At 32.6% G+C, this 72,089-nt stretch overlaps 1 protein-coding gene and 3 long non-coding RNA genes across 4 annotated transcripts; all 4 read right to left on the bottom strand.

Moving 5' to 3' along the window:
• Window positions 1–12,860: 12,860 nt before the first annotated feature.
• LOC131599065 (uncharacterized) lies at window positions 12,861–14,149 on the bottom strand. Its single transcript, XR_009282529.1, has 3 exons — window positions 14,102–14,149; window positions 13,090–13,191; window positions 12,861–12,974 (listed from the first exon to the last, which is right to left on the bottom strand). It is a non-coding gene; the product is annotated as an uncharacterized LOC131599065 (long non-coding RNA).
• Window positions 14,150–19,087: 4,938 nt separating this feature from the next.
• On the bottom strand, window positions 19,088–20,843 carry LOC131599066 (uncharacterized). Its single transcript, XR_009282530.1, has 3 exons — window positions 20,314–20,843; window positions 19,791–19,852; window positions 19,088–19,453 (listed from the first exon to the last, which is right to left on the bottom strand). It is a non-coding gene; the product is annotated as an uncharacterized LOC131599066 (long non-coding RNA).
• Window positions 20,844–21,235: 392 nt separating this feature from the next.
• LOC131599067 (uncharacterized) lies at window positions 21,236–23,275 on the bottom strand. Its single transcript, XR_009282531.1, has 3 exons — window positions 23,113–23,275; window positions 22,197–22,505; window positions 21,236–21,924 (listed from the first exon to the last, which is right to left on the bottom strand). It is a non-coding gene; the product is annotated as an uncharacterized LOC131599067 (long non-coding RNA).
• A 5,794-nt stretch (window positions 23,276–29,069) lies between these two features.
• Window positions 29,070–29,672, bottom strand: LOC131597077 (uncharacterized). Its single transcript, XM_058869793.1, has one exon. It carries the CDS (start codon window positions 29,670–29,672, stop codon window positions 29,070–29,072), a length of 603 nt encoding a protein of 200 aa, XP_058725776.1.
• Window positions 29,673–72,089: the final 42,417 nt, after the last annotated feature.

A 72,089-nucleotide genomic window follows, 5' to 3' on the forward strand; every position in this document is an offset into this window, starting at 1 on the left:
TTTAAACAAAAATTAAAATTTTTATAGGAAAAAATATAAATATGTCTAATTTGCAGCAAAATCCGCAGGAAATGTTCCTGCGGAATTACCTGCGGAATATGTATTGTTGTTTAATTTTATAAAATTAGCTTTCCGCAGCAAAATCCGCAGAAACGTTTCCTGCGAAATTACCTGCGGATTTTGTCTTTGAACGAAATATATATTCCGCAGCAAAATTCGCAGGTATTCCTGCGGAAAAATTTCCGCAGAAAATTCCGCAGGTAATACGTGTATTTCTAATAGTGTTATATAATAAAAATAATAAAATGGATTCTTGCGTGTTGATGTTTCCATAAGATCAGTTAAGAGTCTTAAATGGGGTTGATAGTATTTCCTTAACTTTTTGTTGAGAGAATAGCAAAATATCTCTCAACAAAATATTTATGAGAATTTTCTTTTTTTTTCCTTACCTAACAGATAGGATTGCTAATAATAACATGCTCGCTGTGCGATATGCCAAAAGGTGTATTTATTTATCGCTAAAGTTCTTCAAATATATATTCCCTTTTATTCAAGTTTCATTGAGTTACGTGTTAAAATTACTCCATCTCTGGTGATAGAATTATATGATAAATTTTAGTATATATGTTATAATAACAAAGTCTAGGCATGCCCACACTTCGTTTGAATATGATCAAAAACACATCAATATATAAAAGACTATTAGTCTGTTTAATTAGATTTATTTTTTCTATAGCGTAACTATTAATTGTCAAATAATTTTAATTTCAATTATTGAAATTTTTTTCTATTTAAATTTTTTGGCTTAGTCCGTGATTAAATTAACATAATTATTACTCTTTTAATTTAATTTTGAGTGTCCCTAACAATTCTATATAACTTTTACGTTAATAAAAAAAAATAAAATAATAATAATAATAATAATAATAATAATAATAATAATAATAATAATAATAGAATTTTATTTGCTAAGATATTTTTATTAATTATAGATAATAATTAGTTAATCCACATGGCCAATACGGTAATCCACATGTTTAACACAACCATGCATAGCACAATAAAAATTATCCAATGTATATAATCAATACATGTGAGATTTAAGGTAGATTTTTCTAATATCCACTTTTTCACTTCACTCATCTTGGACTCTGTAACTACCTTAAGTGTTGGATTACTAACCTTGTAGATTCACCCTGCACTATTATATCGGAGATTAACACCATCGCTTCAAAAGTCTATCATCGTCAATCAACATTAATAATGGTTCCTATGTAGAATAATGACTTCGTTTGTGGAAATTGACTTCTAATTCCTGCGAAATTCCACGAGCAGATCATTCTCGATCTATCACTGCATAACCTCTTCCAAGAAACAACTGATACCAGACCACAAGGTAAAGACATGTCGATTCTAGGATTTTGAGATTGCAAGAAGGTCGGCGAAGTCCCAAATGTGGAGCTACCACTGGTTATAACGTTTACCATGGAAAATCACACAGTAACAAGTTTCCTTGTGGATAATGAGAGTTCGTGTAATGCCCTCTACATTGATACACCCAAGAAGCTAGGATTCGGCCAACTAGATTTGAGTCCATGCGATGATAGGAGTCTCTTAGTCTTTAATGAGTCTGGAACTCACCCTTGACAAATTTACCAATATTGCTCATAAAATGGGAAGGCAAAAGGAAGGTATAGCCATATTGTGTAAGAGTGCTTTTAGTGGCATCCTTGGCAAATTCTTTTTAGCAATGTTAAACGTCGTGGCTTCTTCACTCCACCTTAAAGTAACATATCACAGGAACGTCAGGAAGCCGGTCATACTTAACGCTGACCTGAAAGCAGTAATATGCATCTTCGATGATATACTAAAAAACCTCCTCGCCGCCTCTACAATATTAGAGGAAGATCCGAGAAGAATCAATACGGTCTAACTTGATGTGCGTGTAGACAAGGTCATACCAATTCCATATGGCGATTTTGAAATCATGCAACTCGATGAAAATCTCATGTGATACGTGAAGATAGGATTCAAACTCCCTTCCGAGGTATGAAAATGCACTAATCAAATGTCTTTATGCTAATGTAGATCTCTTTGTCATTTCTGCCCATGAAATTCTTGACATCAATCCCATCGTAGCTTGCCATCAATTAAATGCCGATCCCAATGCCCAGTATATCTCCTAGCAAAGAAGAAGGCAATCTCCAGAGAAAGTTGAGGCTATTCCTAGCACGGTCGGAAGACTATTAGACGCCAACTTCATTTTTGAAGTAAAACTAACAGAGTGGCTTTCTAATGATGTGCTGGATAAGAAGGCCTTTGAGACGTGGAGGATATGTATCAACTATGCATACCTCAATAAAGCATGCCCGGAGGACTCCTATTCGCTGCCTAACATTAAAAAAATGGGTAGACAAATCAACCGAATACAAACTATTATCGTTCATGAACGCTTATTCTTGTTACAACGAGATGCCTATGTTTGGACAAGATAGGAAGAAAACGACATTCACGACTGAGCAAGCCAACTACCATTTAGGTTGACAAACAAAGGCATGATGTACCGAAGGATAATGAATAAGGTCTTTTGAAAGGAGATATGTGAAATGCTACAGTTATACATGGATGACATAATTGTGAAGTTCAGCTTAGAAGAATCCCATGACCAACACTTCTAGGGGGTATCCAAGAGACTTTGACAGTATAACATGAGGCTTAATCTAGAGAAATACACATTCTGAGTGACAACTGTTAAATTTTAGGGTTCAATCTTACAGAGGGGGGAATCAAAGCTAACCCAGACAAATGTGAAGCACTTATTCACATGAGCGTGCCTACTTCGAAGAAGAAAGTCCAAAAATTGAACAGGATGCTCATCTCCCTAAACAAGTTCATTTTGAAATCCTCCAAACATGCATTACCTTTCTACATATTGTAGTCAAAGTTTAAATAAACACCAAAATATGAGCGAGCTTTTGAATAACTAAAAAATGCACTATCCACATCACCAGTGCTAACTCGTTCGCTCCCTGAAGAAATCTTCTATCTGTACCTAATCATCTCCATGGAAGCCATTAGCATTGTTCTAATCAGAGAGCTATATTCCAACTAGAATCCAATATACTTTATATCAAAGGCTTTAGCCAGAATATAGACAAGTTATCTAAAGATAGATAAGGAAACTTTAGCATTGGTGACTGGGTTGAGAAAGCTCAAGAGGTATTTCCTTGCAGACCCCATAGTAGTTCGAACCGAATTACCCTTAAAATAGGTATTTTGCATACCAAAATTGGCTAGGTAATTGATGAATTGGTCCATCGAATTATCGAAGTTTTAAATGTCTTTTGAAGTAAGGAAGACATTGAAAGCTCTAATGTTTGCCAACTTCCTTGTGGAAATGAATCCCAACCCGCCGGAGTCAATTCATACATGGAAAATATTCACTAATGGGTCAACTAACAGCTGGGGAAGTACGGTTGGAGAGATTCTAGAAAATGAAGTCGGCCTCATAGTGGAAGTTTCTTTGAGATTCAAATTTTCTGCCACCAAATACCAATTTGAGTATGAAGCATTCATAGTCGAGATCACATTGGCGGGAAATATGGGACAAAAAACATTAAGCTAAGGATAGACTCCTAGCTAGTTGTCTCTCAAATATGAGGGGAAGCACAAGATAAGGACTCGTTGTTACAAAGATACCAGAGGCTAGCTAGAGATAAGTTAACAAAGTTTAAGACGTCAGAGGTTGTGCATGTTCTGTGCTAAGAAAACACTCGGGCAGACGTGCTCTTTAAACTAGCAAGTACAAGGTTAACCATTATTTTTTCCAGGAAACTCTAAAGTTTCCAGGCATCGAAACCTCGAGATACATAGTGATGGCTATAAATAACACCAGTTAACCCTCATGGATATCTCCAATCATGGTGTATATAAAATAATGAGTTCTTTCATCCGAATCAGATGAAGCCACTTTGGTAAAAAAAAGAGTGAGCTCATATACTGTGAATGAAGGAAATTTGTATAGAAGAGGCCTATCTACCCCTTTGTTAAGATGCTTAGAAAAGGAGGAGTTGCCTACACTTTATTTGTGGTACACGAAGGGATAGTCGATCAACATCTAAGTGCTCGAGAATCAACAAAAAGGTTTTGAGGATAGGTTATTATTGGCCATCCATGGTCCAAGACTTAAAGGAGTATGTGAAGAACTACGACCCATGCCAACGGTATGGAGACATCTTTAATGCCCCGTCAACACAACCACACTTGTTAACATGACCTTGGACCTTCCTAAAATGGGGTTTAGACATCCTCAATCCTTTTGAACTAACTCAAAGCCAACTCAAGTACCTAATAGTGGCAGTGGACTACTTCACCAAGTGGCTCGAAGCAGAAGCGTTGGAGAATATCACTGCGGGAAATGTCTTGAAGTTTTTCAAAAGAAACGTCTTGGCCATATTTGGAGTTCCACAAGCCATTGTGAGAGATAACGGAACATAATTCATAGATAGGAAATTAAAGATCTTATTAGAGGAGTTGAATGTTAAACAACATTTTTCCTCGGTGGACCATCCCTAGACAAATAGGAAGGTAGAAGCAACTAACAGGTGTTAATAAAAGGACTGAAGTAGAGGCTTGAAGAAACCAAAACAAATTGGGTTGATAACTTACCACACCTCTTATAGGCATTACCAAACGACACCCGATTCAACAACCGGTGAAACTCTTTTTCTCTTATCTACGATACTGAACCCATTATTCTAGTAGAAATTAAAGAGTCGGGTTGAAGGACATCTCATCCTTTACCAGAGGAAGAAAATAATCGTGCAATTAAGGTAAAAATCAAATTCTTGGAAGAAAAAAAGGCATATGCTTCCTTGGCCAGTATCTTCGTCAAGCAAACCATAAGCTCCAGATATAACTGACATATCCAATTTAGAGGATTCAAAGTAGGGGATTTGGTCTTACGAAAGGTCGATATCCAGGGAAAAAATTCCCGAGTTGGTAAGCTAGCAGCAAATTGGAAGGGGTCGTATAGAGTCCAAGACGACACCAAAAATAGAGCTTACACTTGAAAACTATAGTTGGGGAGCGAATGCCAATGACATGGAACATCTCCAAGATTAAGAGATACTTTAGCTTAAAAAGAGAAGGATCAAACTATTATCTTTATTTGATATAATAATTTGTTATATGAACATAGGATGCATTTTTCTTTCTTCAATGTCATAGTGATTACACACGATTCCCTTATTTCTCTTTTAGGAAATAGTGAATAATCAAAACACACACTTCACCTTCTCTTAGGAGCTAGCCACTCCAAGAGCGTAGATGGTGGAGCCCAAAAGATATTCATCTCGATCCAGGATAAAACTTGGAGGCCAAGGTTAAAGGTCCAACTCTTTTCTAGGGACAATCCTATTTGACGCAGAGAATTTATCGGACTCCCCTCGAACGGGACGAGTAATCACAAAAGTCCATCTTACTAAACCACACCGATTCCCATTAAAGGGATATGTTGGAATGAAAGGAAGCATACGACACCCTATCCGACAAGTCTAAAGCTAAGTGTCTAAAATATCAGCATAAAGTCTCATATGAGAAATGCATTAAATACATTTGTTCCCCACTACTTTCGCAACTACTTCATGGTCTTCCTACTTGCCCTTATGGTCGAATTTGATAATGAGATGCCGACCACAACTTTGGAAGACTTCTTGCCTGATAAAACACTCAACAAGTCATGAAGGTAACTATTCCCAGCAAAACAAAGGCCCAATATAGGGGGATCCACATTTTCAGCCCAATTATGTATAGCCCAATAAAATTGTCCAACACATATAATCAACACACACGAGATTCAAGATACACTTTTCCGGTCTCCATTTTTTCAATTCACTCATCTTGACTTTCTAGCTGACTTGGGCATTATAGTGATAATTGTGCAGGTTCACTTTGCACCCCCATATCGGAAATCAACACCATTTCTTAAAGAGTCCAACATCTTCAATCAATATCATGTATGGTTCTTGCATTAAATAATGACTTTGTTTGAGGGAATTGACTTCTAATTCTTGCGAAATTCCATAATTATATACTTCTCGATCTAGAAGTCAGATCTCTATTAGAACCGCCATAAGAGGAAGAAGATAGCCTCCTACATTTCACACACAACTCCGATGAATTTCCTCGGTCTTGTACCATATCAAACCTTTGTCTTTGATGAGATCCGCATGAAAGTTCCATGTGATGGAAATCCACCACTGAAGAATCTCCTCCAAGCAAAAACTAATACTAGATCACAATGTAAAGACAAGTCGGTGCTAGGATTTTGAGATCGCGAGAAAGAATACGAAGTCCCAAATGCAGAGCTACCGCTGGTTATAAAATTTACCTTGGAAAATCACACAATAACAAATTTCTTATGGATGATTGGAGTTCGTGTAACATACTCTACATCGATACACTTGAGCAATTGTGACTCCATCAATCACAATTGAGTCCATGCGATGACATAAGTCTCTCAGCTTTTAACAGTATCATAACTCACCCATGTGAAATGGAAGATTTACCACTATCACTCAGAAAATGGGAAGGAAAAAGGAAGGTAACCATCTGCTTACTAGTAGTTATGTGTAAGAGTGCTTTTAGTCGCATCCTTGGCATATCGTTTTTCGCAATGTTGAACATTGCGGCTTCCCAATTCACCTTAAAGTAACATATTACAACAACACTGGGAAGCCATTTGGACTTGACTAAAAATAGTGGTACGCATCCATGATGATATACTAAAAAACTTCCTCACCACCTTGGTAGTGTCAGATGAAGGTCCAAAAGAATCAATATGGACGACCTTGATGTGCATGAAGACGAGGTCAGATCAGTTCTAGATGGTAATTTTGAAGTCGTGCAACTCAATGTTAGTCTCATGCGATGCATGAAGATAGGATTCAGACTCCCTTCCGAGGGAAAAAACACACTAATCAAATGTATTCACACTATTGTAGATCTCTTTGTTGTTTCTCCCTATGAAATGCTCGACACCTACTCCACTATAGCCTACCATCAGTTAAATGTTGATCCCAATTCCTGATATATCTCCCAGCAAAAAAGAAGGCAGACTTCAAAGAAGTTTGAGGCTATTTCTAGCAAGGTCGAAAGAATGTTAGACACCAACTTAATTTTTGAAGTAAAATCACATAATGGCTCTTCAATGTTGTGCTAGTTAAGAAGGCCTCTAGGAAGGGGAGGTTGTATGTCGACTATACATACCTCAATCGAGCATGCATAAAGGACCCGTATTTGCTTCCTAACATAGAAAAATGGGTAGACACCGACATGCCTTACCTTTTTACGTATTGTTGGGAAAAGATTCAAAATTTGAATGAACACCAAAATGCAAAAGATATGAATTACTGAAAAAGGCGTTAGCCATACCTCTAGTGCTTACTTGTCCATTTTGTGGTGAAGTCATTTTTCTGTACCTAGTCGTCTCTAAGGAATCCTTTAGCATTGATCTAATCAGGGAGCAAAATTCCAAACAAAACCTAGTGTATTTCATATCAAAGGCTCTAGCCGAACCATATACACGTTATCAAAAGATAGAGAAGGAAACTTTAGCATTGGTGACTATGTCGAGAAAGCTCCAAAGGTATTTCTTTACATATATGATAGTAGTTCGAGCTGAATTACCCTTGAAGCAAGTATTTCACCGACCAAAGTTAGTTGGAAAATTAACATAGTGTTCCATTGAATTATCAAAGTTTGAAGTGTCTTTCAAAGCTAGTAAGGCGTTGAATGCCCAATTATTTGTCGACTTCCTTGCGAAAATTACTCCCACACCACCCGAGTCACATCATACTTGGTAAATATTCACGGATGGTTTATCTAACAACCGAGGAAGTGGTGTTGGATTGATTCTAAAAAATGAAGTCGTCCTCATAGTGAAAGTTTCCTTGCAGTTCGATTCTTGCGCCACCAACAACCAATTCGAGTATAAAGCAGTTATGGTTGGAATCACATTGGTGGGATGGAAGGGAGCAAAAAATATTAAGTTAAGGACAAACTCCCTCTAACGCCCTAATTTTTATTATAATATTTTTATTGAACTTTAGAGTGTATTTGAGTGATTAATTAATATTATATAGGTTAATGAGTTGGTGGGTAGAATTTATTTCTATTTTAATAATTAAATCATGTAGAAGTGAAGAATATTAGTTTTAGTATTAAATTAGAATTTAAATAAAATTAAGGAGAATTGGTAGAATTTAGTTAATTAAGTTAATAAATTAATTAGTAGAAATTGTGAGAAAGTGTGGTTTGGGCATTAAAATAGAATTTAATAAAATTAGGAAAATGATTAGAATTCTGGAGAATTAAGGGGAAACTAGTAGAATTAGTAAAATAAAAATAAATAGGATTTATATTTAAATAGAAGAGAAGGGAGAAAATTTTACAATACATAGAATTTTGGAGAAAATAAGGAGTATGAAGAGGAGAGCAAATCCTAACAGAACAATTGAAGGGGAAGAGTCTTCATAGCTAAAGCTTCAAATTTTTCAACATAATCGAGGTAAGTGGGAGAGGAGATTATTTTATAATAGGTGTTTTAATTTTAAGGATGGTGGGGATTCTCTTATCCCTTTCTTGCTTATGATTCTTTGATGTGAATTATATGAGGTTTATGCAAAACTTCCATGGTTATGATAATTGTGAATTTTATTTGATGTTGTTGATGTTGGTTTTGTGATTATTGTTGCGAAATTAATATGAATACAAGGTTGATGATTAATGATAATGGTAATTGAGGAATTAAGTGTTGAGTCATGGGTATAGGAATTAGTTATGATAATCCATGTTTAGACTTGTGTGGGGATATGTTTAGGTTGAATAAATTTGATTTAGGAGTGAATTTCTTGTTAAGAAATCGCAAAAAACACATGAGAGTATTGATCATCTTGTTTCACGCATAACTTGAGTTTCGTAAGTTCGTTTGAGGTGCGTTGGAAAGCTAAGACATACACTTTTCTTAGGGTAATGAATTTATGAGGTTTAAATGTGTATAAGAGATCGTGATTATGGTAATATCTCATGATTGTATGCGTGTGAGTGATGTTATGAATATGGTATATTCTTAAGAGGTTTATATGAATAACGTTGTGGAAAGTAGTAATTGGGTAAACGACATGAGTTTAGTTTTGAAATTGAACACATGTGTACTTAATTTGTGATATTAGATGTCGAACCAATGGTATATGATGATTAGCCATTATAATTGATGTTTAAGTTTTGTTGTTACCATATGTCGATTAATTTCTACAACTTATGGTTAGTATACTCTGTTAGTAATTTTCCTATAACTTTAGTTACCTAAATATTTTAAGAATGAAGTTGAAGCTGTTAGAAACTAGACAATATTAAGCACGAGATAGACTTCGATCTAGATCAATTATGTAATAAAAAGGCTAGAAAACTGAACTGGAAGTTCAACTAATGTTTTGAAAACTCTACATCACAATCATTTGACACCCTGTTACTAATTTAGACACAACTCATTCCAAACAAGTATTTTAAGAGTAAACCTTATATCATAAGAAAATAGAATTTTTTTTCTACATATTAGACTTAATAAGTATCTCATTTCATTAAGTTGAATAGGAGAAATACTAGTTACAAGTTTGACAAAACATTTTACTAGGTGTCGCTAACAGTTTCTACTGTTCGATTATACTGTAACAGTTGGGATCTTAAGTCCACAAATAAAAATTATAGTCATAAAATAAATATTCTAAGCTTTCTAAAATATGTTTGTTTACTTGATTCCGAATTCGTTTGATATTTTAAATAGTTATTCTAATCTAATGTATGACTAGTAGGAAACATGATATTGAGGTTGTTTTGATAAGATGCTATGTGAATTAAGTTGCTAATGTTTTAAGGAAAAAATCCAATGGCTGATAATAAGTATACGAGTTAAGTTATTGAGGTTATGATGCAAGTGTTCGTGTGCTATATGTTTAGGTTCGAAAGAACTAGTGTAGAGATGTTTAGGTTCAGGAGAACCAGTGATGTGGCCTTACACTGAAAATTATTGATGATGATGTGTTTAGGTTCGAAAGAATCAGTGACGTATCCTTACACCAAAAATAATTAATGATGAAGCATTAAGGTTCAAACTAGGGCTGGAAATGAGTCGAGTCGAGTCAAACTCGCCTTAACTCGGCTTGACTCGTTAAGAATTGATTCAACTCAAATATCGGTTCGAGTTCGTCACAAACTTTTTTTCTAGCTCAAACTCGACTAGTTAAAAGTTCACGAACAACTCGGTTCAACTCGTTAGGTTCATCTCGTTTGCTTCACGGACTTAAAAGTAATTTTTTAAAGTCTACTCTTTTTTATATATTTGACATTCTAAATTAATATTTTTTTAAAAAAATATATAAAAATAAAATAAAAGTTATAATATTGGAGTTTATACGATGTTGATTTTATTTGTATAATTATTTTTAGAAATATTTTGCTTATGTGAGAACATAAATTATCAATTAAAACCATTCGATTAAAAGAAAATATATGGCTAAGATTTACAGAAAATATTTAAACTTACTCTTAAAAACAATATAATTCACTCATATATAATCGAATTAACTCATGAATCTAACGAGTCAAACTATGCATAGTTCAAGTTCAACTCATTTAGTTAACGAACTTAGTTCTTAACTCATATTCAACTCATTTGGTTCATGAGCCTAGTTCGACGATTTAATTGTCGAACCGAGTTCCTAACTATTTTCGAGTTGGTTTGGTTCATTGCCAACCCTAGTTCAAACGAACTAGTGACGTGTAGGACTTATGTCCAGAGACAAGAATTAGAGTTAGAGGATTGTGGATGACGATTTGTATTATTTGTTGCATTCATGTATCATGTATATTGGAGATATAAGACTTTGGTCTAATGACGAGTTAGGACTTCGGTCTACTGACGGATTAGGACTTCGGTCTACTGACGGATTAGGACTTCGGTCGAATAACGAGTAGGACTTCGGTCCAGCGATGGGTTAGATATTTCAGTAACACACCCTCTAAATATCCGAATTATTGATACCACATACATAGAAATAGTGGAGAGGAATACATTGCATACATAATTGCATCTGTTAATAAATTGTTCTGTTGTTGGATTCATATGATTGATTTAACTGTAATAATATAATCTCCTTGCTGTTTCTACACCGCTATATGGAATGTATTTCTCCCTCCTTTTCTATTTGTTTCTGTGTTGTTTTTTATACCTCTTATGCAGATTCTCTCGTAGAAACTAGTGAGGGGTGGATTGTTAAGTCGCGACTTGTTATCTATTTTTAACTTATTGATTATATTTAATTTAATTTAATGAATGATAAGGGTGGATTGTTTTCCACTTGGACCTTAGTATTTAAAGGGCATTTGAGTTGACTCTAAACCATTTTAGAACTCAGTTTATGTATTTTAAGGTGGTATTGTGATTTAAATGCAGATATATTCACTTTTAACTCTTCTAAGTGCTCCTAATCATTTAAACTCTCCTCTAGTCTAGACAATAATAAAGATAATGAAAAATGATATTGATTAATTTTCACTAAAGATGTTAATATTTTTAGTAGTGATATTATCTATGTTGAATATGTTATTATTCATCTTGGTGAAGATTAAACGTTAGTATGAGAGACTTGAATATATAAATTTCAAGATGGAATTTATAGGCTATTAAGTGGACACAAATTGGTTTTTGAAACTTGTATGCTTATTTTATTTGTATGATCATAAAACTATTTTTTTATTAGTATAATCTCCTAAAGCAGTCTAGGATTTACATGATGATTTAGCTAGCTAATTTTAACTATATAAAACTTTGAGTTATTCTCTTTCTCTCTCTCTCTCAATATATGGTGACACTTTTATTATAATTTATTTTTTAAATATATTTATTTAGTTGCTTAGTCTACAATTTTATTAGTCTAAATTAAAGGAGTATAAATAAAAAAATACATTGAAGTGTATATTAATAACAAAAATAGTATAAAAGAATCACTTAAAAATTTATACCAATAGAAATTTGGTGTACTAAAATTTTATAGTGTAATGATGGAGGCAGCCGTAGCTTAAAAAACTGTAAACAAAACTGTACATTTTTAGTATACACTATTAGAAATACACGTATTTCCTGCGGAATTACCTGCGGATTTTTGATAAATTTCCGCAGGAAACGTGTTTCCTGCGGATTTTCCTGCGGTATTATGTCCCCAGCTAAAACCTTCGTGGGTAATATTTTTCGCAGGTAATTCCGCAGGTAAATCCGCAGCTAATTCCGCAGGAAATAATTCGCAGATAAATCCACAGGTAAATCCGCAGCTAATTTCGCAGGTAAATCTGCAGAAAATGTATATCCGCAGGTAAATCCGTAGGAAATTTCTTTCTCAAATTAAAATAATTTTTTAATTTTAATAAACTTTTGAACCATTATATATATTTAAATAACTGTAATATAAAATAAAATTATAATTTTTAATTTAAATTAAACTTGAATTCATAGAACATAATTGGTAAGAAGTACTTACATAGTCATTACTAAAAATGATTCAAAAAATCAAGTTATTACTAATCATTTGTCAACCAACTTAAAAAGATAATACAATCCAAAAATAAGTCAAAATGAAAAAAAGTACAAATCAAAATTCATTACTAAGGTCTTCTTCATCTGTTTCATCGACGCCATCTTCATTTGTGTGATCACTTGAGGGTTTCTTTGATACAGAAACCAAAGTCTTAGATGCGGTTCCAAGACCAAATACCCTATTCCTTTTCTTCTTTCCAACCGACTCTACCCATATATCCAAATCAGGTGGCATTTCATTAGTTGGTTGATTATCAGCTCCGTCCTCTCCTGGAATAGTTGGATTCTGAGAAGAAATCTCCAACTTTTTCTGTTCAAATTTATCCTAAAAGAAAATTGAAAAATTAGTAAGGAATTAAATTTAATAAAAGTGATATTTTCCAAAAGACTTGTGTGCAGATTTGAAATTCAATCAAATTAACACTTCCCGAAATACTTACATATGTAGATTCAGCATGAACTCCAACCCAACTTTGATCCTTTTTCCGATGTGTGCGAAAATAGAACTCGGTCAATGATGGATCTGCATCCTTTTCCTTTCTCTACGAATTACAAAAGAAATAGAACTCAATAATTTTATCTATCAAAGTATATGATATTGATACAGTGAGACTTAACATGTGAAATTACACTCATATTCTCCAGTGTCTATTAAAATGATATTAAAATGACCCTGGTATTTTGTGTAATTGTAAAATATACACTAACTTCATCAGAGATATATTAAACCATTTCACCAAAACTTCAATCCAATGATTACATGTGAAATTAAAGCAGCAATTCCACACTTACATAAGGAAAACCATTCAAACCACCCTGAATCAGGAATCTGTCCCTTACTCAAACCAAAACATAACTTTTTCTAACCTCTTTTCAAGTGCCTTACAAGTGACCACATACACATCTGTGTGTGTCTGCTAAATTAATTTGTAGAGAAAACTTATAGAGTTTAAAAATTAGAAAATCTATTCAGAAAATGCCAGGGTACGTAACCATCAGAATTAATTGTTGAAGTAAATTTTAGACATTTCAAGCCTCTAAAAAATTAGTAGGTTTTCTTATCTGTGCATATAGCCCTTTAGTTTTCAAAGTTGAAACAAATATAATCACCAAGTCTTAAGAAAGACCTCTTTACTTTACAAATATAGCACATCTGTGTGACATTACTTTAACTCTGCCAAGTCTTAAGAAAGACCTCTTTACAGTGTAATGTGATCTCTTGTGAACAAAACAATATTTACAGCTCATATATAGTGTGCTACTATTAGTGTATGACTAATAATTTTCTCCTATTTCTTGGTGTCATATATCAACATTAAACTTTGTTGTCAATATGAAAAGAACATGTGTCATGTCTGAAAATACTAACTCAGCACATTTATTTCTTAACGTTAGTTTTTTTACTAGTATAATTATATAAAGGAAAGAAACAAAAAGAAACAGACAACTTACTGTTGAGTAGAAGAAGACAGATCTTAGAAGAAGATTATTGAAACACCCATCATGAAACAACCCATAGCTACCCACGGACTTAAACGCTTGCAAGAACACGCTCTCTTCTTTCAATGTAACTAAATGGAAACCAGCCCGCTCTACCTTTGCATTCCCCCTCGGCCCATCCATTGTTTGTCACCTGTTGAAAACACAACAAACATATTGAGGTGACAAGAAAATATGACCTTTTTTTTCTTTAAAAATGATGCTAAGCTAATAGATGGTGAAACACAACTACTTGAATTGGAACACACTAGATATATATCATAAATAGATGGGCAAACAAATCAATGATAACGTAATCATGTTACTCTGTATTAGGTTACCATGCTGTCTTAAGCTTAAACGCATCTTCACTAAAGATATAATGGAATAAATGATTTTTACTTGTGTTACTCCTGCATCAGTTTTGAAACTTTTTTTAACTTGTTTCCAACTCACAAGTGAAATGATGATTGAAATTACAAATCAATAACCCAAAAGAGATTGAGATAAGCCATCTTTGGTTCATTGAAGAAAACTATAGTTATACTCAAAATCAGTAAGCTACAAACCTTTCGAATGACAATATAATCACCAACAGATAGATTCAGCTCCACTTCGGATACAGCAGAGTATGGGAATAAAACCTGCATGAAGAGTAAATAAAAGTTACCAAGGAGAAAGCAGCCACTTGTTTTACAATTTTTAATATATATTTGACTCTGTGTATAAGAAAAGGTCTCTTAATAACCTCTCCTAAGAAGTAACCCATGCTATCCGTTGATCCATTATGTGTCTGAGAAGCATAAACATCATTCACTTCTTCATATGGTGGGGGTGGTGGCATGTTATTATCCACACTAGGAGTAGGAGGGGCTTCAATTCGTTGTCTTTCGGATATCATCTATCATTAATTCTGTTTAAGAATTTGGGGATTTCTTAGATAAGGTAGCTCTATAAAAGAGAATGGTCTAACTAAACTACATAAGCTAGTTCTGGAGATAGGGATTTCTTAAGCCTCACAAGAGCTATTTTTGCCATAACTCTAGTCGATGGTTCATTTTAAACAGTGCTAATTTGAAACCCCTAAGCTAACACTAAAAGCAAATATCTAAAAGGATGGTTCATGCAGAGATTAATTGCAAATAACACATGATAAATAAGTCAAAGATCGTGGAAAGATATATCTTACCTTCAAAGCTGCTTCAGTAGGCATTCCATGGGCAACAAACTTATGCTCCGACAAAACACTCCGGCATCAAATGAAGAGAAACAAGCTAGGGTTCATTCGGGAGGGTTCACTTCGATCGATGGTTGTACTTGTGAGTGTTCAGATTCTGAGAGAAGTTTTCCACAACTTTCTTAATAGATGTTTCCTGTGCCGCTAGTTAAAGCTTACAACAGAGTGAAATATATGAAATTGTCAACCTTTACGCCCTGTCAAATTCAAAGCACTCATGTGTAAAGAAAGATACTAAATGATGAGTCAAATAGAAACCTTAAAAGCCATAACTCTAAATCTAAGACATAAACTATTAAATGAACTTTCCAGCACTTGACCTTCTATCGATCCAGCCTGCAGTTTGAACAAATTCTCAGATGCATTCAAGAAATATCACACCTTCAATGAAATATACAGCTCTCTAAATAGTTCAAAATTTCCAAAATTCATAAAATTATCTTTCCCTAAACAAATAATATAATTCAACATTCCATCACCATAATAAAGCATATTAACTTTAAATAGATAAATATTTATTAAAGACCAAAAAGAAATGGTGAAATAAAAAAAATGAAATGATGGAAAAAATAAAAAACTCTATATAATAGTTGTCCTTACCAAGTAACAATACTGAAAAGGTAATTTTACTTCTTAAAACCAATAGATATTGCAACACATAAATACTTAAATCAAATATTGGCTAACATTTAACAAATTTTCTTTTAAAACTAAGCTAATGCAGAATCGTAAACATGTAAAATTGGAGAAAACAGAAACCAACATTATGAGGCTTTCATCACTTAACCATGAATTGTAAGGCAAACGGAGAGACTTTAATTGAGGGTATACTCCAAATTCCATCAACTAATCATAATTCACTACATTCTTACACCCAATGTTATCCATTTTGATATCACTAAGTGAAGGACATTTTCTAACCAATGTAAACAAAGTTGAATATGTGACAATAAAATTACGGAGACTTAGCGACAGCAAACCGACGAGATACGAAGACAGCTACAATACATGATTATCATTCAAAAACGAGACTTCGCGAAGATCCAAATGTGTAATAGATTGACACTTGGATAACAAACAAAATGGTCCTGCATAACTATAGTCCGTACAAGATCGAATAACAATCTTACTTAAAGGAAGACCTTCGATTGCAATAGAGTTCAGCATTTCATCCGAAATAGAGCAAAACGACATATCAATATAAGTTAAATCCTTTAAATTCATCAAGGAGTCAATCACCCCTGTAACTGGAACAACATGGGAATTGTCAAATACCTCAATTTTGGTGGTTTCTGCCTCATAATGTTGGTTTTTGTTTTCCCCAATACAAACAGGGTATTAGTTGCTGGAACCAAAAGCCAACTTAGTAAAGATGGGTGCTAGTAGTAACACTCTTCTTAACACACTAGTTTCAAAATATATTGTCTGATCAGTATGCTAGTGGGCATTCATTAGAAGCCGCAAGAGCACATTTCCACATATTATTCTTCTTTTTAATTATGGTCACTGGTGGAACCCAGACAAAACTATTAAGTCGTAGTATATGTTAAATCTCTAGTTTTTTAAATGCAAGTATATACTTCTCTAACAAAGATCCGCTGAAAATTTTTAATGCACGACACAGATAGCTTAGGATATACAGAGCCTACAACCAGTGTTATCAAATATCAGCTATGGCAAGATATACATTGCGGGTTTTGATTCTTAATAAAGGTGTGATTACTGTTTAGTCTTTCTAGAACATCAAAATAAAACCAAAACCAATTCAAAGTTCACTCCTTTCTTATGTAAACCCAATAACTTCGATTAACACTCATGTTAAGGACTTACAATTCGGATAAACAATGGTAAAAGATATCATGTTAAGGATCTACAATTAGAATGAACGGTGGAAAAGATATCATGTTAAGGATCTACAATTAGGATAAATGGTTACCTGGAGTCTGATGATAGTCAAATAAATGTACTCTGTGCTCTCTTTATTTGCATGAGAAACAGACCCCACAAGCTCCTAGAACACACAACATTAAACACTGAGTTTTGTTAACTGAGTTTTCACAAGCTCCTATTAACTGAGTTTTCACAAAAAGTATAAGGAAATAGTTATGGATTCTTATTTCACAAAAATGCATACATTAAACACTGCTTATTGTTACAGTAGTGTAAAATGGGACTCTATAAACCTCGAACACCCTTCAACACTTGAAACCCTAGCTATGGAAACTGAAACTCTTATAACATTCACGATTTCAATTGATTTTTAGGTTAAACCATAACTTGAGAGAGGACCAATCTGAAGATTTCTATAATGAGAAAGAAGTGTATCTAATGTCGAGAGAATACCTGAGTTGAAATGTGAAGATGAAGAAGACGACGGCGAAATCGTGCTCCGGTGAGGTTGCTGCAACAAAACACCGACGAAAATGCGGTGATGGGCCGGCTACGACCATGGCGAGGTTGCGGCGAAGAACGTTGAGTTTTGAGGTTTACGTTTTTGAGCAGTAACAAGGTTTTTGAGTCTTAACGTTTTTTAGTCTTAGTTTTATCAAATATAATTTCTTTCCAACTTTTTTTTAGTTTTTTAATTTTATTTTTAAAAAACTTTGATACCTATTGTTTTTTTATATAGTTTTTTTTTATTTTATTTTTTAAAAACTATTATACCTATTATTAAAAATTTGCATACCATTTATTTGTTTTATTAAAAATTAAGATTAAAATTAAGATTAAAAAATTAAAATTAAAAATTAACTAAAATATATTATAAAAATAATTAATAACATAGAAAAAATTATGATTAAAAACAAAAATTAAACTAAATAAAAAAACACCATAAAAATAATTAATAAAAGAGAAAAAATAATGATTAATATTTTTTATAAATTAAAATATTGAAATATGTTAAATTCGCAGGTAAATTCGCAGGAACATTTTCTGCGGATTTACCTGCGGATTTTGTGTTACAGTTGGGTTTATTAAGATAGATACTCGCAGGAAATTCCGCAGGTAGTTTTCCTGCGAAATTACCTGCGGAATTCGTATTTTTTGTTAGATATTTTATTTAAAATATTTATTTCGCAGCAAAATCCGCAGGTATTCCTGCGGAATTTGCTTCCAATACTTAATCCGCAGGAAACTTCTTTTATTTAGGAAAATCCCAGTAAAATCCGCAGGTAAACCTGCGGAATAAATTCCGCAGGAAATTCCGCAGGTAACTCGAGTATTTCTAGTAGTGATAACTAAATATATTATGCCTACGGCTCAAAATCCGTAACTATAGTCTATAATGACAGAGAAAATGTGTCATTCACTACTAGAAATACTCTATTTTCCTGCGGATTTACCTGCGGATTTAGGCTTAATTTCCGCAGGAAACACGTTTGCTGCGGTTTTTCCTGCGGATTTTCGTCCCCAGCTAAAACCTTCGTGGGTAATATTTTCGGCAGGAAGTTCCGCAGGTAATTCTGCAGAAAAATCCGCAGGAAAATATCCGCAGATAAATCCGCTATAAATTCCGCTGGTAAGCTCGCAGGTAAATCCCCAGGAATTTATATTCTGCAGCAAAATCCGCAGGTAATGTACTTCTAAAATTAAAAAAATAAATCTAATTTTTTATGCTCCCCTAACGGTATACATCAAAATACATCAATCTATCATTACAATTACTAAAATACATCATTATTGACAAATAGTAGAATCAACATAAGAAACAACTAAGGGCGAGTAATTACATAATTGTGGACTGAATTCTTAAAAAACCGTTTTTGTTTAATCGGAATTGAAGAGCAAGTAATTACATAGTTCACAAAAACACGTTGCTTACATTCTAACACACCATTCACAAAAACACGTTGCTTACAACCACACCATTCTTAACAAGTTTCGAGGGAAAGACAACGTTAACAAAAAAACTGTACCGTTGAAATTGTACAATGCGGTGACCATTTTATGTACGCGAAGCCTTGGAAAATAGCAACCTTGGCTTGAAAAACTGGACCGTTGAAACCAATATCCCACTTGAAGTATTGCTCTTTTGTTGGCTAGTTTCATGTTGAATGGTGCATAACTCAACTTTGATGGACTTGTCACTGCTAACAAAAAAGTCATTAATATAATTCCCTCAACAACTTGGTACTTTTTATTAAGTTAAAAAAAAGTCATTAATATAATTCCCCAATGGATCATGCAAGCATATTATTCGATGTAGTCACTTCACCTAGACTTCACATCACTCGATCTAAATTGTTCCTCAATTTTCGATCTAAGCCTTTCAAGTTAATGCCCACTCACCCAACCGGTCTAGCCACTATTTTTTATTCTCTAAACAACACCTCAACAAATATCAATTTACATATATTTGGTCACAATATAAACTTTGAAATTCAAATAACCGTGTGGTAAAAGCCAATAGGTAATAAGTATTACCTGAATGACATAAAATTCTCTAAACCATAAGAAACCAAGATCTGTCAATGTAGCAACAGTCACTGCAAGCATCACCAACCAAGTCAATAACACAGAAGGATGCAACAAGGCAATGGTAAAAATACAAATAAATATAAGTTAAGCAAAAAGAACAAGCTACAGAAATTGTCTATAGTTACTAAATAAAATTCCATTAGACATTGTTATTTATACAAATCATGAACTAAACTAGGTACAACTTTCATCTACACGAGGCTTATGATGAACTAGACTAGGTACAACTTTAAACTGCACGAGGCTTATTAGCAGCAATATAATTGCATTGGTCATTTAATGTAATGGTAACAATACATTGACCATAATCATGTGTGTTTCTAGGGGGTCATTCAATAACTTAAGAAATTCATAATCCTAATCAATTTTTATCCCAAAATTACATAAATGACAAAAGCAATGGAATGACATGTGATAGGACCATAATATATCATTAAATTAATGAATTTAAAACAAAAATGCAGTGTACCTCGATTTGAGACTGGTAGTATACAACAGTAATTGGACATAATAATTGTAGTGAAGTTAATTTCTTTCTTTCTTTAACAAGGCTTTGTCTCAGCTTCAACAATGTATAAGAAGTTAATTTCATTCCAATAGCAATAATATGCTCATCATTCAGTTGTTCGGGCACTGGATAGGCTCGTTGATGATAAGCATTTGGCTGAATTAGTTGCCACACACAGTGCAGTTGTCCCTCTTGTTAGTCTACTGTCTGGTAGAAACTTTGTACTTCACGAGGCCATTTTCAGAGCTCTAGTCAAGTTAGGAAAAGACAGACTTGCTTGTAAAATGGAAATGGTAAAAGCTGGAGTCATTAAAAGCATACTGGACATCTTAAACGAAGCATACTGGAAATGGTATTGCACTGACATGGTCAAACCAAATTGCCAAAGAGGGTGGTGTTGTTGAGATTTCCAAAGTGATATTGGAACTTTACGTCACCGGATCGACGTAGAGATAACACATAACACAAGCGTACAGCACCTCGACTCCATTTTCAACTTCAACACCACAAGTTTAACACAACAAATCAATATAAACCTTAACAATTGAATTAATAAAAAAACTTTTTCACCATTGATTGAAACACCTACCAAAGCTAAACAATTTCCAAAAGCTGTTACGGCAAATACTTAACGGCGTCAAATCACGCGGAAAATACTTTAACCTACAAGCTGGATTGAAAGCTAGTTACAAAATAATAGAATATACATAAACATAGTCATTGCGAGTGTCATTGTCAGAATATTTGAAGAAACATCTACTAATTATAGTCATCCACTAGTACTACGTAAGCCATCTGCCCAAATTAGTCAATGAGGTAGAGGAAAATCCCCTGAATTTAATTAGGTCAGAAACTTGCCTAAGAAGCCCATCTGTTCAATAAAATTAACTGACACTTAAGCAGTGAATTTAAGTTATTTGCAATCACTGAAGGCCTCTATTTTAGGTTCATGATGAGTAACCCAGTTCAATAAGTATTTATCACTCAAGCCTAAGTTGATATTGGTAAAAAAACATATCATGATTGCTGGATTAAGTTAGTAAGGAATAGTTACCTGCACAGCCCATTTTTCAAGATTACCCTGAGATGGAATTGAACATCCAAGGTCTAGCTTAAGCTCCTTAAATATATTTACCAAACTAGATGGAACTTTGATTCCCTCGGGTACAGAGAATGAAAGCCTCATTGCTTGACCAGGCCCATGATAAGGATCCTAAAATAAACCAATACCAAATTCAAATACAAATTAGAGATAGAAAACTAAAGAGAAATACATATTAAAATTCGCAAGCCATGCCAAGTATCACAGCCTTGACAGAATGAAAAGGAGCAGTATTAAGACTTTTTCACTGTCCAATTGTTCTGCCAATTCTTTCTGCTTCTGTTTCAGTAAACTCAAATCATTTTCAAGCTTACTTAATCTTTCTTTAGAAGCCTTGTCAGTGTCATTTTTCAAAGAGAGTTTTTCCATCTCCAGTTTCAAGACTGCTCTATCTATCTCATCCAACTCTGTAGGCTTAGAGGTGATCTCCATCTTCAGTTTTGCAGCAGCTTCATCGACAAGATCAATAGCTAAAAGGAATAAATTTAATTACGTATCAGAATCAACAAATCAAACAGAAAACTTTCCAACCTGATGGCATCAAGTGACTACTTTTAACTTCTAAAACATAATAACCACAAAGATCTGAAGTCTTAAGAGAGGGAGATAAGAGAGAATTTCATTATGCAAAGCTTTTTACTTTAGTAGGATTAAAAAATCCAAAATAGTAAAGTGAACAGAAAAATAAACTGTTATAATAAGTCAACTCTGGTCATATAAATGCTAAGGTGTCAAAATCTACCTTTGTCTGGTAGGAAGCGTTCTGTGATGTATCGATCTGCAAGGACTGCAGCTGATACAAGTGCACTGTCAGATATTTTGACTCCATGATGCAATTCATAGCGCTCGCGCAACCCTCGAAGAATGGATATTGTATCTTCAACAGATGGTTGACAGCAAAATACTTGTTGAAATCTACGCTCAAGTGCAGGATCCTTCTCAATATATTTTCTATATTCATTCAACGTAGTTGCTCCTATACATCAATGTTCCCCCCTTCAAAGCATTGGCTTCAACAAGTTTCCAGCATCCATTGCAACACTTGTAGCTCCTATTAGTTAACCAAATGACAAAAACACCATATTACTAATTAGTTAATTCAAGAGCTGGAACAGAACTAAGATGGAGGATGATTGATGAATTAAAATATCACGCTAATCTGGTTAAAAGTGCAGGCAATCATCAAAGGCAAATGTACAAGCTTTGAAACAGAATATTTGGTATTTAACTAATTAAAATGTTGATTATAGAGTGCAGACAGCTGTTTACTGCATTACTAATTAAAAGGTTCAAATTTGTTAACCTTAATAGCTAATTAACTTAACTATTAGCCTAAAACTGTTTTCACATTGCCTAACCATTCAGAATTTCCAAACCCAACTGGTATGACAGACTCCCCTTCAAAATTAACATCACCTTACCAATTCAGCTTGTGGCATTTCAACAAACAGCTTGTTTACGAGTTATACTCAAAATCCACCTAATAAACTCACTGGCATTTCAACAAACAGTTTATTTACAAAAATCACCCAAGTTTATAATCAATGTAACTTAAAATCAGTAAAAACCCTACCAATTGAATAAACTCACCAACTAACCTGGCTCTATAATAGATATAGAAATAAAAAACGTCAAACCGAGTTGAAAGATGAATTTACTTGAGTTGAAAAAGCTAGGGTTACGAGATTCGATCGGAGGTTGCGATTGCGAGAGTTCAGATTGTTCCAAAGAAAGTGAAACAACTCCTAGAATTGAGATGCTCGAAATGGATGTGACACCATCGACAATGAGGTTTCACGACGTTGTAGAAGCACTTGACGGTGATGACTCGCGATGGTGACTAGACAGAGATTCAGTGCAACCTTCTTGTGGATGGAGACCAGGCGATTCACGACAGTGAGAAGAGAGAAACAAAATTTCAGATTGAAACAGGATTAGGCTTTTCTCTCTCTATTCTCTATGTTAATAATTAATATATTTTAGAAATAAAATACAAATTAATATATGTCCAAAAATATGTTGGTTTGTTGATTATGATACAAATTAGTGAATTGTCTCTAGATTCAATTCATGTTTAAGTAAAAATAATTTATAAATTCAAAATTCTATATAAAATTTGATATTTTAACAAGAGTTTAGAGTAGGATTTCTAAAATGAAAACTTTATAATAATTAACAATTGAATAAATATAATTTTCAATAACACAAAATATTTTGTATATTTGATAAATAAGATTAAATTTAAAATTTTGAAATAATTTTAAAATATATTAAAGGAAAAAAATGATATTTAAAGAGAAATTTATAAATTATATATAATTTTGTTCCAGTAAAATATTTTCAAATGGTTGATTATTTGGTCCAATATAAGATAGATAGTAGTTTCCTACTCTAGAAATTTTATCAAAATTTTTTTTCAATTTTTTATATATTTTTTAAATTTTATTTTGTCCACTGCCATATGGAGCGAATCCATAACCTTTTGAGTAGTAGTGAAAGCCTTAACCATTAGGCTATTTGTGTTTCTTGTTTAATACTTTGTATCAAAATGTATATGTTACATAACTAATATTTATTTTCCAAATAGAATTTACATGAATATTATTCAACCATATTTAATATACTCATTTTACATATTTACATAACTAATATTTTAATTTGGGCGTGGTGTCTAAAAGATCTACGAGATGCATTGAGAAATCGTCAACCATGTTTGGGGTTGTTTTTCACGTAGTCGCCACTCCATACGGCGCCACCTACTTTTAAAAAAAAATTAAGTTACCTACGGTAAAATATTTTAATGTCCGATCTGCAGATAAATTCGTACGTAAATCCGTATGTAACAATAAATCCACGAGTTATTGAATTTTTAAAAAAAAAAAAAAAAGAGGCGCAATATAGAATGGTCAAACATAATTATTAAGGTAATATTTTTGAAATACGAGTTACTTATGTATCTTTTTTAAAAACTAGTTATTATAAAAAAAATCTTTGATATCCATTCTCAAAATTTTGAATACCTTTTATTAATTTTATTTTTCAAATTTTTTATATCTTTTATTTCATTAAAAAATTAAGATGAAAATTTAAAATAACACAATTCACATTAAAATATTAATTAATATAATAATATTGAATAATTAACCATTAAATATAATGATTAATTTTTCAAAAAAATTTAGACAAAAATTATTATTATTTTAAGAAAATAGTTAAATTTGCAGCAAAATCCGCAGGAAATTTTCCTGCGGAATTACCTGCGAATCTTGTATAATAGTTTGGTTTTAGTAAAACAAATATCCGCAGCAAAATTCGCAGGAAACTTTCCTGCGGATTTACCTGCGAATTTTGAATTATTGTTCCGTTATCTGTTTGAAATATATACGCCGCAGCAAAATCCGCAGGTATTTCTGCGGAATTTTCTGCCACTTCTAGATCTGCAGGAAATTTTATTTTATTTAAGAAAGTCGCAGGAAAATCCGCAGGTAAACCTGCGGAATATTTTCTGCAGGAAATTCCGCAGGTAATACGTGTATCTCTAGTAGTGATTGGTATAGGTACTTTGTGCTATACCTAAATAGACAATTTCCTATGCTTTTTGATTGTCACAAGTTAAATTTTTACTGAATAGTAATGAGAGACCACTTCCATATGATATATGGTGTAATCGATTATGGAGCATGTTGGTCTAACAAAATGAGAGACCACTTCCGTAATCTATTATGCTGAGTAAATTTTTTTTTAATAACCAAATTTTAAAAAATATATATACAACCAACCCATATTTCAAGAAAATTACCCCAATAACTATGTTTATGGGTGTTTTCCACGTAGGCGCCATTCCATATGGCGTCTCCTATTTTTTTTAAAATTTTTTTTAATTACCTGTGGATTTAGTGTTACTTGCGGATTTACCTGCGAAATTATCTCCATTTTAGTCTGCATGTAAATCTGCGGGTAAATTTGCAGGTAAATCCGCAGCTAACGTTAAATTCGCAGGTAAATCCACAGGTAATTAAAAAAATTTGAAAAAAAAAAAGAGGCGTCATATGGAATGGCGCCCGCGTGTAAAACACCCCAAACATAGTTATTGGAGTAATTTTCTTGAAATATGGGCTAGTTATGTATATATTTTTTAAAACCTGGTTATTAAAATTTTTTTCCATTATACGACCTTTTTTATACACGTCATATAATATATACTCCCTCTATTTTAAAATAAATGGAGTTTAATGAATTTTTTCACAATGATTAATAAATTATCTTAAAACATTATATTTTTATTAAAATAATAACTTTAATAATATGTTAGAATTAGTTGACAAAAGAATACAGTAAAAAAACAAAAAATTATTTTTATATTGAAAAATAAGAATAATGTTTATCTTCAAATAATTTTTATTTATTAAAATTATTATTTTGAAAAAAAATATTTTTTAGGTTAATCTTATAAAACTATAGTAATTTACCTAACAACCATGGATAAAAATTATTTTATAAATAAAATATTTTTGAGTACAATTTGCAAATTTATCAATGTGACTAATTTTCAATCGTTGTTGAGTACATTATCCAAGGGCAATCTAGATTATACTCATATAGTATAATACATACGGAAATTAGAAACCCACGGAACACTTTTTTATTATTTTATTTTATTTGCGTATAATAAAATAAATGTTTATTGGAATAATGAAATAATAGTTAGTCTAAATTATGAAGAGAACAATTTTAATATATAATGTAAATTTTCATTTTCGACATATCACAATTATTTATATGCATTGGCGGAGTCAGCGCCCGGTCAGGTGGGACAGCTGACAGCTGTTCAGGCTCCGCCAAACCATGTTTTAAGGTTGTTCTCAGTTTCCGTCGACGAAATCGGTGAGAAAGTATTTGGGCTTTTTTTTTATTCGTCTTTTTCTCTTCTATTTAATTCATGGTTGCTAGATCGTAATTGTGTTTTTGTTGATGATTGATGCTCAATTCTTGCTACCAAATGTTTTTAAAGTGAAGAGTTTTTCATCTTGTCTAGTGCATAGACACATTAAGTAAAATCGAAAAAAAAAAATTCAATATATTAATCATCAAACACATTAAAATACAAAAGTTATCTTGTACTATTCTATACTATTTAGTACTTCTATTCAATATTTTTTATTTTGCAGATCAAATGCACTTTAAATATTAACAAAAATTAATTTGAATTTATAAATTTGCAATTTCATAAATATTTAATATTAAAGTAAATTATAAAAAAAAAAAATCATCCCAATTTAGTTAGTTTCAATATTGTACCTACTTAATATTATAAAAATTATCTGGCTGAGACTAATCATAACTAAATCATGATTCATTTTACTTTGTTCATTGACATTTCTTCCAACGTGGTACATGTGATTCCATATGGTTCATGTACCGTCTAACCTGGTCAGTAATCAAAGCAAGAAAGGTTTTGTTTCTTCTTTTGGTTCATATGCTTCTTTCCAAAAGCAATATAACTATTTAATTTAAAGTATACATTGAATAGTATTAATCATTATTTTTCTCATATTATTAGTTATTATATTATCTTATTAAATTTGTAATGAAGCTTGGAATTAAGTTAGTAATTAATCAATTTAAGTAGGTTTAATTAATACAATTTAAAATTATAAGTGTATTTTAGTATGGATGTCAAATAGACAAATAAAAAAAATCTTTATGATCTATGATCTGTTGATTTGGCAAAGATTTTGAAAATATCTCAATGGATTTAAAATAAAAGACCTATAAGAAGTAACGACGAAAATTTTGAAAGATACGCAAAGAAAGAATAACGTTTTCGACATTCTGTTTAGAAAAGATAATGTGACAAACGTCTAATGAAGTGGCACGGCGAGATACCCTTCCCATTAGTTATTCATTATATCCACATTGACATTTTTCATTAATTACCATTTTGGAGTTAAATTTTAAAAACCGAAAATTTAAAATTGTAGTACCAGTAATAAATATTTATCATGTATTGTTAAAGTAATTTATTTTAAAATATAATTTTTAAAATAATTTGTATTTTAAAACATTTAAAAATATTATTTTAAAAAATATTTATTTAAAAATTTTCTAATACATAACATTTCTAAATAACTATTACATAATAGATAAATAAATATTATTTTAAATTTTATTAAATATAAATAAATATTAAATAATAAATTAATATTATTAAATTTGACGTATGAAATAATAAAATAAAGAGTTAATAGTAATTCACCCCTGTAATGTTAGCGAATTTTGTTTTTTCCCCCTCCCTAACGGTGGGGGTAAACCGAAACACGTTCATATTACAGGGACATAAACTACTATTAACCCTAAAATAAAAGTATAAGTGTGAATATATATACCAAAGTGTCAAAGATTAATTTGACACTAAATTTCAACCGTTAATAGTACTCAATCAAATTGTTATATAAATAGTCTATTTTTTAGGAGAAAAATAAGCTATATATTTTTTTTTATTATTTTATTTCATTTAGTATCACCGTTTGATCAATTCTTTTAACGGTTGAGATTTAGTGTTAAATTAAACTTTGACACCTTAGTTTCATTTGATCATATCCCATATATATATATATATATATATATATATATATATATATATATATATATATATATATATATATATATATATATATATATATATATATATATCAACAAACAAAACAACTAGTCTAGTGGAGGCATATTATGGATGAAGTGAAGGCAGTGGCAGAGAAAAAAAAACTTTAAAGCCTGTGCAAAAATTTAAAGATTGTAAATTCACATTGTATATAATATATAAATAGTCATTAATTAAAATAAAAGAGACTCGTCATTTTATCAACAAAAGTATAATTTAAAATAAAAGAGATGAAACATAACCTTACAATAGCGGGTTAAACAAAATCACGAGGCAAATGTCCTTTCTGAGACTTTTTTTGCAATGAAAATTTGAATAATATCAATATCATCAAGTGACTTGAATATCTCCTGCTTGGTGTAACATACCATCAAGTCATTGAACCACACATCATTGATCTTATTGCGCAATTTAGACTTGATAATCTTCATTGCTGAAAAAGCTCTTTCAACCGATGCTATAAACACCGACAATATCAAAGCTAACTCAATAAGTTTGTAAACCAATGGAAATACCAAATGTTTCTTAGTTTGAACCATCTTCATAGCCAAACTTTAAACATCTTCACAAGTGGAAAATGTAGCATTTCCTTTCACTTGAAGAACATAAGTGTCAAGTTAATCCCTTATTGCTCCGCAGTCATCATTAAAAAAGTCTGCATTATAAATATCAGCAAGACAAGCAAGCTTATCAACATCAAACTTGGAGAGAGAGTTCTTGGGGTCAAGACATGAGAAGTAATCAAGGATAATGTTACTTCCTTCACTAAAGCGGTGATCCATCTCCACACATATTTTTTCAATAGTAACATAAAAAATCTCTGCACGGTAATGATGAAGATTAGTGATAGTCCTCTCTTCTACCCTTGAACGAGCCCGAACTGGTATTTCGTCATCCATATTTAGAACCGGTATATCTCTAGAAACACAAAATTCTTGGACATCGGCAAATAAACTATCCTAACCGCTCTCTCATTTTGGCTAGCCGAGCTTTGACATCATCAACTAATTCCATGGCAATCACAATATTAAGATCTTTTCTTTGCAAGACATTTGAAAGCTCGTTTGTGATACCAAACAAATTTAACATTAACTTCAAAATAAATGCAAATTTAAAGCTCTCCATTTTTTCTATCAAACCCGCTGCTTGAGATGGTCCACGTCCATATTCATCAACCATAATAAGCACCTTTAACATGAAGGACCACATTTGATCCAAACGAATCAATGTAGTATTATGTGAACCCCATCTAGTATCCCCTGGTTTAGTGAGACTATATGATTGGTGCAATCCCCTTCCTATAGATATCTCACCACTCTCAAGCTTATTTAAAATATCTTGGTGTTGTGCCTCCGTCAAAGCATCTCTCCTCTTACAAGATGCACTTGTTGTGGTCACAATCAAGGAGATGTACTCAAATAAATCATGAATAGATGAGCAACTACTAGCAACAGACACAACAACCAATTGCAAACGATGATCATAACATTTGACATAGAAAGCATAAGGGTTTTCATCTAGAATCTTTCTTTGCAAACCATTAAATTCACCTCTCATATTTGAAGCTCCATCATATCATTGCCCTCGTATCCTTGAAATAGATAAATTGTACTTATCAAGAATACCATAAAGAGCATCCTTTAATGACTTATATGTAGTATCTTTAACATGATGTAAAGTAATAAATCGTTCCACAGCACTCCCTTTGTCGTTCAAAAATCTAAAACAAATTCAACAATTTTACTTGGCGGCATAGAAAATAATAGGTAATAAAAATTAGAAATTGGAAAATACAACTACTAACCTCAACATCACAGTCATGTGCTCTTTGACGGATATATCACATGACTCATCAATAAGCACGGAGAATTGTATATCGCCAAGTTCTTCCATAATCACATTGGTAACTTCATGTGCACAACACTTTACAAGCTCCTTTTAAATGTCACAAAAAGTCATTGTGCAATTTTTCCACCACGATCAAAATCATCCCTCACTTGTTCATTCGAATATTTTACCCAATATACCACCTCTCTAAAATTGCCCTTATTTAGAGAAGTAGAAGATTCATCATGACCACGGAAAGCCATGCCTTGTGCCATGAGATATCTTGAACAATCTATAGAACAAGTCAAACAAATCTTATACAATTCTTCTGATTCCTTGGTTGCTTTAGCAAACTTACTTGCTAGACTTTGTCTTGAGTTATATAAACTATTATGACTACCAACGTGATCTTTCACGCTTTTAGATGCATGCTTCCAATCTCTATATCTGCTTTTAGTGAAGACTTCAAAACCAAAGTGCTCGGCCCTCCCGGGTTGCTTAAAGAGAAAGCAATAAAAATAATAAGTTGCATCCTTGGTCTCACTGTATTCTAACCATGTGTAATTCTTATACCATGATTTACTAAATTCTCTAGAAACACTTCCAAATGGAGTACGAGGAAAGCTTGGCAAATCTGGTTGCATTGGTCCCTTCAATATATATGCCCTCCTCACTTGATCTTGAATATTCAGAGCATACTCATTAATTTGTTTCCTATAACCTGGATCACGCACAATCTCATTTGGGTTAAACTCATTAATCACATTAGGTGGTGGTTCTAATTCGGCTTCCAATTACGCAACATTCTCATTCTCAATACTTGCTCTATCAACCAAAAATCTTCTCATCTATGAAATTAAATGATCTTAAGTTAATAATCAATTAACAATTAACAATCATAAAAATCAAATTTTAAATGAGAATAGTTTCACAAAATAAGAGTAATTTCTTATGATTTATAAAGAGTAGGAGCAAGAATTATATTATATTCAATTAAAAACCATTATAGAAACTAATAAAATTAGATAACCAAAACCTTTATAAAAACCTTTATTGTAAATAATTTATCCATCAATAAATAAATTTGCAAGTGGTATGATTCCACTGAAAAATATCTTTTTACTGCTATTATAACTAATACTAGATGCTTATAATATTACTAAATACACATTTTGGTTTTGACTTATGGTCTTTTGGATGCTGCCAATGTTTTGGTTTTATAACCAATGAATCTTGCAGTGCAGTTTGATCTGACACTTAGCATACACGATGACAAAATATGTTATAAAGTGTAAATATTTTCCAAAAGGCTTAAATGCACTTTTAGTCCCTGTAAGTTAGCGAGTTTTTGATTTTCGTCCTTGTAAGTTATTTTTTTTGGTTTGAGTCCCTATATCTTACTTTTTGCTTGAAGTTTAGTCCCTAAGCCAAAATCCGCAGGAAAATCTGCAGGTTACTTGCGGATTTTCCTGCGAAATTTCTTGCGGATTTTGATTTTAAGGACTAAATCGAACGCGAAAATGAAATATAGGGACTCAAACCAAAAATAATAACTTTGAGGGACGAAAATCAAAAATTCGCTAACTTACAGGGACGAAAAGTGCATTTAAGCCTTTCCAAAATAATATTTACTGATAAATACTAAAAGTTATAAGAATGATGTAATATTATAATTTCCACGAGATTTTAGATAAACTTAAAAAAGGTGGGATCCATTTTCACAATGTTATAAACAACTGATACATCTATATAAATTTTTTCTTCTTCTCTGCTACTACTAGGCTGTGTAAAGTTATAAGGTTTTAAATGGAGGAAGCTAATACAATTTATTTTTGTTGATTTTTTCGAATAAAACCTCAAACAGTTGAAATTAAACAATTACTAACCGAAACAAAAGAGGGAGGGCGGTAGTCGGAAAAGGACCGGTGTAATCGCTGGCGTTGATGGTGAAAGCTTTATGGTTATTACGGTGCTGCTGTGGTGACAAAGCTTTACTCTTTTTTTTGTTTCTCTTACCTATTTTTTTGCCCTTCTAATTTTTAACCCTTTCAATTGTTTTGCCCTTTCAATTTCTTGCCCTTTCTTTAATTTTTTCCTTTTAATATTTTACCCTTTTTTTATTTTTTACCAAATGAATTTGGGCCAGAGCCAGGGAAATTGCCTAGGGTAGCCGAGCCTTGAAACCGCCTTTGAGTAGAGATCTTGTGTTCAACCCTTTAGCGGTATTATAATCTTTAAATATTTAGCTTTTAGGATTTAACACCAAAATAATAATTGATAAAAATGTGTCTATTAGAAGATGTAATTTATAGTTTCAATAAGAAATTCTATATTCGATAATGTTAAACAAGATTTAACACCATATGTCTATTAGAAGATGTAGTTTAAAGTTTCAATAAGCAAGTCTATAATCGATAATGTTATGTTTTATAGAGTTGTAGCCTATAAATAGGCATGTTATGATGTAAGTCATAATAAGTTCATAATAATAATTTTATCTCTTTTATCAATACAAATTCTTCTTTTCTCTATCATCTTCTTCTTCAGTTTCTTCTTGAAATCCTAATTATTCCAACAAATTAGTATCAGCAAGCCTGAGTTGCGATTCAGTGAGATTCTAAAATGGAAAACAGAAATACAACATCAACGCAATTTCTAGCGAATCTATCAGTTTTCAAAGGTGAGAACTTTAACACCATAAAACCCCAACTTTTATTTAAAAGAGAACAACTAATATACATGAATAAACATCACCATTAGGGTGTCACACAAACTTCTCAATCAAACATACTTTTTGAAATTTAAGAAACAATGCAACGAAATTAATTCTTAAACCAATTAACACATCTCATAGTTTCAAAAGGAGTTCAACTTTAACTTAACTAAAAAGTATAAATAAAATAACTTGTAACAATAGACAATAACAAATATTGTCCCAATGTTACACTATCAGAGCATTATCCGCATAACTAAATAAACGCTGAAATAAAGTGAAGATAGCCATCTCAGCTATCGTCTAACATGCACGGTGCTAAGACTCCTCGATCTAAGTATCTGCAACAACGACATAAACATCCACATAACAAAAAATAGGATTGAAAATGTATCCAAATCATGTTAGCGATATATGATACAACAAGGATAGATACCCAACATAATCCAATCAAATACCGGTCATTCACAATGCAATATCATGTATGTAATGGACACCTCGACTCTACTCTGGTGCATGTGGTACCAAAGTTTAGAAGTTCAGAAGTTTGTTACTGAATACATCCAAGGGTTACAACATTAAACCCCAAGCTCATAAATGGTTATAGTATGAATATATTTTGAGAGGTTTACACAATCATCCCTAAATCTAAAAGCTCAAAACTCCAAAAATTAGACACCCATAATTGAACCAAATCCCCCTTACCTCAAAAAATTCAGCAACAACAAGCTTTATCAATGGAGTTTCTTCCTCTCCCAAACTTGCCTTTTCTTTTCCAGACTCTTGCCTCTCTCACGTTCTGACTTTTTTCCCAACTTTCTCTAACCTCCAATTAACCTAAAGTCTCTTTATTTTATATTCAAGTCTCCCTACATATCTTTTTACTCACCACACCCTTTATTCTCCTTTATTCTCTATTTTCCAATTTCTAATTATTTCTAATAAATCAATACTATTCTAATATTTCTATTACTCACTAATTAATATAAAAAAATATGAATATCTTTTCAACTCCAATATTATTTTCTAATAATTAATTAATTTACCCACTAATATAATTAATTCTCACACTCCTAATATTTTATTAATTCGAATTACTCCAACGTTGTCTAACCTTCACATTTCTTTCGAATTCTCGGTAACGCCCAACAGACCAAAATTCGAATAAAAAAAATCGTATATGCACATAATCACACCAAACATTCAAAATAATTATTTAAATTAAAATTATGATACACTAATACCATTAAAATAAATACGGGGTGTTACAAGAACTACGAGAGGTGGGTTGCACAAATGAATGTTATCTTCTGATTTCAAGATGTGTCTGAAATCGTGAATGATGGAGTAACAATATTGGAAGCAAATGCAGACGATGTTCAGAAAGTTCTGCACAAAGATCAAAGGAAGAAAGATAAAAAAGCACTATTCTTGATTCATCAATGTGTGGATCCCAATGTGTTCAAGAAGATCATTGAAGAGGAATCATCCAAAGGAGCGTGAGACAAGTTGAAGAACTTGTACGACGGAGATGAAAAACTGAAAAGGGTGAAGTTGCATACACTAAGAAAGTAGTTTGAGATAACACTTACGAAAAAAAGATGAATCGATTATTGATTTCTTCTCAATATTAGTGTTACTCACGAACCAAATGAAGGTGTGTCGTGAATCAGTCAACGATTTGCAGAAAATCGAGAAAGTGTTGGATCTCTAATTGCAAATTTTGACAACATTGTAGTGTTTAGTGAAGAGTCCAAGAACCTAGCTGAGATAAAATTGGAAGAACTTCAAGCTTCATTAGAGGCTCATGAGATGAGGCCTAAGCAGAGGAACTCAGAAAGGGAGAAGATGGCTAAACAGACACTACAAGCAAGATTCATCAAGAAGTCTGAAAAAGAAAAGGTGAAACAAAAACCTATTCTTACTAATGATGAGAATTCAAGCAAGAACTCAAAGAATCATGATGATTCAACCAAGAAAGGCATGGGCAATAATTATTCGGGAAATAAAGTTGACATGAAGAAGGTGCAGTGTTACAACTCTCAAGGATTTGGCCATTATGCTTGAGATTGTCGAAGAAAGAAGGAAGCAAGAGAAAAAGATAATGATGAAGTGCAATATGCATGTCTTGGAGATCATGAATCTGATGATGTGCTATTCATGGCCAATACTCAGTCGAACAATGAGTGAGTCAACATATGGTAGATTCGGGATGCAATAACCACATGACTAGTAATAAAAACTTGTTCACCAAGTTATATGAATATGGTAAGAAAGTGATCAAGTTGCAGATAGCAGGCATGTCACATTAAGAGGAAGAGGACACATACCTGTGGTTAGAAAAGATGGTCGAAAAGCTAGTATCATTGATGTGTTATATGTACTTTCAATGATAAGTAACTTGATAAGCATGGTTCAATTACTTACAAAAGAGTACAACATGAAGCTAGAAAAGAATCAGATGAAGGTGTATGATAGTGATGGAAGGATGATTCTAAAAGCACTGTTTGTATACAAAAAGACCTTCAAAGTAGAGATCAACATGATTGATTACAAATGTCTTGCTTCAACTGTAGAAGAAGACAAGAACTAGCTATGGAATCACATGTATGAACATCTAAACTTCAAAATTTTAGGTTTGCTCAACCTGAAAAAGATGTTGTTTAGCCTACCTCAGGTGAAGGAACAAATTGAGGTGTGCGAGGAATGTTATAAAGCAAAACAGGCTAGGAAGGCATTCAAGAATGACTTGCCCATGAGGTTGGAGGAAAAGATGGAGCTAATTCACTCTGATGTGTGTGGCCCTTTTGAAGTAAGTTAAAATAGAGGTAACTGCTATTTCCTAACTTTCATAGATGAACTCACCAGATATATGTGGATTTATCTGGTTGAAAGGAAGAGTGAGGTATTCGCAAATTTCAAGAAGCTTAAATTGCATGTCGAGAAATAAAGTGAATGGAAATTAAAGAAACTGAGAACTGATGGTGAAGTTGATTACACCTCTAGAGAATTTGCAGGATTTTGTAATGAGGAAGTTATAGAGCATAAGTTCATTGCAACCTATATGCAACATCATAATGGTATATATGAGAGGAATAATCGAAGTATATTGAACATGGCTAGGAATATTTTGAAAGCTAAAAAAATGTCAAAGAGATTTTGGGTAGAAGCAGTTTCGACAGCACTGTACATACTAAATAGATGTCCAACCAGGAAGATATTTTACAAGGCACCTTATGAGGCTTGGACAAGAATGAAGCAAAAATTTATTCATCTTAGAGTATTTGGATCAATTTGCTTCAGGAATGTACATAAGCAATTGAGGAAGAAGCTAGATGATCAAAGTCAGACCATGATGCTCACAGATTATCATTCGACTGGTGCATACAAATTGTATTTTCCAAATGATGATAAGCTAGTGATCAATAGAGATGTTCTGGTGGATGAAATCAAAGGGTGGAACTGGATCCAAGAATCAGTTCGACACATGCAAAAGACAGTCCCAACTGTGCTTGACAAAGATGACCAACAAACTAAAGTCACAACCAGTCGAAATGAAGAACCACTTGAGAAGAATATTAGAAGATTAACTAGAATAAAAATTGAGTCTACAAGGCTAGATGGATATAAAAGATTTCTAGATCAAGTAATTGATGCATATGATGATCTCATAGAAGAAGCACTTATGATGGTTAAATCAGAGCCAATTAATTTGAATCAAGCCATAAATGATTTGAATTGGTTGGCAGCCATGGAGAAATAACTCAAGGCAATTGAGAAGAACAAGTCCTGAGAGCTTGTCAAAAGATCTAGCAAGAAGGCAATTGATGTGAAGTGGATGTTCAAGTTGAAACTGAGGCCAAATGGTGAAATTGCCAAGTGTATGGCAAGACTAATGGCTAAAGGATTTCTTTAAAAACCAATTATTAACTTTAATAAAGTCTATGCACCTGTTACAAGGATAGAAACCATCAAAATTGTTGTGTCGACCGCATCATACAAATGATGGAAGATATATCAATTAGATGCAAAGTTAGCATTTCTAAAATTACCATTGGATAAAGAGGTTCATGTTAGTCAACCACCAGGATTTGAAATCAAACGGCGGGAATATAAGGTGTATAGATTGAGAAAGGCTCTATAAGGGTTGAAGCAAGCCCCAAGGGCTTGGATTAAAAGAATAGCTAACTTCCTGATTCAAGTAGGTTTCACAAAGTGTATCTCTGAACATGGAGTATATGTCAATGATGTAAATAGTGTTAGTCGAATCATTTTAAGTTTGTAAGTGAATGATTTATTGATAATAGGTGCAAATGAAGTAGAAATACGAAGAGTCAAGCCGAAGTTGATGCAGGAGTTTGAGATGTCTAACCTAGGGAACTTGTCATATTTCTTAGGGATGGATTTTAACGACACGAGTGAAGGGGTCTTATTGCACCAAAAGAAGTATGCTCAAGATATCTTGATAAGGTTCAAGATAAACGATTGTAATGCAGCTGCCATGCCATTAGAAACTAGAGCGAAATTGAGAAAGGATACAAATGATGATTTTGTAAGTGCAACATTGTACTAGCAAATCATTGGATCCTTAAGTTATCTTTGCAATACAAGGCCGAATATTTGTCAAAGGTTCGGGTTGTTGAGCATATTTATAGAGAAGCCACAAGAATGTTATCTCACTTCAATCAAGAGGGTATTAAGATACATAAAAGGTACTATCGATCATGGTGTGTTGATGCCAACGAAGAAGAGTACTAGCACAAATGCAGAGGTACATGGCTACATATTCATGATTGGAGGTGCTCTAATATCATGGAGCTCAAGAAAGAAAAGCATTGTGGCTTTGTCATCATGTGAAGTTAAGTACGTGACCGCATCATATGCAGCATGTCAAACAGTATGGATAGAGATGTTGTTAGAAGGGATCAAGATCATGGAACCTAAGAAAATAAAGTTGTTTGTAGATGACAAGTCAGTTGTTTAAAGCAAATCATCCTGTGTGTCATGGTTGAAGTAAACACATAAAGAGCCAGTATTATTTTCTTAGGGATCAAGTAAATAAATGAAAGCTAGAACTTGAGCATTGCAAGACAGAATGTCAACTAGCTGCTAAAGGGTGTGTTAAAAGATGTAATTCACGGTTTGAGTAAGCAAGTCTATGTTCAAAAATGTTATGCTCGACAGAGTCAAACCAGTTAGAGTCAACTTAGTTAAGATATATGAGTATGAGTTATCAAGAAGACGTCGAATTGTATAAGCATGTAATCCACAAGAGTCGAATACTACAATGTGTGAATTGTATGTTTTTGGTTGCCTATAAATAGGCATGTTATGATGTAAATCCTAGTAAATTCATAATAATAATTTTCTCTCTTTTATAAATACAGTCTCTTCTCTCTCTCTCTCTCTCTCTCACACACACACTCTCCTTCTTCTTCTTCTTCTTTAATTGTTCCAACAATGTCAACACGAATATAATGAATCACCAATGAGAAGTTTGTCATTGTGCCACGTCAATGGACGTTTGCCACGTTGCCTTTCTTGTAACAGAATGTTGATGTTAGAGACGAAAATCAAATGAATCCCAATATTCAAGGTCTATTTTACAAAAGAAAAATACAGAGACGAAAATCAAATTCTTGTCAACTTACACAGACTACAAATTTAATTATTTTTATTATTTCATCTAATCACGAATAATTAAGAATTTTAATTGATAAATAACTAATATAAGTAAATTAATATATATAATGAAATTTAATTTTCTAATATAGTTACTCACATATATATGAAAGGAAATACTTGTGCCAACTTTTTTGGCGAATTTCGCGCTCGGCATCAACACAATCATCATTTTTATTTCATACCAATTGATATTAGGAATGATGTTGTAAAGAATAGATTAGACATACAGATACCGATGCATTTCTTTATATCCTCGTAATCCTTAAGTTCCCCTTTTTTTTTTACCGTTTTCTTTTCTATTATATTGCATAGAGAAAATGGGTGATGCACAAACAGTGAAAAATAATTTTACACTGTCAATCAATCACAATCATTTATCTAATTAAAACACTCTTTTATTTTTAAGAGAATTTAATGACATTGTAGATTGGTGATTTTTTATTGGATGAAATGTAAAACTATTTTACACTGTTAGTGCATATTCATTAAACCTATTGCCTATCATTAAAAAAAATCACCATCTTATATTCAACCATATTTTACTGTAACTTTTAAGTTAGTAGTATAATAATTAAATAAAATATTTTAACAATGGTTATTACAACTCAATTGATAAAGTAAATACAACCCATGATAGTAGAAAAAAAAAAGAATTCTTGTATATTGTTACTTGGTGGAAACGAAAAGTAATTAGAAAGTGGAGAAGATGATAAATAAGTGAAAGCATGAACCAGCTTAGTGCATATGATATGATCATGGGGAACATCCATGCTCCAATACCCAAACTAACCACACATGATGTGTCCAATCCACAAGAAATCTCTTCTCAGGATCTCTCTAGATTTCATTTTATAATCAAACTTAGTTGCGTTTTTCATGTGTTTTTCGTGTATTTAGTTCTTAACATTGAATATATTTGTTTATGGTTATAATAAACTTTAAAAAGCATTAATATAGTTTAATATTTTATTGCGTTTGAATAATGTTATGTTTGAATAAAACAGTTTTCACATGCTACCAATCTTAACCACTCACTATGAAAACACCACTTTAAAAAATTCTACGGGCCAAATGATTATTACTTTTATTGGGTTTTTCCCAATTTTGTTGGCAAAAGGCTTTACTATTCAGGCCATATCTCCTTTTACTCATGTTTTGGTATTAATTAGGTTTAATGTTTTTTTCTTCTATATTAATTTTGGAGTTAATTTTAGTTGCTTAATATAAAAAAATTATATTAATTATCAATTTTTTTTATCTTAATTAGATAAAAAGAATTAATATAGTACATTGTGAAGAGTTAGAGATTAATATAAAAAAAAAATTTAAGTTAAATAAATAAAATGAATCTGAAGTTAACATACAGAATAAAAAAATATTAAATCTAGGAATAAACACCAAAGAAATATGATAAACAATAAAAATAAATTATAAAAAAATTAAGATATTTTAAAACTTAATTCGTATAATTTTTTTAATATTAAATTAAAAGATATAATTTTCATCTCATATAAATTATTATTGTTGTTCTGGACTAGCCCACTTGATCTATATAGGCTCAATCCACTTGTTAATGTGAAGAGGTCCAATAAGCGTCAGCCCACTTCTTGGAGCAAGAAGAGGACGAACCTCCCCTTCAACCGAGCAGGACGCATCAACACATCTCCCACAACATAGGACTATCCGAGCACGCTAGCCCTCCGTCCCCGCCAACGGCTAGTTCCCCTTGCTCGGCTAATCATGATCTTCTCCACTATTCCCTACATTCTGGGCTCAGAAATCACGCTCAAGCCCACAAAAATAGGACGACATAGTCCACCTCAAAGAGAACATTATAAATAACCCTCTACTCCTAAAGGACAAGGTAATCCAAACTTTGCCCAAAACTATATACTTTTTGTTGTACCTTTTGTTCTCTCTCTTACTATGGCATCGGAGTACCTTGTAGGTACAACCCCCCTTTTTTCTAAACCATCACCAAAGATCAAGTCGTTCGTTACTGGCCACCTGTTCTGCTCATCCGAACAATTATTATTATTATTATTATTATTATTATTATTATTATTATTATTATTATTATTATTATTATTATTATTATTATTATTATTATTATTATTATTTTATTATTGTAAATTCAGATTGTGCCTAAGAGGGAATGAATTAGGTACTTTAAAATTTTTCTGATTTATGTGATGAAGTTGATTATTTTTCTGGTTTATGGTGATGTTATCAAAGTAGTAAGTGCAGAAAAATAAAGAACTCAAGGATATATCATAGTTTCCCTCACAACCCGATAGTACTTCATTCCCCTTTCAACACGAAAGAGATTTCACTATTGTTAGGACTTGTACAACAATTAATAAGATCAACAAGAACAATCCTCTTGTGATCAACCAAATTGCAAGATCAATAAGAACAATCCTCTTGTGATCAACCAAATTGATATGAGATGAGTCCTCTCAAAAATCAATTCTCTTGCTTCCAACAAACGTGGACAACATGATACAATTAACAAATATAAAAATAATTTAAGTAAGAAAAGTTGATTAACATATATCAGTCACTAGGATTGATCTTCTTTTCCAAACAAACAATTTATAAGGATATATTAGTGTTTAAGTGTTAATGAATATGAGAAGAATTTTCTGGACATATATGAAAACAAATGCATAAAAATTCTCTATGAAATTTCAAGGATAAAAAGCACTTGTGTGAAAATAAATGAGTATTTGATTTCAAATTGCTATGGAAAAGGTGAGTTTTGAATTCTGAAAATATGATTATGTATAATACCTTAACACCTCTATGAATGTGTGTGAATCAATGAAAATAAGCAATGATTAAGGAATGATTTTTGTTAAACGTTCATATTCAAAACATATTTGAAATAACTACTGCCTTAAATGGAAATCGATTTTGGAATATGGGATAACCGATTTCACCTGAAACGTTGCAAATGGAATTTCAAATTTTCATGAGGGAAATCGATTTTCATAAATGGGGTAATCAATTTCCATGCCTAAAAATTGTTTTCCAAAAAAGACATGCAGGCTAAAATACAAATAGGAAATCGATTTCCTTACATAGGGTTATCAATTTTCTGAATTGAAATATGACAAAATACTTTGTTTTGAAGACACAAACTGTTTTGACACTCGACCTAATAGATCATATATGCAAGTGAATATTTGGAGTATTTTTTAGCATTAAGTTATCAATATAATTGCATGCTTGTATCTCTATTAATCAAGATCCATGCTAGTGTTCAAAGTAAAAGTTGAATTATTTAATGCTAACTTTCACACATGATGAGTCTTGAATCACTTGAGTAGATAAAATGCACTTGAAGTTTTTTTCCATACTTTTTTGACATGATCATTTGATTTGCACTTTATCTTCATCAAAACACATTGAAAAGATAGTCTTGACTTCACAATTATTATTATTATTATTATTATTATTATTATTATTAGTATTAATGATTATTTTTATTATTATTATTATTATTATTATTATTATTATTATTATTATTATTATTATTATTATTGAGAAAGTGAACTTGAGTCACTAAATTTAATTAAAGTAAGAGTTAAAAGAAGTTAAAGATTTAAAGTTCAAGTCTTGACAAGTATATAAATTAAAGGTGAGATTGACATGTTTAAATTTTGATCGGTTAAATTTTTAATTTTTTTTTAGTTCAGATTAAATTGAATCGGTTAAATTTATAAATTAATTTTGAGTCTTTCAATAAACGGATTGGTTTAAAATTACGCCCAAAATACAAAATTAATTAATTATTTAATTTTTTGTTTTATTACATTGGGCCTTATTGGGTCACTTCAAAAGATAAAACAAAATAAAACTACTAATATTATATTTCACTCGTTCTTTAAAAATTGTCACTACATAATTAAATTTTTTTTATTTTTTATTTTATAAACCCATTTAATTCTTTTAAAACTGGACTAGTTTTGATTTCCACGAAGTACAATCTAGTTAAGCTGTGAATTCTTGTTTTGTAACATGTGATTTTTTATGGGCTTTATGGACTATTATTTTTAATTCGTTAGAGTTTTCAATAGCATCTCGATAAAAGGTTTTGGACCATTGTTTGTAGTTTGGTGGTCATGATAGATTCTCGAGAAACTATCGGTTGACTTTTAAATCTATTTGATTCATTGTGGTTTGGATTATTTGAAAAGAACAAAATAGGCGTATTTTCCAGAATAAAACGCAGCAGTTGCAAGCGTTATCTAGAAGAGTAAAACTTCATTCATTTTGGTGGTTGAAGTCCAAATATGTTACTATCAATTATGGTTACTAGTTTTGGAAGTTAAATCCTTTATCTTGTTTATCAATTGTAGCCCGCTATTTACTATTTTTTAGTCCGCTATTTACTATTTTTTTTTTCAAATTTTGAATTATAATCTTGGACTCATTCTTGTCATTTTTGGTACATTTTGTATTTGGGTGACTCATTTTGATTTTATATATATATATATATATATATATATATATATATATATATATATATATATATATATATATATATATATATATATATATATATATATATATATATATATATATATATATATATATATATATATATATATATATATATATATATATAGGGTTAATGAACTTTTTGGTCCCTCTAAATATTGCAGATTTCGTTTTTAGTCCCTCCAAAATTTTCCTTTAAGAAATCGTCCCTTCAAAATTTTTCGACTAAACTATTGGTCCCTAACGTCAAATTTGCTAGAGATTAGCTACGACTTTAGCCACTGATTAGCTACGAAATTTGACGTTAGAGACCAATAGTTCCTAAATATATATAAGATATATTTAGAAGTGATTCTCTAAAGTCTAAACTGTGGAATTCATGACGTTCTCTAAGATATAAGATATATTTTGAAGGGATGATTTCTTGCAAGAACGTCATGAATTCCACAGTTTATACTTTAGAGAATCACTTCTAAATATATCTTATATATAAAAAAGCATATTATCATTGTATTTAATGGAAGCGGATTATGGAAGCAAATTATGTATAAAAAGAAGATTATGAAAAAGATAAATTTATCATCCTTTTAACATTTTTACAATTATATATAAATCAAAATATACTATGTGTCATAAGTTGTCTTTAACTCTCTGTGATGTCATGAAGAAATTGTCTTTAACAAATATTCAACTATATTGAATCCAAATATAAATATTTTTTCGGCCAATTTAAAAATAAATAAAAATATTTTTGTAATCATATACATAATTAAAATATCAAAGATCTGCAACATCTTTGTAAGAAGTATCAAACTCTATACAACTTCATATAGTTCAAGAGCTAATCATCCGTAATTATAAAATAGCAGCACCATCATATATGTCTGTCTATGATCCACCTCCAAAAACCAAGATAAGCATGAAGATTGCACCTAACAGAATCGATCAATAACAATTAACCATCAAGAAAACCTAAAAAAAATAAAAACACAATATAACCCGAAAGAGGCCATACTTGGACGAATATATGTACTTCAGGCGTCGAAACACTGATAAGTTAAAGAAGATATAGGAAATTAAAATGTTATCAACTCCAATTTAGACTGAAGTTATGTAAACTAACTCAGACATACGATTTTCATATCTATATGTAATTAAACCTAAAACATACTATCAACAAAGCCATATTAATCAAATTCATCAAATAGATGAAGCAGTCTTTACATAGCCACAGAGCACCATATTTGATAAATTTGAACATTTTTATCAGAAATGTGGGGGAGGGGGTAAAGAAAGATTACACTCATAATATAGGAAAAAATAAGCAAAAAGGGATGTGCAATGTGTCGATGACCGTCAAAAAGAGGCTACCTATGAGGAGAGCATAAATGTAACGCCCGTTTTTACTTTAATTATTTATGTTATGTGTGTTGCGTGAATTAATTGACAATTGTGTGAATTATGTGTTTATTATATGCTTAATTGATTTTTTTGTTATTTTATTCGGGAATTATTAGTAACTAATATAAGTTAGTGAGGCTATTAGTAATTGGGCTTAAGTTGGTGTTAGTAAGTGAGGGGTACTAATTAGAGCCCATTAGCATTATGAGAAAGATAGTAAGGGTTTAACAAAAACAAGGGTTTTAGAGAATTAGAGATTAGAAGCTTATTTTGTGAAAATTGGGAAAAGAAGAGAAGAGTGAAGAGAAGAGGAGAATCCAAGATTGAAGCTAGAGTTGTCTTCAATCCAAAACCTAAGGTAAGGATGGAATTCTTTCATGCTAAAGGGATGTATGATGATGTTTAAGTAGGGTCGACCTGAGCAAACCCGAGGGGTACAAAAACATTCATGCGTCGACCTGAGGATTCAATTTTTGGGCAGATTTTGTAAAGATCATAACTTTTGATCCGTAACTCCTTTTTAAGTTCCGTTTGAACCTCCGTGAAAATTTAATTGATGTCTTTCTAAGGGATATGATTTGAAAACCTTTGGAAACCTTGTGAATCTTTTCTTGGATTGTATTATTTGATGTTGCATTTGTTGATGCGAAGTGATGTATTGTTGTATGATGATACAACATAGCGACGTGATTGTGAAGTGATGAATTACTATAAAAGTAATGATGTTTAGTCGATGTTTGTGTTATGTTTGTGTGGATGTTGCATTAATTTAGTCACATCCATTGCATAAAAGAGACGTGTCCTTAATGGCAAAAGCGACGAGGCCTTAATGGTAAATAGAGACGTGTGCCCAATGGCAAATTTTGAGACGTGAGAGTTTTACTCCAAATGGTACCACATGCATTTGCATAAGTCGAGTCGCATTTACATTTGCATTTAAATTGCGTTGTTTTGTGTTTGAATTGTTGAGACGATGAGATGTTTGTTGTGACATGATGATGAGATGTTATTGTGATGCATTGATACTATAATTGCAAATTAAGTGTGTTGTCATAATTGGTTATTGACATTGTTTCCGTTTCATAAGATGTTAAGTGATGAGAAGTGGTGATATATGTATGATCTTTACTATGATTTGAATATTATCATACGTTTCTTTATAATGAATGATATCTCACCCCTTCTGTTTGAATGTTACCCCTGGTTGGTAACATGCAGGTAACGACGTGGAGTAGTTGTTTACCTATTATCTCGAGTCGGTGTGTCTATGCTCTGATAATTAACACTCGGGGGGATGTTTATTTTCATTGTTTATGTCGTGATACCTTGTTGGATTTGGTTATCGCTTTCTTTATGTTGAGACATGTTGGATATTGTTGCCATGTTGGAAAAGATGTTATGATTTGGATTATGATGTTAATTGATTTCCGCTGCGATAATATGAACTAATTGGTTTGAAAGTTTAATGAAGTATTATTCCTCCATTGTATGTGTTATGTATCCATGTTTTATGAGCATGATTTGTGATTTGTTTAAGTTGAATATGTGACACCTCAAATTTGTTGCTTGTTTCGATGAATTGCACTCTGATTTCTCTTATGAATTGTGGGATAGATTTGGGGTGTTACAATAAAACTTTTGCAAGTGCAGTAAACTTGCAATTAACACAATCAGACACCAATAGAGGAAGACAATATATAATCCCTTCAGCCAAACATATAAAATATGAAGCTGCAGTTGAATTAGGAGGAAAACCCTGGAAAAAAACCAATTAAAATAGTCATATACCAATTTAAAATAGAATGAAAATCATTTTAAAAAGAATGAAAATCAGAGAGCGCAAATTCTAGCTTCGATCTTAACGAAAATGCTTGAAACTTAGGGTTGTAGGAATGGACATCGATGGTTTAAGCGGCCGATGACGATCCTAACATAAAAGAAGGTAATACATGTACGAATTTTTTTAAACTTATCATATTCTGCAGAAGATGTCAAAGCATGTACCTTATTGATATGTATGGAGTGAATTCTTCATGGTAGTTCCTATCAAAACATAAGTTTTTGGAAAAGAAAATTTGTAACATGCAGATAACATGAACTAAATTAAACTTAGGCTAATCAACATTTTAGCTTAAAAAAATTATGTTTGAAAATATAGTGTCTGGTAGCCGCACTTGTGATCAACGTATTTGAGAAGCTCGACAGGATCTTGGTGGAATTCGTCGTATTCTAGTTTCGAAACTCCAAAGGTTCTTTCGGCTTGCATTCTTTTGGTTACTTTCATCGACTTCTTCTGCAAGATCCAAGCTACAAAATGGTGGAAGTTATGTTAAACGATGCTAACCCTTTCATAATGTCATAACAAACTTGTCATAAAAAAGAATTACGACGCCACGACTTGAGAAACCCCAGTGAGATTATTTTACAACAATTTATACGATAAGACCATCTAAACAATACCTGGAAAACATAAAGTTCGGGTACATAAGACCAATATAACATAATATCACCCAAAATCATAGATTGATGCCTGTAATAAATATCTCAAACCGATATTTTGGAAAAATCAAATATGAAGAATAAAGCCACAACATAAGATTGACTGCAACATTTCAACAAACACATAGTGTGTACCAATCAAAAGCCAGTTTGATAAATAAGTTGATAATGAATTGCAGATAGATTACTGAATCAACGAAAGAGCTAAGCCTTGTAGCTATCAACAAAGAGCTAAGCCTTACCAGCTAAGCCTTGCTTCATCATCCATCTTTGATTCCGGCATCGGATTTTGGAGTATTTCCTTCATTTTGCTGCAAAGATGAAGATTTGCTTATTAGTGAGAGAATCAGAGAATCATTGCACAAATTAGTATAAGAGAATCTCAAAAGTGAAACTCGAAAAACAAAACTTATCGAGTTGTTCGATTTAAAGTTCATAGTGGATCCAAATGGTGTGATGGCAAGTTTCAGATTCCGACACGGTGGCGCTTGCGACAGAGGCATTATGGTGGGGGTGACCAGAGTTATTTTGGATGAAGATGAGATGTTATGGGTTTGAAATGGAGTGGAAAGAGCTTTTATGCATCACAGGAAACAAATATAAACCTGAAAAGTTGGAATAATGGTTGCATATGGGAAGTTGTGTGCTTTTTATTTTCAAAGTGACTTTTCAAAGTGGCTTTTCAGGTTTCAAGTTTATATGCATCCATGTACGTGAATCAATATATGAGTAATTGATATTGGGCCCACTTAATTAGTGAAAGGTAAATAATAGATTAGTGAAATTAAAATAAATATAAAATACCAAGAAAAAATAAGAGTGTGACACATCACCCGTAATAAATGCCAAAACAATGATATTGAGTTATTTTGCAAAAAGTCATTTTTACTCATGGAATAAGAAAAATTTTAGGTGTTTAATCAAAGGACTTATCATGTAAATTTCAGGTACTTTACTTTTTATATATTAATTAATAATAGATGTGATTCCAAGTTTAATAGCAGTCATATGTAATGCAATAAAATCATTCTCGACTTACCTCTTTGATGGATCAACACAAACACTATACCAATAATTTTATTGACAATTTCATCAATATGAATAGAGGTTTCACAAGAGGAAAAATCAAACTCTGAAAAATATAAACTTTAACATTCAATTATTTTAGAAAGAATAAAGGTCTGCTTGTTTTGGCTTTTTAAAAAAATGATTTTATAGTGTTACATATTTTTGTATAAAATAATTTATAAAGAAATTTTTCATAAAAGTTTTAAATGAAAATTTGATTTGAATAATTATTCTTAAAATGTTATTTTAGGTATTTCATCATTTTATTGAAACTTTGTTTGGATATCAAAATTTCACATAATTTTGAAGCTATTTCAAATAACATAAAAATCATTTTTGAGATATAACATTTTGATAAAAAGGATATTTAGACTATATTATGATCTTCAATAATGTATGTTTATGTTATAGGATATTAAAATTAGTTTTTCAATTTAGAAAAAACGAATATAAATTTTTTTAATATTTTGAAAAACATTTTTATAAAATTTAGGCAAAATACCCTTTTTCGTCCCTTAACTTTACCTCGGGGTCTATTTTGGTCCCTTAATTTTTAAAATATTTAAATAGACCCCTTATCTATTAAAAAGGTGGCATGTTAGTCCTTTCCGTCTATTTGATGGAAACATACGTTTAATAGTGTATGTGTGGCGTCTGACGTGTATATGTTTTGCACGCGTGGCAAATTACGTGGCATATATGTTATTACCAGAAAATTCTAAAAAAACTTTCAAAATTTTTGCTCACACCTTGGTTATTAGAGGGATTTGTTGATGTGCATAAGGTATATCCTTATGCACGGTGCATAAATACTCAAATATTGTTTATATTACTCAAAGTATTATATTTATTACTTAGAATAATATACAGATTACTCAAAATAGTATAAATATTACTCAGAACAATGAATATATTAATCAAAATAGTTAAAATTTGATATTACTCAGAATGGTGTAAATATTACTCAGAATAGTGTACTCATTACTCACAATTAATAATTACTCAGAATTAATATATTTGTACAAATAATGCATATATTATTCATGGTTTATGATATTGTTACTCGTTTCTAACTAAAATGTTACTCGGAACAATTTAAATATTACTCGTATGAGACTTATGCACTGTGCATAAGGATATACCTTATGCACATCAACCTGACCCGTTATTAGATACTAAGCTACTATACCACTTTGCCATGTTGATTTTTGTTCATTTTCTTTCCTTCTGAAGTTATTTATTTAACTACTGCAATCATTTAATACTAATAATACTAATAATTATAATAATACTAATACTAATAATAATAATACTGCAGCTATTTATTATTATTTCAAAATTCTAATAATAAGAATAATAGTAATAATAATAGTAATAATAATAATAATAATAATAATAATAATAATAATAATAATAATAATAATAATAATAATATAATACTAGTAATAATACTAATAATACTAGTAATAATATTGATAATAGCAATAATACTAATAATGTTAGTAATACTAGTAATAATACCGATAATAATACTTACAATAATAATAATAATAATAATAATAATAATAATAATAATTATAATAATAATAATTATTATTATTATTACTATTATGCTTATTATTACTATTATAATTATTATTATTATTATTATTATTATTATTATTATTATTATTATTATAATTATTACTATTATTACAATTATTATTATTATTACTACTATTATTATTACTATTATTAGTATTATTTTTATTATTATCATTACCAGTATTAGTATTAGTATTATTATTATTATTGGTGTTATTAGAATTTTTAAATAATAATAATAAGTAGTTGCAGAATTATTACTTGTTACTAGTATTATTAGTATTAAATGGCTGCAGTAGTTAAATAAATAGTTTCAAAAGGAAATAAAATTAACAAAAATGAAAATGGCCTAATGGTATACCAATTGAGCAAATTTTTCATTTTTTTCTTACTTGGATCTCATACCAACTAAAAAGTAATATTTGAATATTTGCTTTTATTTATAACAATTTTAGAAAAATTAATTAATGGAAAAGTCTGTGAACTTTGGTTAATGGAAGTGCTAGAGAGGATTTTATTGTAGGGAGAGGTCTTAGGCTGGGAGACTCGTTTGTCCCCTTTCCTTTTTGTCATTTCTATGGAGGGTTTATCAGCACTAATGAAAAAGTCTGTGAACTCTGGTGTATTTAGGGGCTTCTAGGTGAATGAGAATCTGAGGTTTGAGATGCTTCAATTTGCAAAGGACACTGTAGGGGAGGATCTTGGAGCAAATTATGGAGTGTGATGTTTATGTTGAGGGGTTTTGAGCTGATCTTCAATTTGTTTATTAATTTTTCAATAGTAAGATTTATGGGATAAATGTGAAGGAAGCTTTCATTCAGGATGCCTCATCTTTTGTGTGTTGTTGCAGGGACAACTTACCTTTTAAATATTTGGGGGTGCAGGTGAGGGATATCCCTAGAATAGTTAGCATGTGGAATTTCGTGGTGGCCAAGGTGAGAAAAAGATTGTCAAAATGTAGGGGTATATTTTTTACACAAACAAGAAGGATGATCATGATTATTGCAGTCCTTAATACCATACCTCTATATACATTATCTTTCTATAAGGTCCTTGTTAAAGTGTTGAAGGAATTATATAAAATTTGGAGCAATTTCTTATGGAATGGATCGGGAAGTAGGAAAACTATTCACTGGGTGAGTTGGAAGAAGGTTTGTCAATCAAAATAAGAGGGTGGGCTGGGTATGAAAATTTTGGAGATCTTCAATAGAGCACTCCTACTCAAATGGAAGTGGAGGGTTTTACTGGATAAGAATGCAGTTTAGGCTAGAATTATTAGTTACAGCTATTTAAGTCTGGGTTTGAAGATGTTCTCAATTGATGATAAAAAAAATTAACAAATGTGAATCTATATGGTGAAGAGATTTGATGAGTGTTGGTTTCAAAGTGGGGGCTACGCGAGGTTAATTTATGTAACTTCATTCAATGCGCTCTAGGAGATGATAAATTTTCTTCTTTTTGGAGGAGTTTATGGAATGGTGGTCAATCAGTTAAAGAAGCTTTTCGGTTTATTTGACCTCGTAGTTTGTTAACATGGAAGTGTTGAACGAAATGGGATCCTGGTGTGAAGATCGCTGGAACTGGAACATTAAGCTGAAAACAGGTGTAACAGATGAACACATTCTTGCATAACTTGATGAAATGTTGACCAAGTTTGATGGTATAGTTTTAAAGCCTAAGTTTGCAGACAGATTCTTACGAAACATGGAGAAATCATTAATGTGCAGTTTCAGTTCCTGTTATAAAGTTTTGCTGAAAAGTTGTACATGTAATTCTTTGGAAGGTGATCTTAGAGCAAATCTTAAAATAGCATGGAAAACCAAGGTCCCCATAAAACTTAATGTTTTGGTCGGAGATTACTTCAAAATAGAATTGTAACCAGGAATCAATTAATCAAGAAAGGATTTCCACTAGGAATTCTTGAAAGGGCCTGTGTGCATTGCTTAGAGGAGGTTGAGAATCCTCACCATCTTGTTTTAGATTACAAGACTAGAATACTCATTTGGAGAAAATTTGGGTCTTGGATAGGAGTAGATTTAGTTTCATATAATTTTGAAGGGAAAGAAATGTTAGGAACAGTTTGTACAATATTGCAAATTGTTTGAAGAATTCTATTTTTGTTGGATCAGAAGGTGTGGTGTGGTTAGCTACAGTGTGGAGCATTCAATTATCAAGAAATAATATTTTGTGTTCATGGGAGAGTGTACAACGTAGAGGACATTATTTGATCAATCAAAGTTTTATCCTTGGTCTGGTTGACTAAATGGAATTCTAGTAACTTTAGTTTTTATGATTGGTTCACCTCTCCGATGGACTATTGTCAGAGAAGGTAATTTGTATATTGGTGAAGTGTTCTGTCCTTTTATTTTGATGGGTTTCAAGAACAGACATTAGCCACAAAATACGACCTATAATTAGAATGACACCACCTCCACTTTTCACTCTCAAGAGAAGGAGCAAACTCCCTAATTACTAACATACGATCAATGATAAGAACTTCCTCGTGATTAAAGAGGAAGTTTCTTCTCCATTTAAGCTCCCAACCCCAAACCTCCCCTTCCCACCTTCCTACCTCTCATATTGACTGATGGAACTGATCGAAAATGGAAAAGAACCTCGAAAATCTAGATCCAAAAGAAGTAGATCTAACCCAGGTATCATTCTAGAAAAAAGTGAGGAGGACAAATCCAACATTCAACCTGAGGCCATCCATGAACTAGTTGGAGAGGTCATCAACTTTGGTTCTAAGGAGGGAAACTCCTTTCCACCATGGCGAGGCCAACCGGAGACACCCAGCTTTCCCTCTATAGATAGAGAATGAAGGAACCACTATGTATATAGCAATGAGGATGTCTCGCTAAATGTCAGAGGCTCCCGAGAACAACCTCCACCCCCACTTACTTAAAATAGCCAAATCAACCAACCGAAGATCCCAAGCACCTAGATCACCTAGATTATTATGCTTTCTCATATCACCCCACCAGACCCAGGGTATCTAGGAGTCCCTCTTTACCCCTTCCTAGAGGAACATCTGTTGGATCTTCACAATCTTCTTCTAAACCTTATCGGAGATCTTAAGATAGGAAAGATAAAAGATGGGGATGGCATTAAGGACAAAATTAAGGAGGATCACTCCCCCAGAAACAAATACATATGCTTTCATGAGAGGGCCCTTTTAGATATGAGGTTAACTAGAGGTATCCAACTAGAAGCTTAGCGGGGATTGGCCCCGACCGGAAACCCATGGTACTTGAAAGGAAGAGATTCCTTCCTGCAAATGGAGGAGCTCACAAGCCAAGTCTAAAGGCATGATAATTATTCAACCAAATGAGATAAGAGAGAACTCTGCACACTAGAGATAAGAGAGAACTATGTCAAAGGAACCCACACGAACACATGATAAAATTCGCGGATCTACAACTCTATAGAACCTACCACTTAACCTTTCAACCACCAGGTGAAAAAGTAAAAAGTAAGGGAGAAAGGGGGTCACATTGTTTCAACCCCTTATGGATGCTAACCTCTTGAGTCAGACATATATTAACCAAGACAACAAGATTAACTTAGTAAAAATCTCCGTTTGATTATAGAAATCAATCAATTAAAATTTTTATTTGGTTTGTGAGTTCAACATATTAAAAGTTCTATAATTCTATATAATTTGAAGATTAACCTATTAAAATCCCTTATTTAGTTTGTAGGATTAACCTATTAAAGACAACCTCATTTGAGATTTTATTGATAGTTTATTCTAAGGTGGCTATTAAAATCTATTCTTTTTTAAAAAAGCATCAAAACTTTGGAGTGGCCATAACCATCCCTTATTCTAAGGTGGCTCTACCGACTTAAATACCATTGGTAAGATACTATTGATAATGAACAAGATAATTTCATTAATTTACCAAATAAATTTATTTATATGATAAATAAATTTTACTATAAGAAAAATTGTTAAGAAGAATTTTATTTTAAATTTTGAATAGATGTTTTTTTTCCATCCGGCCAAACTCTCTACATTGCAAAAAGTATTGATTACTAAAATGTGTCGACTTATTACACTAATATTGATAGTGAATTTTGGAAATGGATAATCATCATATCACCATATAAAGCAAAAGTGAAAAAAGCCATATTTTTCTTTCCATGTTCAAAGGGAATATAAAGCGAAAAGGATATAGAAAACATGCATTTGAGCAAAAAGTGAATGGTAGGAAAAAGAAAAACGAAATAACGAGGGAAGGTTGTGGGCAAAAAGAAAGAATACTCTAGTTGAGTAAGACAGTTGTGAAGTTCAAGAATGATTAATAATACATAAGAGAAAGAGAAAGGAAAATCTTAGTGGGTGGTTGTTATAAAAAGGAAAATTCAAAGGAAGAAAAAAGTAGTTTTTTATACTTTAACCCATTTCTTTAACATACGTGTATCTTTGTGAGGGATCTGATACAAAATTCAGATTCTGGCTAACTTTTTTATGGAGAATTTCATATGATATAGATCAATAAAAAAATAAATAAATGATGTATTTTTATTTTTGTAGTAAGAAATGATTATTTTAGTAATACAAAATAGATAGTAAATATCATATTTAGATAAAATTTACCAAAAAGCTAAGTATGATTGAGACCATCTTGAGGTTATCTTCGTAAGATAGAATTTTAAACTTATAACTTATAGTGTATCCAATTTAGATATGTTTAATAATAGTCTTTTTATCTCAAATTTATAATTAATTTTTTTAGTTTATAGTTTACTATTTTAAATAATATTTTAGTTTATAGTTTTTTTTATCTTTTTATTATTGTAACGGAAGTTAATTTTTATTCTTTATAATTTATTTTAATTTAAAATAAGATAATTATGTATTAAATATTTTTAATGTTATTTTATATTTATAAAATATTTGAACTGCTAATTTTATCCAACACTAAAATTAACTTATATAAATTATAAGCTATCAATAATCTGGTAGAAACTATAAGCTATCAGTTAACTTATCAGTCAACGGTTATTTTTTTTAAACAAATCTTAAATATCTAATAAATCTATAATCTATTTTAATAATTATAAATGATTTTATATATTTTTAAATAAAAATGATTTCGAGTGTCCATATAAATAAAGCTAACATTAATCTTAATGGTAAAGAAAGTTAAGAATATATTGATGTATTAATTTACGTTTAATTTTATTATTTTAGAGAAACAAAACATAACAATGTAAATATGATACTTCATTTAGTACAAAAATAACAGAAAAAAAAATGGTTTGTAATAGCACTTAGAATAGTTGAGTGGTATTGATGTTTTACTTAGTAAAGTATTCCCTATGATTTTAAAATAAATGACGCATTTGTAAAAAAAATTGTTTTAAAATAAGTGTTTTTTTAGTTTCTAATATAATTTTAATATTTATCTTTTTATTATATTTTCTAATTAATACTTCTAATTTACTATTTCTTTCATTTTACATTAATGATAATTTGAATATACCAATAATTATCAAAATTAATTTGGTAAAATTATTATTCTCTCTTTCATTTATTATATTTTTTTTTAATCAGTGTAAAAATGTCAATATAACACTTATTTTAACAAAAGAAGTAGTATTTATATTATGCTTATAACTGATTGTGTTTTCTTTTGGAAGATTCAAAGGAAATGATATTATTTATTACTGAATTTTTAATATTGAAGAAAGTATCCACATTATTCTTCTCGTATCTGCTTGTTTTTCAACATACTAATGTATGTTATTCATTCGTATTGCAATGATTGAATAAAAAAGTATTCATAGTTTCTACTTCAAGAATAGTATAGTAATGTGAAATTGATTTAATATATGTTATTATGTTTATTGATTAAACGAATTTTAATGTGTTTTTTGAAAATATATATAAATATTTTGAACTTATTGTAGATTATAAAAACAACAGTAATAATATAATATTTAGTGCAAATCAAAACTGTAGGTATAGGTCCTATACAATAAACAACTATTCCTGGAACTACCTACGGGCTAAGCGTGGGTATAGGTTCGATATAATAATCAGCTATTTAACAATCTACTCACGGGCTTACCGTAGGTATAGATTCAATATAAAGTAGAATTATTAACGAACTACCTATGAACTCCACCGTAAGTATAGGTTCAATATAAAATACTTCCGACAAATATTTTCTATTAGATTCATTGAATAATGAATGATCTGGTATTTTATGTAGATCAGATATATTCATTACTCAATAAACTTAAAATGATAATCTTTGCTTATAATTATGACTGGAAGGAGTAGAACTATTAACAAACTTCCTATGGATAAACCGTAGATATAGGTTCAACATAAAATCGAATATTAACAAACTACCTACGAACTTCACCGTAGGTATAGATTCATGATAATATTCAACAATTTAACAAATTACATACGGGCAATACCGTAGGTAAAGTTTCAAAATATTTTATGACAGACTACAAAATTTCACTACATGTCGAGGTTTATAAAGCACGGACACACTAAGCGATGGTGAAAGTAAGGACAAGGTTTTGCTACGGAAATTTGACAATTTCTGTCCATTACTAAAAGTCATTTCTTTTGTATAGAGATCATTTCCAAAACAAAACAATTTATTTGCATGTTTTTTCTTTCCAAAAGGAAAATAAAAGTAGTGTTATGCTCCATAAAATCACTTAGACAATGCAAAAAAATGATAACACTTGGGCGTTATAGTTTTGCTAGAATGATACTATTACTATTATACATGAGTTTATTATCGAAAAATATAGCTCTATAATTCTTATGTAATGAGTTCAAATGTTTTTTAAAATGGTTTTAAATTTTACATTAAAACATAAATTCAAATAATAGAAGTTTCGCTTTTTTCTGAATTTTAAATGTACGAAAATTATCAAAAATATTGCAACATTTTGTTGTTTAGAAGCATAATATATAGTATTAGAATTGGATATTGATCAGGGGATTTTTTTTTTTACTTTCATTCATACAAGTGTGTACATTGACATTTGGCTCTTATGTAGGGGCGTGCAATAAAAAATCAGTTAATCTTATCCAAATTAGTATGCAAGCCGTTTCATTCTTTAAAATTCTAGGCTTAATTGTAATTTTGGTCCCTCTATTATTATTTTTTTAAAGTTTTGGTCCCTCTATTTTAAAATTTTTAATTTTAGTTCCTTTATTTTAGTTTTTTTTTGAGAATCTTGGTCCTCTTGCAAGGAAATTTTTAATGAAATGGAACTCACATTGATGACATGTTCAACATAAATCTTAAATAAAATTAGTTTTTTTTTGAACATTTCACTATCGAACTGGAACTGACACATCATCAATATGACCGTCATTTAATTTAAAATTGTCTTCGAATTTGCAGGGGACCAAAATCCTCAAAAAAACTAAAATATATGGACTAAAATTCCAGATTTTAAAATAGGGGACCAAGACTAAAAAAAATGATAATAGGGGGACCAAAATTGCAACTAAGCCAAAATCCTATTCAAATGTTGAAATATGAAATCAGGTGGCCTATTCAAATGATTTGATTTGGTTTTAGAACCACGCACAACCCAACTCTTATGTACTTAGCTCAAGTGTATAAAGCTAATTGAATTTTAACAAATTTTAACCAAATAACTACTTTGTTTTATGCTCTAACTACTTTCTAAGCTAGTTAAAAGAGAAAAACCAAGGTTAAAAGATACTCATAAGTTTTAATTAATACAAAGACTTATTACTAATACTCACCACAAGATTAATGTGGTCAGAAAGCCATAACCTTGAACTTGGATTTCAAATCTTGTAAGGAAACATTGGTAAGAGCTTGGTTAAGATGTCTCTGAGCTAAAGCTGGCACATGTTGTACTTCAAACTTGTTTGACACAAATATTTTTCGGATAAATGATAGATATCTAGTTCAATATGTTTTGTTCTAACATGTAGAATAGGATTATGAGATAGTAGGAAATCACTCAAATTATCACAAAGTAGAGTAGGTGAAAGATATTTGACCCTTAATTAGCTCAGGTAGAAGTGATTCAAGCCATAGTAACTCAAAGGTTGTATGAGTTAGTGCTCTATATTTTGCTTCAACACTAGATCTTGTAACTAGTGTCTACTTTTTAGAGCTCTAAGACACCAAGTATGGATTAACAAAGATACATGTTCTAGAGGTAGATCTTCTATCCTCTGGATCATTTTCCCAATCTAAAGATAGTCCTTCATGGAGTAACTTTGAATTGGATTAGCAGGAGACACTAGTAGACCATGGATAAATGTGCCACTCAAACACCTTAAGAGTGTTTTTACCATTCTCCAGTTATTATCTAGAGGGTTAACCATAAATTAACATGATTTATTGACATAGTAGGCAACACAAAGTCTTGTTAAATTACATATTGTAAGGCTTCAACCATACACCTGTAGAAGAAATAATTTTGCATAATATCGGACCCAAACTTTCTAGGTTTACAATGTCATGTCTCACCATAGGAGAATGTACTCCATTTGCATCAACCATGTTTATTTTTAGAAAGGATATCCCTGGTATATTTTATTTGAGATAGAATAAGATAGAAATTCATTTGATACTTAACCTCAATGCCAAGAAAATATCCTAGTTTTCTAAGTTTCTTCCGTGTAAATTTATCATGAAGTTTGCAGATTAGGTCATTCATAATAGTATTAGAAGATCTTATTATCAGTATGTCATCAACATAGACAATGACATAGAATGTAATAATTGATGGTTGTAGATAAACAAAGAGTTGTCACATTTACTAGAGATGAAGTCATAATGAAATAATGCTTGATGAAGCTTCCCACACCAAGCTCTTGGAGCTTGTTTAAGGCCATATGAAGCTCTATTTAGCTTGCATACTAGAGCATTGTTGCCATGTTCAAAGCCTAGAGGTTTTTGAATATACACTTCCATTTGAAGTGCTCAAATAATAAAATCATTATTGATATCCTCTTGTTGAACTTCCCACTTGTAAGTTAGTGTCTAAGTTAATATGGCTCAAATTTTTACAGGCTTCATAACAGGTAAGAAAGTCCCATTGAAATAAAAGTCATATTATTGATGAAAATCTTTTGCAACAGGCATGGCTTTGTATTTGTTAATGTTTCCATTAGAGTTTTATTTCACTCTAAATACCCATTTACAAACTTTATACTTTATATGTGAAGGAATAATTGTAAGAGTCCTTGTATTCTTGGATATGGACTTTGATAAACATGATATGGTTGGCTTAACAAGTTACTGAAACATATTAGGATAAGGGAATTTGGTTTCATTGAAACTCATATTTTTGGATATATAAATTCTTCCTTTCACTGCTTAAACATTTATAGCCTTTATGTTGTAGGGATATGCATGAGAATATACACTCAGAACTTATAAATTAAAGTTTTTTTATATGATTTTAGGTGAGGAATACAAGCACAACCAAATATTTTAATGGAATTGTAATCCAGTACACATTTTTAAAGGGCATGAAAAGAGGATGAAAATTTTGGTGGGACAGATGTAGGTATCATGTTTATTTTTTTAGGCAACAAGAATTTCAAATTTAATGGAATATTTATTTTTTAGTTATATATTACAAAAACTAAGAACAAATTTAACACCAAATGAATTTGCATGACCTAGTTTAGAGTGCCTATGTGTAAAGTTGTTGAAACACGGATTTATTGTAGTTGTGTTATTTATAGTAGATAACACATGGATAGGACTATGAAAGAAGTATAATCCACTTGCATATAGGAATACTTCAAGAAACAAAAACTTAGATGCATGATATTTGACAAATAAATTTTATCGATATAACTATAAAGGCCACCTAGAAGGGCGCCATAACTTTCTCAAGGCACCAAGGTGGCACGATGCCTATGGAAGAGACTCCCTAGCGGCAAATTTATCAGGAGGACGCCCATTTCTTGATTATGTCACCCATTTTCTAGATGAATAGCCCGACTCATGTGAACACGGGGAGTGACATGTCCCAATCCATAATGGTTCGAAGAGGGAGTCAAAAGAGGAAGATCATGTTCTCCTGAATAATAGGGAATTGACTTACCACTTCAGACATTCTTGAGAGTGATTATTATTCTTGAGATCTAAGAACATAAGGTTCTTATAAATACCTCAACCCTGAGGTTGAGAAGGGATCCAATTGATTACACAAAATAGCACATACCTAATTTCTCACCTCCTTGCGTGAGCTAGCTGTAACCTCATAAAAACTGATCGGTCACCAATTTTACTTATACTCCACTAATTATCTGGTAAAAATTGGCCATTTCGGTAACACTGTGGATTGTTTATTCTTTGTTTTGAGTTAGTTCTTTCATGTTTTTCAATTATATGCTATTGGTAATTTTCAGTAGAATAGTTGCTTTTAATCGCTTGGTTTGGTAGTTATTGGTGATTTCAGGTGCTAGGAAGAATCGCTGAGAAAATGGCACGAGAACAGAAGAAAACAAAGCTAAAAATGCAAGGAAAGAAGCTGACACGGGCGCCAGTGTCGTGGGACACAGCCGTGTCAGCTGGTGCGGCCAAAATTTGTTTTTTTTCTTCTTTATTTCACTATTCCAAGTCTCATTAAGGGCGGTTTGGTCTTTTTACATGAAAAGAATGTAACCTAACACTACTTAGACCTAGATAGAAGGAGTTTTTGGGATATCTTGGATCATATTGGAGAGTTTTACAATCAAGAAGAGAAGCAAACAAGGGTTTCGGGGAACGGAGATTTTCAATGGCAATCGCAATTGAAGATCAAAGCCTTCCCTAATTTTTGTAATGTCTATCATCTTTATTTTTAATTCTTCAAATATTACTATGAGTAGCTAAACCCCCCATTGCTAGGGGTGTCCCTGAATTGTCATTGTTATGAACCTTATTTTCATCAGTTTATGTTATTGAAGTTTTATGAGTTTATTTTTATTGTGCAAAAATCTTAACGCCTTTTCTATCGGATAAATAGTTTTCGGATTCACAGTTGAGATTTAGGTCGGACAAACCAACTCAACGCAATTTGCACAATAATACTTCGGTGAAATTGCTTAGGAATGAGGATTTAACCGTAGTAACCGTTTACTTCTTGATAAATATAATTATAGTGCTTGATGTTATCTTTAATAGCTAAGGAATTAGGATTAGAGATAAACACCAAAGATTTTCCATTAAGGAATTAAGGAGAACAATTCTTAAGATTCGGTATTAAACCATTATAACAAGATTTTATAAATTGTGGACTAAAGTTTATCTCAAGGCAATTTAAACACCTAACCCTAGCATGTTTTCTCTTATAGTCAAGACCTATTATTTTATTCTCGCTTTAATTTATTATAATTTACATAATTTCTCTACAAACCAACAAAACCCCCATGATATTTTGTTCAATTGAATAATTATAAAACTTGTATTTTCTACGCAGTCCGCGAGTTCAATACTGGGTATCAACCCCTATTTAAAACTACATCGGTGAAAAATAGTACACTTGCTAATTTTCCGATCAAAAACCCTAAAAATATTAAACAACCCTACAACACCAGGGATTGTCACATATTGTACTTTTAAAAATTACAATTGACATCTACCATGGGGACCGATAAAACTGACGTTGGTCATACTCATTATCACCTACTATTCGTTTTGCCACCTTTCCTTGAAGGGTGCTTAAAAGAAGTTAGAGGTGGGTGAAACCTATACTATTAAAGTCGTCCAAACCACTAGCTGGATGACACCCATAATATAATATCCATAATCAAATGAACTACCACATGACGAGTTAGAGGCGAAGAAAATTTGCAAGCACACAACAAAGTACACCATGATGCCATTAAAGCTAGATCTTGTTTGAATTTGTCCAGTTGGGCTTCTTGGACATAGAAAAGAGCTTCCACATTGCTGAGTGAAGGAGATTTAGTACTTCCGTACATCTGCATCACGAACATATTATATTCTTCGTGAAGACCATCAAGAATTGAGTCAATTTGATCTTGTTCAGAGATTAAATCTCCCATAGCTAGAGGAGAGTTTGCAATAACTTTGATTATCATAACAAACTCAGTGATAAAACTATTCTCTTTCTTTGTTAGTTTTAGCTCAACACGTAATTGACGAAATCTAACCTTCATTTGAGCGTTGAAGTACTTATAAATTTTATCCCAAACTTCAAATTTGTGTTTACAAGAAAGAACTCGAGGTAAACATATTAAAAAATTATAGCTAACAACCATATGAACAAAGCTTGATCTTGGACAATCCAAGACTCATATTTTTTTCAGAAGTCTTACCTATTATATGATCATGTGTCATTTTGAACTTCTTAGGAATTAGTGGATTAACAACAAACTTATACATCTTTTGAGTTAAGATTACTCCTTCAACATGTTGATTCCATAACAAATAGTTGTTATTTTGAAAATTGATTGAAAGTTTTGGTTCAAAAGAATTGTTGGAATTAGATGTGGTGAAAAGAGACGAAATCGCTTGAGATTGAGCTGGATCTTTGACAACCAAATCTTGATTTCTTGCCGATTCCATTGCCAAGATTTGAAACAATTGAATCGATGCAAATCAGAAGAATTTGTAGGGAAGAATAAGCAATGATGCTAGGTTATTAGGGAAGCACAAATGATCATAACCAACAAATGATATCATAATAAAGATGAAGTCTCATGAACTTCAACATCCTTTGATTCACAAAACTATTACAAAGGGGATAACCTAGTTTATATACATAACTTAGAAAAGGCATTAAAAACAAGTAAAATCACTAGCTAGAGAAGTGAATTTTTTTTTAAATATCCATATTTTTTTTAAAAAATTCAAAAATAACAAGTTTTTCAAAAAAATTACCAAAATGTCATTTTTTTTAAAAATACCACGTTGTCGCCAGGGGGGTGGCGACAACACTAAACCCAAAACGTCGTCGCCAATGGGCCTGGCGCTTTCATTCAAAAAACAGGTGTTGTCGCCACCCCCCCTTATTTTTTTTTCAATTTTTTATATTATTTTTTTACCTGTTTTTTTAATTTTTTTTAGTTTGGAAAAATAATATCAATAAAATAAAAATTACCAAATACATTAGCCATTAATCATAATTAAAAAAGTACATTAAAATTAAAAACAACACAAAATACATTAACGATAATAATAAAATTCCTATTGAGTGCCACGTGGACCATGGTACGATCCGCAATCAGGTTGTCTAATAAGTCGTGTAGAAGGGTCACGAGTTGGTAGTGCTCCCCTATTCCTGCGATGCCCCCCTCTATTTGGTTCATCTTGTGTTTGAGTCGACGGCCCCTCAATGCATTCCGGGTCTACAAAATCTGTGAGCCGTCCTTGACCTCTAGAATTCCCGCTATAGGAAAGGCGGGTGCCCGCGGCGCCGTCAAAGCTTCGTCTAGGTGGGTTGAAATTTCTCCTAGTGGGTGCGGCCTCGAAGTTTGGTATTTGGAAGTTGGTGGTGGATTCGGTTTGGTTAAAATAGATTGGTTATGGTGGTGTATTGAAGTTCAATGGTTGGTTGGGGTATTGTGATGTTGGTTGGTCGAATGTGTTGTATGGCGGGTATTCTTCTTGTATGCCTATGTCGGGGGTTAGTGGTGGTGATCTGGAAGAGCTCCCCGCATGGAGTTCTTGGAAGTGTGATCTGGAAGAGCTCCCCACATGGAGTTCTTGGAAGTGTAGGTGGTGGGGTTGAGTTTGTGGTTGAGTTTGGAATGGTTGTTGGTGGTGGTATTGTTAGGATTGTTGTTGTTGTTGTTGGTAAATAGGTGTTTGTTGGTTTATTCGTTGTTGGTGGTAATTTTGTTGTTGTTGTTGTTGTTGTGGTGGGTAATTTTGTTGTTGGTAATTTGGTGGTGGTTGATGATGTTGGAAATATGGTGGTGGTTGTTCTTGATGAAAATTTTGTTGTTGTTGTTGTTGTTGGAAAATATGTGGTTGTTGTTGTTGTCCTCCAAAATATGGTTGTTGTGCTCGCGGGTCAGCCAAATAGAAAGGGGCAGACACAATCATTTCGGGATTTGTGACCGATCTGTACCAGTTGACATATTCAGCTGTTGGTTTCATTTCTTCCGGCGCCACAGGAAATTGTAGAATAGTGGTGGAACGACGAGCCCATATTTTACGCTGCTCTTTAGCAAACGTCTTCCAATTTTCTACGTACCACTGCTCGCTAACCTTCGCCAGATGCCAACGTCCCAAAGAGTCAGGCTCAGGGGGGTCAGGGATACCTTGATGCATGCCGAATTGGAGCTTCACACGGTCGCTTTGATGCATCTCCACAGTGGTGAACCGTATGATGGGTGATTTTGCCGTCCAAACAGCCGCCTCTTTAGGGTCGGGTACGTGGTCCAAACCCAAGTAAGGTCTCCAAATAAACTGCAACGAAAAAAATATTAATTTCAAATTATAGAAGATAGTTAATTTTACAAATATATTTAGAAGATGGAAATTTTTAGTGGTTTTACATCTTGGGGTCTTAATCGATCCAATAGTTGGCGGTAAAAAATGATTTTGTTTACAGGCGTATTGGTGTAGTCCAACCCGGTTGCATTAAACCTAAACACATTCAAAAATAAAAATCAATATAGTTACAATTAAAAATAGAAAAAAATGCACTAATTAAAATAAGATCATTAAGTTACCTTGACGCGTAAGGGAAGACGTAAATGTGCGGATTTTCAGGGGCTAATACCGGCATTCTCCACCATCCCCATGTTTGTAGCAAGAATGCACATCCATTAAATGTACAACTATCCTTTTTTGCACATTTGCACAAGGAGCTATAAAGGTATGCCAACACCGCCGAACCCCAACTATACGTCTTAATTGCATCAATGTCCTCAAGTAGACACAAGTACATAAAATTAACACTATTCCCCGTGCCTTTGAGAAATAGAAACCTACCAAATACAGACCTTCGTACAGAAAGGCTTGGTTAGCGAAGCAGAAAGCAATTGAAAAAGTCTACGGCAACTGGGAGGAATCATACCAACAACTTCTTCGCTACCTGGCTGCACTGCAATTGTATTCACCTGGGACTGTTACTATATTGGAGACACTGCCGGCACAATCCCAAGACGGAACCCCTCTCGAAGGTAATGGAATCTTCCATAGACTGTTCTGGGCGTTTCGACCATGCATCATCGGTTTTGGTTTTTGCAAGTCGATTATTCAAATTGATGGAACCTGGTTGTATGGGAAATACAAGGGAACATTGCTGATGGCGGTCGCGCGGGATGGAAACAGCAACATTTTTCCAATAGCCTTTGCTCTGGTAGAAGGAGAAACAGCTGCTGCTTGGAGTTTCTTTCTGAAGAATCTCCGAGCCAGAGTTGCTCCACAATCTAATCTTTGTTTGATTTCGAATAGGCACGCTTCTATTGACAGCGCATACAACAATCCGGCAAATGGTTGGCACAACCCCCCGTCTAAGCATGTCTACTGTATTAGGCATATAGCACAAAATTTTATGAGAGAGATCAAAGATAAATTTTTGAAGAACCACTTGGTGAACGCGGGGTATGCCTTAAACCAACCTGGATTTCAATACTACCGCCGAGAAATAGCGTTGACAAATCCAGATGCAGGGAGGTGGATTGACAGCATTGACAGAGCGAGATGGACTAGGTCATACGACGATGGGGCTAGGTGGGGCCACATGACTGCAAATCTTGTGGAATCAATGAACGGGGTTTTCAAAGGCATACGAAACCTACCTATAACTGCTTTGGTTAGTGCTACGTATTTTCGTATGGCAACTTTGTTCGCCACAAGAGGTAAGCGGTGGAATTCAGTGTTACAAACACAACAGGTATACAACGATGTCTGCATGAAATATATACAACAAGAATCTGCCAAGGGTAACACTCATCGAGTGACCGAGTTCGACCGTCATGGCCACACCTTCAGTGTAAAAGAAACAATTGACCACAACCAGGGGCTTCCACGACAAGAGTATCGCGTCTCAATCCCAGGTCGTTGGTGCGACTGTGGCCAATTTCAAGCATATCGCATGCCTTGCTCCCATGTCATTGCAGCATGTTCACATACTCACTTTGATGCATTATCGTTGGTATCAGAAATTTACAAGGTATCAACGTTGCTCAACGTATACGACAATTACTTTCCGGTGGTAGCAATGGAGGCATATTGGCCTGTGTACGAGGGGGAAACAGTTTGGCATGACGATTTAATGCGTCGGAATAAAAGCGGTCGACCAAACAACAGGCGTATTAGAATCGAGATGGACGCCACGAAAAAAATGCAGAGGAAGTGTAGTATATGTCGTGAGGTAGGACATAATAGGAACAAATGTCCCAATCGTGGATCTAGCTCCACAACATAGTTTTTAGTTGCAATGATATTTGTGATTTACTTTTTCAATGAAATGGACTTTTTTTCATTAATTAGATGGATTACAACAACACAACAAATAACACAACAAACAACACAACAAACAATAAACATTAGGCCTAGAAATAAATTTTTACCTAATAACACAACAACACAACAAACAATTAAAATCTATGAAATTATAGCGGTTAAAACAATGTCGTCTGTTCCGTCCATTATTTGTTCAGTATCATGGTCAGTTTTCACATCAACCCACCAACGGATCGTCTCTTTGGTCCTAAGCGACACCCTTGTTCTAAGCCTCTGAATCCTTTTTATTTCTTCCCCGGGACTGTACTCCCCTTCTAACTGTGCCATAAGAGTCCGCTTCAGGTTGTTGAAGTCGAGGATGTTCCAAAATGTCACCGCTATAGGAGGTTTGACCGGGGAAAAAATTACATGACCATAGCATCTCTTGTATTCCGGCGCCGGCACGGGACGGCTGGATGATGTTTGTTCCCATGACTGCGGCCTAATGCGAGACATGATCAATAATGTGAAGTGAATATGGAAAAATTGAAGGAGAAAATAATGAAGATTGATTTCATGATGAGCTGCTATATATAGGCCAAAATATTAAGTGTTGTCGCCACCCAAGGAGGCGACCGGGACAGCTGGATGCAACTAAAAAAATAATAGAAAAAAATAGTTAAACAAAATAATATAAAAAATAATGGAAAATAAATAGTAAATAAAAAATAATGGAAAAATATAATGGAAAAAATTAATGGAAAAAAATAATGGAAAAAAAACAAGTAAAAAAATAATATAAAAAAATTGAAAAAAAAGGGGGTGTTGTCGCCAGGGGGTGGCGACAACACCTGTTTTTTGAATGAAAGCGCCAAGCCCATTGGCGACGACGTTTTGGGTTTAGTGTTGTCACCACCCCCCTGGCGACAACGTGGTATTTTTTTTAAAAAAATGACATTTTGGTAATTTTTTTGAAAAATTTGTTATTTTTGAATTTTTTTTTAAAAATATGGATATTCAAAAAAAATTCTACAGAAGTAACTTACTTCTATTAGAAAACTAACAACTAATTGTCCTAAAACAAATTAAGCTTAATTGCAAATTTGGTCCCCCTATTTTGTCTTTTCCTCGATTTTAGTCCCCCTATTTTTAAAATCACGATTTTGGTCCCCCTTTTGAGTTTTCTATTGAAAAAAAGATAGGAATATGGACTAATTTTGTAGAAAAAAGCAAAATAGGGGGATGAAAATTGCACAGAAAACTTAAAAAGAGACTAAAATAGTGATTTTTAAAATAGAGGGATCAAAATCAAGATAAAGACAAAATAGGGGACTAAAGTTGCAATTAAGCCAACAAATTATTTAACTCAAAGCAACCAACTTTGTTAGTTGATCAAGCTTCCAATGGTTGAGTGCTTCTAATCAGTTTAGCCAATCATATGTCTTAACATAACTGAACAGTTATTAGCTCTTTATTATCATAGTACTAGTGTACAATGAAATGTCATCGTACCAAAAATTTCAAGTATATATGGTTACATGATTGAATTATTGATTTAATACAAAAACCGTCTTTAAAAATTGACCTGTAACTCGTCAAAGTATGAATTAAAATTTATGAATGTCCAATTCACTTAAATATTTTTGTAATAAAGAGCAATAATATCAAATTATTTGTACATCAATAATATAATTGTATGAATAAATTTCTTATCTTATTTCGAGAAATCATAAATAGTTTGTTTTAACTTTAAAAAAAAAATTGTAGTTTTAAAAATAATTTATATAAAAACATTCTGTAAAATATTAAAAAAATTTAAATTTATTTTTTATAAATATCATAAATAGTTTGTTTTAACTTTAAAAAAAAAATTGTAGTTTTAAAAATAATTTATATAAAAACATTCTGTAAAATATTAAAAAATTTTAAATTTATTTTTTATAAATGAAAAGACAAATTCAGACATCGTATAACATTAATATACACTATTGAATAATAAAGCATAATTAAAATTGCAATTTTTTAAAAATTAATTTATGATAAATTATTTGAGATACCTGCAAATTTAAGTTATTTTTTGAAATTTCGATACTAAAAAACGTTATAGTAAAAAGACGAAATATGTAAAATAACTTTTTAAGAATAACTATTTAAACTAATTTGTATTTGATTTTTTTTTAAATTATTGTAAAGTTTTTTTAAACAAAAATATATAACACTATTAAAATTATTTTAAAATAAAATAAACTAAACCTATCTATTATACTATCATATATTTTTTGGTATTAAATAAGCTGGAGTTTGACTTCCAGTAGTCAACTATATATTTAATAAAGTTCATTGAGTATGCCCTCCCTTGACCATCCTTTTATTATAAAAAAATCACATTTATAAAAAGTCAATTTAATAATTTTTAAGAAATCATTAGATTACACCTCACCCTTTTCATTTGTCTCAATTATAAAATAAAAAAGTTTCAAATTTAAAAAACTAAAAATTTTAAATTTCCAAATTCAAAATTCAAATTCACACAAAATAATACTCAACTCTTATTCATAGCCTCACTTCATTTTTCTCTCATCACTCTTTATTGTTCACCTATTTTCTTTTATTTATTTATTTTTTTGTCTCTTTCCTTTCTTTTGCTTCTTAACATTGTAACAGTGTGAACAAATATTATGCTTCTTAACATTGTAGCAGTGTGAACAAATATTTGGAAAATGATACAAATACAGTTCAGAAATATTCACAAGCCAATAATATGAAGAAATTTATTAGAAACCAAAAAGTAAAATTCCAATTAACAAGTTCTTCTCACTCTCAACAAGAATCAAGGATTGAAAAAAATTTATGTTTAAATTTTTTTTCTAATTCTTTTATTTTAATTTCATCTTCAAAAATTTAATTTTTCTCTTCTTTTTTTGTCTAACGTAAAGAATCAAAACTTAAAAATATGTTTGTTTAGGTTTGGAAATTTTGATTTTGGGATTTTATTTTCAAGATTTATGTTTTTTTTTAATATTGTAATAACTTCTTCAAAAAAAAAATATTGTAATAACTTTTTTCCAGTTTATTTTTCCTTGTATTTTTCAATTGAGTTTGTATTTTGGGTGTAGATTGGTTTATACTAAAAGATTGTTCTATGAATATTATTTACATAAACAACGTGAGATCGTCAAGTGTGGGGAATTTGGTCGATTGATGGGGTCACGTGCCCGATCGGAGTGATTCTCAGGCTCGATTGTTTTGGAGTCCGAATCTCACGGCGTGAACGGTTCCTTCGCGAGCAGGGCGTTCTACCGTTGGTGTACTGTTACGACGGGGGATGCTCGGTATACGCGCCCCCCCCCAAAGGATTAAGTTTCTGCTCGATTAAAAGAGCAGACTCTTGTCATTTCGTTTCAACAAGAGGTGCTAGGCTTGTACCTAGGCCGCACCTGGGGTTTTGAGCGCTCCCCGTAGGGGTTTGTTCGGCTCTCAGTTGTAATATTGTTTGAGCTTTTCAGAGTTCCATGGTCGAGCAAGTTCTTCTCCCTATAAGTTTTCTAAGTAGTATGTCCTATTTCCTGTCTTTGCTCGGACGAGATAGGGGCCTTCCCAGTTTGCGGCTAGCTTGCCCTCCCGAGAATCTTTGTGATTCCTCTTAAGTACCAAGCTGCCTATTTCGAACTCTCGTTTAATTACTTTCATGTCATATCTTAAAGCTATCTTCTATTTGAGTGATGCTTCGTGGAGGGCAGCGCCTGACCGGACTTCCTCGACTAGGTCGAGCTCCTCCCTGATCGCTTCTTCGTTCATTTCCTCATCCAGGGGCTCTTCGGTTCGCTTGGTTGGCTCGTACATTTCAATGGGTATTACGGCCTCGGTTCCGTATGTTAGTCAGAAAGGAGTTTCCCCGGTGATCTAGTGGGGCGTAGTTCGGTAGGCCCAGAGGACGTTGTGCAGTTCTTCGATCCATCTCTTTTTGATTTCGTCGAGTCTCCTTTTGAGACCCCTTAAGATCACTCTTTTCGCAGCCTCTGCTTGGCTGTTTGTCTGAGGATGTTCGACGAAATCGAAATGTTGTGTCGTCCCAAGTCTCGTGACAAAGTCTTAGAAGTTTTTGTCGGTAAACTGGGTTCCGTTATCAGTGACGATAGCTAGAGGTACCCCGAACCGAAAAAGTATGTTTCTCTTGTAGAAACAGAGCACGTTCTGTGCGGTTATTTTGGCTAGCGGTTCTGCCTCTATCCACTTGGTGAAGTAGTTGACGACCACTATCAGGTATTTGTTTTGGTTAGAGCTGGTGACGAAGGGACCGAGGAGGTCCATGCCCCACCAAGCAAACGGCCACGGTGATGATAAAGACTTGAGTTTGTTTGGGGGAGCCAGATGCATGTCCCCAAAATATTGGCATTTGTCACACTTTTTGCGTGTTCCTTGGCGTCTTGCTGCATGGTGGGCCAGTAATATCCTACCCGTAAGACATTCCGGGCGAGTGATTTCCCTCCTAGGTGCTAGGCATTTATTCCCTCATGTATCTCTCGCACGACGTGGGGGATTTTGCTTTCGTCGATACATTTGAGGAGGGGGTGGAGAACCTCCGACGATACAGTTGACCTTCGATCAGTACGTAAGAGCACGCTCTTCTCCTAACGGTGGCGGCCTTCTTAGGGTCGTCTGGCAGGAGTTCGTTTGCTAAGTAGTTGTATACTGGGGTTATCCAGCAGGTGGTGTCCCGATTGCGTTTACCTGTACGACTGTGGTTAGTACCTCAATACTGGGTCGAGGAAGGACCTCTTGGATTACAAATTTATTTCCGCCCTTCTTCCTGGTGCTAGCTAGTTTTGACGGAACGTCTGCCCGGGTATTGTGTTCCTGGGGGATGTGTCTCACTTTTGTCGACTTGAACTGGATTATCCTTTTGCGTACCAGGGTCAGGTATTCTGGAAGGTTTTTGTTTTTAACCTGGTATTCCCCAGACACTTGCGACGCGACCAGTTGGGAGTCTGTAAATATTTCGAGTTCCTCGGCGCCGATGTCCTCGACCAGTCGTAAGCCTGCGAGGAGAGCCTCGTATTCCGCTTGGATGTTAGAAGTAGGGAAAGAGTGATACCTCTATTAATGTCCTCTCTCCGTTTTCCATAATTATTCCCGCACCACTGTCGGTTGAACTGGATGCTCCGTCCACGTAGATGACCCATTTTCGGGCATTGCTGACCGGCGATTCGATGAAGGTCATTTCGGGCACAAAGTCGGCTAAGGTTTGCTCCTTCAGCGGTTTTCTGCCTTCATACCTTATTTTAAATTCGGATAGCTCTAGAGACCAGCGAAGCATTCGTCCAGCCATATCCGGACACCCGAGCAACTGTTTCATGGGTTGTTCGGTCCGTACTATTATGGTATGTTCCAGGAAATAATGTCTAAGTCTTCTTGCTGCGTTGATTAAGGCTAGTGCGACCTTCTCTATCTGTTGGTATCTGAGCTCTTGGCCCTGAAGAGCCTTGCTTGTGAAGTATATAGGTTTCTACCCCTCTTGGGTTTCTCTGATGAGGGAGGCACTGACGGCCTCCGTTGCAACGGCCAGATATAAATACAAGACTTCCCCGATGTTTGGTCTGGATAGGACGGGTGGTTGTGACAGGGCTTGTTTGAGGTGGATGAGGGCTTGTTCACACTCATCTGTCCATTCAAATGTAGCCTCTTTTCACAGAAGTTTGAATAAAGGGAGAGCGTGCTGGGCAGACTTGGCCACAAATCGGGATAACGATGTAAGCATTCTGTTTAATGATTGGATAGATTTTTTTGAGTTCGGTGTAGGGAATTCGAAAAAAGCCCTACATTTTTCCGGATTAGCCTCAGTTCCTCGTTCTATCAAATAGAAACCTAGGAATTTACCTGCTCGAACGCCGAACGTGCATTTTTTGGGATTAAATCTCATTTTACATTTTCTGGCATGTTCGAAGACCTTTTTAAGGTGGAGCGCATGATCGGTTTCCTCCTGGGATTTTACGATCATTTCGTCCATGTATACTTCGAGCATGTCTCTTATTTCTCCTCGGAATACTTTGTTCATCATTCATTGGTAAGTTGCCCTAGCGTTTTTTAGACCGGAGGGCATTACGTTGTAGTAATAGTTGCCCGATTCTGTCATGAAAGATGTGTATTTTTTGTCGGTCTTGGCCATAGGGATTTGATTGTATCCCGAATATGCATCCATGAATGATAGTAATTTAAAACCGATGGAATTATCTACTAGTTTATCTATGTTTGGTAGTGGGTATGCATCTTTAGGGCAAGCCTTATTGAGATCGGTATAGT

Source organism: Vicia villosa, linkage group LG4, assembly GCF_029867415.1.
Source record: "Vicia villosa cultivar HV-30 ecotype Madison, WI linkage group LG4, Vvil1.0, whole genome shotgun sequence".
Taxonomy (NCBI): Eukaryota; Viridiplantae; Streptophyta; class Magnoliopsida; order Fabales; family Fabaceae; genus Vicia; species Vicia villosa.

Bases quoted from the DNA above. Each gene is read 5' to 3' on its own strand.
- LOC131597077 (XM_058869793.1), bottom strand. From the start codon at position 29,672: ATGAGAGGTGAATTTAATGGTTTGCAAAGAAAGATTCTAGATGAAAAC.